The sequence below is a fragment of the Erythrolamprus reginae genome, chromosome 1 (genome assembly GCF_031021105.1).
Source record: "Erythrolamprus reginae isolate rEryReg1 chromosome 1, rEryReg1.hap1, whole genome shotgun sequence".
Classification (NCBI taxonomy): domain Eukaryota; kingdom Metazoa; phylum Chordata; class Lepidosauria; order Squamata; family Dipsadidae; genus Erythrolamprus; species Erythrolamprus reginae.
In genome coordinates this window covers 89,950,275-90,009,917 of record NC_091950.1, presented here as the reverse complement: position 1 = coordinate 90,009,917, position 59,643 = coordinate 89,950,275, and the positions used below count along the sequence as shown (strand labels likewise).

The window sequence follows — 59,643 nt, the reverse complement described above, 5'->3', positions numbered from 1 at the left end:
GGTGTCTAGCAAGGTTCTTGGAGTAGAGCATTGAAGAATTATAGCTGCCACTACAGAGATAGCTATTTATTTATTTCTTTTCTTGGCCATCCATCTTAGTTTTTAGATAAGTGGTACCTGGAGAAGGTTATCAAGAGATCCTGGCCTAATGGGGCGGTGTGATAGAAAAGCAAGCCCTCTTTAAAGCAATTACCATCTCTTTGCATTGTCTTCAGCAGGGAACAAGCAACCAGTTCTCTGATATGAAGTGAGCCATGTCAGCTCAAATTCTAAATTCTGTGCTTTAAATTACTGTCGCTGATTTGTTAGCCATCATCAAAGGATACCCATGTTCAAGGCCTCACATCAAATGGGATTTTATCATGGCATAGGTAATTATGGGAAAGCTGCTATTTAATAACTATGCCATCTGTTCATAGCTTCCCAAAACAAGATAGGAATGTGCAATTTTATTTTTAGAAAACACTGGTACCTCCCCCGCCAAAAAAAGATAAAACGGGTAGTAAGGGAAAGCGACAATCAATCAAAAACAATGGCTTCATTCCTTCTTTCTCTATCGTGGTCATTAATCACTCTGAGTTGCCAAGGAGTATTACATGCCATCCATCTCATACGGAAGAAAAGTTGGTTCTGTCAAAAAAGCAGCTTATCCATGAGCAAGGCAAGAATTTTGCGCTGTATCCATATTCTGTGGGGGGTTTTGTCCCCCAAGTATATTCTGTTCCATTCACTGAGCTTACTCATGAATAAATAGATTCATTAATGGAGGCCTGCCCCTTTATCCACCCTCCCATTTTCTAATCATTCCCACGATTCTTCAACTTTGCTGTCACCATCTGCAGATCAAAACCTTGCTCATCATATTAGCTTGATATTTCAGTCTCTGATGCCCTTTTAGGGCTTATTAAACAACTGCTTACCCTGAGAACAAAGAATGCTAGCCAATCAGGGCTTTCTGCTTGAAGCTTTCCACCATTTTGCCCTTCCAAGAGAATTTCCTTCACTCTGTAAATTACCCTTCCATCTTCCTTCAGAAAGAGAGAATACATTTTCTCGTATGTTCTCTCTCTCTCTCTTTCTCTCTCTCTCTCTCTCTCTCTCTCATATACACACACACACACACATACCCATATACACACATACGTACACACCCATGTACACACACAGCCTCTCTCTCCCCCCCCTCTCTCTATCTCTCTCTGCTGGTTCATGCAAACAGGTGCAACCCTATAATTAAATTACCACCATCACCTCACTATCAAAATGAATCCTGGGCACTACACTGCACTGCAATGGAGCTACGTGCAACAGAGAAGCAAGCACAAGGGAAGGAAAAGGTCACTTTCCCTCCTCCTTCACTTGTTTCTCCATTGCAGTGCACTGCAGCTCAGTGCCCAGGATCCATTTTGATGGGGACAGAGTGATAATTTAACAACGGGTTTGCCCAGGATCAGGTTGGCCATCATGGGAAGTTCATCCCACATGTGCAGCGGAGCTGGAGGGTGAAGATGGGCCATGCCTTCCACGGTTGACTTCTCCAGATTCCTTAGAGGTCAGTAAGGGGCGAGCATAAGTGCACTAGTGTGCCTTCTGTCCCCTGTCCAATTGTCTCTCCTTTATTTTATATATCTTTTCTCCCATCCATATATCCTTCCTCTACTCTTCATTGATGTATTGTATTCTCATATCTCTTCTTCTATCCCTTCCCTGATATTTACTAATACACGTTTTTATTCTCCTTAACTTTCAATTTGTATTGGACAAAATAAATAAAATAGATAGATAGATAGATAGATAGATAGATAGATAGATAGATGATAGACAGACAGACAGACAGACAGACAGACAGACAGACAGACAGACAGATAAATAAATATATAGCCAACCTGCCCCTGGGCGAATCGGTTGTTAAATTATTTGAATACTACCACTGTATATACTCTGTCATGCATTATTTATATCCCACCACTGCATATGCTCAGTCATGCACTTGTCATGCATTATTGGAATCTCACCACTGCATATGCTCAGTCATGCATTGGTCTACATGTATTTGTGTGTGCAATTTTCTGGTGATTTGTGAAATATTCCTCCTAAAGGACTGGCACAAAGCCAGATGCAAGAGAAGATTAATATTGGAAACAGCTACCTCAGCTTTTGGCAGCATTTGGACGACTTCACCCAGGCTCAGAAACTAAGCAGAATCAGGAGTTGGATGAATGGCTGTAATCTAGGAAGTCTAAAAATCTAATCTAGGAAGTCTGAAAAAGCCTCTGAAGAAGGGGGTGCAGACCACTTCTACACTGTTGGCAGGAAAACAACGGTCTGGTTTTCTACATATTCATAAAGTCAGCAAAAGTCTTGTCAACCTTATAAAACATTTCTCAGAATGGGTGGGTAGGGGGCATGGGGGCAGTTGCAAGGGAAGAATGGTTTTTCAAACTGGTAGCACTCCAGTCTAGATACATTCAATGGGATCCCACTCAGAGCATTCCTTGTCCTTGTTATAATTACTTACAGCAGTGTTTCCCAACCTTGGGAACTTGAAGAGATTTGGACTTCAACTCCCAGAATTCCCCAGACAGCGAATGCTGGCTGGGGAATTCTGGGAGTTGAAGTCCAAATCTCTTCAAGTTCCCAAGGTTGGGAAACACTGACTTACAGTATTGTAAATTGTATTGTAAATGTGGACTAGTTGTCCGGTGCCCCAAATACAATCACATGATATGGGTATGTGGCCATTATAACTTTGAATCTAGGCCATAGCAATAGCACTTACATACCTGCTTCACAGTGCTTTACAGCCCTCTCTTAGTGGTTTACAGAGTCAGCATATTACCCCCAACAATTTGGATCCTCATTTTACCCACCTCAGAAGGATGCAAGGCTGAGTCAACCGTGAGCCTGGTGAGAATCGAACTGCTGGCAGTCAGCAGAATTAGCCTGCAGTACTGCATTCTAACCACTGCACCACCACGGCTCTTCCTCTCATAAGTAGCCCCATTGAATCCCACTGAAAGGACCCAACAACAAAGACCACTACAATGAAACAGTCAAAGCTAACCTCTTCAAACACATTCTTTGGTTCAATCTTTGTAAACAGCAACGGCTCATGCCCAAAATTCCCTAGTCATACCACAAATACTCACAATGATTTAACACAAATAGACTTCACTGAAGACAACGTTGAAAAAGCACTATGTGGCCAAAACCCTTCTCTATCAATCAGGCCTGATGGACTATGTGCATATACCATAGCTGAACCACTAAGCATAACCTTTGAAAAATCCTTCAGGATCAGTTTCCTACCAAACCTATGGTCACTAGCTACAGTCATCCCCATCTTCAAAAACAAAAACAAAAAAAACCCTACAGACCAATCTCTCTATGCTGCATCACATGCAAAATTATGGAATCAATCATAAATCAATCCATTACTCTCTACTTAGAAACTAACAACCTACTCTCTAATAAACAATTTGGTTTCAGGAAAAAATAATCCTGTAACCTGCAACTCCCACAGTGCAAAAACATATGGACTACACATCTTGATCAGGGCAAATCAATAGACGAAATTTATATAGACTTCTGTAAAGCCTTCGATTCAGTGGTTCACAATAAACTACTTCTAAAACTGAAATCTTATGGCATCTCTGGATCCGTACGTGATTGGATAACTGCATTCCTATCAAACAGTCAAAATAGGTAGCACCCTATCTAATCCTGTTCCTGTTAACAGGGGTGTGTATCCCAAGGCAGCATACTAGGACCAACATGCATAAGTACACCAGTGTGCCTACTGTCCCTGTCCTAATGTTTCCCTCTTATTAGTACATTTCATGTATATAAAGAGTATTGTATCTATGTATACTACCAATATGTACTTGAAAAAATAAAATAAATAAATTAAATTAATAAATTGTAAGAGTTGCGATGTTGAGAACTTGTATAGTAACATCGATAAACCAGATTCTGTTATGAACAAGATGTCCATCTGTCTGAATTTTAAAGACCCATAAAATCTATTATTATTATTATTATTATTATTATTATTATTATTATTATTATTATTATTATTATTATTAATTTATATTTATATTTATATTTATATTTATATTTATATTTATATTTATATTTATATTTATATTTATATTTATATTTATATTTATATTTATATTTATATTTATATTTATATTTATATTTATATTTATATTTATATTTATATTTATATTTATATTTATATTTATATTTATATTTATATTTATATTTATATTTATATTTATATTTATATTTATATTTATATTTATATTTATATTTAATTCATTAAACATGAAAATCAGTCAACTGAACATTTAAAAATGTGTCACAAATACCATTGATTGATGCTAATGGTTGATACGGGTTTCTGTCAGCATCCTAGGTATCAATCAAGTACGAGGGTCACCCAGAAATAATGCACCACATTTTTTTTCTCAGCCTACAGTAATGGTACAAATACGAAACTTTAGATATACATTATTTGAATTGTCAGTAGTCCATGTGTAAATGTTGCGTTTCTTCAGACAGGTAGCGTAGCTGCAGCAGTGTTTCAAAATGGCGTATATAAGTGATGTATGTTACAAGCAGCGTGTCGTCATTGAATTTCTCACTGCAGATAAAGAAACTGTTCGGAACATTCACAAATGTTTGTGCACAGTTTAGGAAGAATCTGCAGGCGACAGAAGTGCGAGTCTGCGGAGACGGGCGGCATACAAATCTAATAAATAAATAGTCAATGGGCACAGAGGGTGAGGCCATTAGAGGTGATTTGCACAGTGCAGAAATGGCTTTGTGACCAGAACAAGGAGTGGTACCGACAGGGCATACATGCCCTTGTGTCTCTCTGGAGGAAGGCCATAGAATGGGACAGAGATTACATGGAAAAATAGGGAGTGTAGAAGAAACTCATTCTTTCTTGTGTGTAAATTTCATTGTGTTCAATAAATAATTGTTGAAGAAAAAAATATGGTGGATTACTTGCTGGGCGACCCTCGTATCTTCTTAAAATAAAAAATAAAATGTTCTGAGTAGTGCAGGTTTTTTGCAGTTCCACTGGTGTTATTGCAGGAAGCTGCAATTTCTTGATATATTTTGTGAAATTCTTGGACATGGGACTGAGTACCCTGATGAAAATGGGTATCACTGTTACATGTTTCATCAACAGCCTTGTAGTATTGATGGCCAGGTCACAATGTTTCATAAATTTTTCAAGTTCTTTTTCTTCGACTCTGACATCTCTTGGTACAGCGATATCAATGAACCATACTCATTGACCCTCAATAACTATGATATGTGGAGAATTGTGTTCCAAATGACGATCTGTCTGTATTTGAAAGTACCACAAGATCTTTGCTGTCTCATTTTTGGTAGCTTTTTCCACTTTCTGCTCCCATGACTTTTAGGATATAGGTATGTTGTATTTTTTTACATAATAACCAGTGGACTAATTTAGCAACTCAATCATGTCTATCATAATCAGTTTGTGAGATATTGTCAACAATAATAATATAAATTATTTGTATTAGTATTCATTATTCATTATTCCTCATTATTTGCTATTGCAATTGTTATTAGGTGTTTCTCTTTAAACATCCAAAGTCAATGGCCTTTATTCTGATGGTTTGGCCAGGTCTGGTATCAGGCATTTTATGTGATGTTATAAGCCAACGCTCTGGCTCTGAAGCAGAAGATTTTATCTTGTACAATTATTTTTCAATTCAATCAGACAAGGCAAGCAACCAGCTTTTGCAGTAGCCTAATGATAAGAGCAATCTGTCAAAGCAGAATTAATATTCTTTGAAATGGAATGCTCAAAATATTGCCATGCTGTTGGAAGGACTCATATGGAAACAGCCTCAAAATCTATCAGTCACAATTATTACTAAGAAAATAATAATTTCAAATGTGGCACATATTGTACGTGAGAAGAATTTTGGACAGTTAGTGTGTCTTGCCAAAAATTGTAAATAATATTGTCCAAACAATATGACCTATAAAGCCCTTCATGGTATCGGACCAGAATATCTCCGGGACCGCCTTCTGCCGCATGAATCCCAGTGACCGATTAGGTCCCACAGGTCCCGTCAACTAAACAATGTCATTTGGCGGGTCCCAGGGGAAGAGCCTTCTCTGTGGCAGCCCCAACCCTCTGGAACCAGCTCCCCCCTGAGATTAGAACTGCCCCCACCCTCCTTGCCTTTTGTAAACTCCTTAAAACCCACCTCTGTCGTCAGGCATGGGGGAACTGAGATAACTTCCCCAGGCCTATATTGTTTATGTATGGTATGTTGTGTGCATGTTTTTTTTAAATTATGGGTTTTTAGTTTTAATTATTAGATTTGTATTCTACATTGTTTTTTCTATTACTGTTGTGAGCCGCCCCGAGTCTACAGAGAGAGGCGGCATACAAATTTAATAAATAAAATAAATAAATAAACACTGTACCTTGAAATGATGTTCACACAATCTGCAGGAGCCTTTTTCAACCTGACATTGTCTAAATGGCTGATTTTCCCCAACAAAGAATCATGTGATGTGGTAAGTCAGGACATGTATCATCCAATGCACACTTTGTCATATCACGGAGGATAACAAAAAACCCACACATCTCCTGTGCTCGTTCAGTCTGTATTCCAGGAGTTCTCAAAGGACTTGGCTGATTTATTAAAATAGACCGAGACTAGACAGCTGTTCAGAAAAAAAGAGCTATTCAAGGACTGACAGCAATCCAAACAGAGACCTATCTGCATGTCCTCCGAAGGCATCTCATGTCCTTCAGTGGGAAGCCATGTATTTGCCAGGCTTAGTCTAATGACATCACCAATTATTTATTTATTATTTATTAATTGGACTTTTATGCTGCCCTTCTCTGAGGACTAGGGGCGGCTCACAACATATAATAAAACAATACATAACATTTTGGGTCCAATTAATTAAATATATAATCTAAAACTAAAAACCCATTCAATCAGTTTCTCTCAGTCTGTTCATCGGCCAGGGGGCAAGAATCTAATGGCCTCAGGCCTGGTGACATAAATGAGTCTTAAGACTCTTGCGGAAGGCAAGGAGGGTGGGGGAAATACAGATCTCCAGGCGGAGTTGATTCCAGAGGTTCGGGGCCCCCCCAGAGAAGGCTCTTCCCCTAGGCCCCGCCAACTGGCATTGTCTAGTTGACAGGACCTGGAGAAGGCCAACTCTATGGGACCTGGGATTCATGCAGCAGGAGGCAGTCCTGTAGGTATTCTGGCCCGATGCCATGTAGGACTTTGTAGGTCATAACCAACCATTTGAATTGTGTCTGGAAACCAATTGGCAGCCAATGCAGTCCACGGAGTGTTGGAGAGATATTTGCAGTTTCCGAACGCTCTTCAGAGGTAGCCCCATGCAGAGAGCATTGCAGTAGTACATGAGCAGGATTAATAAAAAGGGATCTTTGTAATTAAGAGTTGGCAATTTCTGGAGATTGTTCAAATACGTTCACTATAGTCAGGAACCCTACTATGATTCCGACTCCTGATCCTCCTCCTCATTTTCATCATCATTGCCCAATTTCTTGCTTCATCTCTGGACTACCAGAAAGAGGATAATCCCTTTCCACCTCCCTGGCAAACAATAATAAACTATAAAAGACAATTTTCTCTCTTAACACATCACCCAAACTTGGATGTCTTGCTATGCCTAGTGGTAAGATCCAGGGTGTATCCTTAATGCTATTTTAAATTTAAAAGAAATATTTTTTCTTGATTTTTCTCAGAGCACACTGCTAGCTCTCCTGCAAAAAGCAATTTCCAATTAAGCACACTAGAAATCATTTTATAACCAGGCCAAATGCTTTGATTCTCCAACCGAAAATTGCCTGCCCTTTGTCTTTTCAACCTGCCTGATTAGGCTGAAAGAAACTGAGAAGAAAAAATATATATTAAATCCCTGGATCCTCCTAGAAATTATACTATACGGGCAGTTCAGAAATGTGAGAAATAAATAGCACAGCACAGCAACCTTTTCCCATGCTAAATTAGAGAGAGAAAGAGACTGTATCTTTCTATACCCTTAGGAGAACTCTTTCAATCATAGTTCAACTGACTGTGCAGTGATTTTAACATATCAAAATAGGGAGCGCTCTATCTAATCCCATTCCTGTTAACAGCGGTGTACCCAAGGCAGCATACTAGGACCAACACCCTTTATACTCTATATAAATGACATTTGCGATCACATTACTAGCAACTGCGTTCTCTTTGCCAATGATGTAAAACTCTTCAATACCACTGACAACACTACTACCCTCCAAAAAGACCTTGACTACGTGTCAGAATGGTCAAACATCTGGCAACTCCAAATCTCAACCAACAAATGCTCTGTCCTGCACATTGGCAAAAAGAATCAGAACACCAAATACAAGCTGAATAAACAAGACCATGCAGATAACCCTCACTCTGTAAAAGACCTTGGAATACTGATATCAAATGACCTAAGTGTCAAAACCCACTGCAACAACATCGCCAAAAAGGCTTAAAGAGTTGTTAACCTACTCTTATGTAGCTTCTTCTCCGGTAATATAACACTACTAAACAGAGCATACAAAACATTTGCCAGACCAATCCTTGAATACAGCTCATCTGTCTGGAACACACACCGCATTTTGGACATAAATACATTAGAAAGTGTCCAGAGATACTTCACTAGAAGAGCCCTGCACTCTTCATCTCGCAACAAAATATCTTACGTGACCAGATTTGACCCTAACCCTAAGCCCAGGATGGCTTAGAAAGCTTAAAAATATGTCGCCTTCAGCACAACCTAAACATATCTCATAAAATTATCTGCTACAATGTCCTTCCTGTCAATGATGATTTCAGCTTCAACCACAACAATACTCGAGTACCCAACAGATACAAACTCAAAGTGAACCGCCCCAAACTTGACTGTAGAAAATACGAGTTTAGTAACAGAGTGGTTAATGGCTGGAACTCACTACCTGACTCTATGGTTTCATCACCCAAACCCAAAATTTTACCCTTAGATTGTCCACTGTTGAGCTCCCCTGATTCCTAAGAGGCCAGTAAGGGGCGTGCATAAATGCACTAGTGTATCTATCCAAATGTTTACTCTTATCAGTAAACCAACCAAACATACACACAAACATACCATGCATCTTATGTATATAAACAATATTATATCTATGCTATTATAAATACTGTACATACTTGACAAAATAAATAAAATTAAATTAAATAGCCAAGATCTATCATAGATTATTTCAGAAAAGCCCCTGCCCAAGCATCAAATCAAGTCCCATGTCCCATAGAACAAGCAAAATAATTGAACTTGTAGAAACACATGGGCTATATTATTATTATTATATTATTTATTGGATTTGTATGCCGCCCCTCTCCGTAGACTCGGGGCAGCTAACAGCAATGATAAAAACAACATGTAACAATCCAATACTAAATCAACTAAAAACCCTTATTATAAAACCAAACATACACGCAAACATACCATGCATAAATTGTAAAGGCCTAGAAGGAAGGAATATCTCAGTTCCCCCATGCCTGATGGCAGAGGTGGGTTTTAAGGAGCTTACGAAAGGCGAGGAGGGTGGGGGCAATTCTAATCTCTGGGGGGAGCTAGTTCCAGAGGGCCGGGGCCACCACAGAGAAGGGTCTTCCCCTAGGTCCCACCAAATGACATTGTTTAGTTGACGGGACTCGGAGAAGGCCCACTCTGTGGGACCTAACCGGTCGCTGGGATTCGTGCGGCAGAAGGCGGTCCCGGAGATAATCGCCTATATCAACTGAATTGAAATGCTTCTGTGCTAAAAACAGTTTTGGACCTCTATGCTGTATTGCAGCTGAACCTTTCTGGTTCAGCTGCAATACAGTATACGCAAAGCTGATGCCAGGCCAGGCTTTTTAAAGACACTGTAGCCCCATTTTCCCCAATGGGATGAAGGAATAGTTTCACCTCGTCCATCCTTCTGATTCTAGAGCTGCAGTTTTAGGAGTACTCACCGCAGCCAGCTTTCCAGAGCAACATATTGTAGACAACTCACCACATTTGCTTTGCTTCCCGTCTCATTGTCCTCCTCTATCTGCTCTGTGCATAAACACATCTGGAACAGGCCCAGATGTTCCACTTCCTCACTCATTTCTGATTCCAAAAGACATCTGCCTCTGTGGCTGGGAAATGCTGGACAGCCCTGGCTCTATCACTGTGTCCCATGCTGAGCATCCATCAGAGCTTTCCCCAGGCTCTAGAACTGGCCCAAGTACTTCCCCAACCTCCTCATTGTCCGAGTCCATTGCCTGCTCTGCTGGTAGCTGGCAGGCCACAACACATAGATTGTGCAGGACTAGTTGTGTTCAACTTATCCTTCCTTCCTTCCTTCCTTCCTTCCTTCCTTCCTTCCTTCCTTCCTTCCTTTCCTTCTTCCCTCCTTCCTTCTTTCCTTCCTTTCTTCCTTCCTTTTTTCCTTCCTTTCCTTTCCTCCTTCCTTCCCTCCCTCCCGCCTTTCTTTCTTTCTTTCCTTCTTCCTTCCTTCCATCCTTCCTTCCCTCCCTCCCTCCCTTCTTTTCTTTCTTTCTTTCTTTCTTTCTTCCTTTCTTTCTTTCTGCAGGATGGAGATGGGATTTTTGTTGCCTTGGAATCTGCAGCAACTTGCATTGAGGCAGGGATTTTTCACTCCCTGTTCCAAGCATTTCAAAACCACAGAAAGGTAGGCAATCATGCACTTGTGCTTCTGAGGGTTCAGGGAGTTCTGGAATACCTTTCTCTCTGAAAGGAAGGCCAGGATGGTAGTGGGTTCTAAAATCTTTTACTACCATTTTGTGCTTGTGCTCACGTTTGCATGCCACGCTTCTGTGAATGTGCAGAAGTATTCCAGGCAGGGGGGTGAAGCCTCCCGCTGCCGGTGCTACCAGTTCTTAGAACTGGGCCAAATCGGGAACAACACACACTGTACGGGGGATTTCTTTCTTTCTTTCTTTCTTTCTTTCTTTCTTTCTTTCTTTCTTTCTTTCTTTCTTTCTTTCTTTCTTTCTTTCTTTCTTTCTTTCTTTCTTTCTTTCTTTCTTTCTTTGAAAGGTTTCAATGCTTATCCAACTAGCTTCTTCAGTCTCAACGTCCAGACAAGTTTACCTGGACGACTGAGAATCTTCACTGACATTCTGTGTTTTTTTTTAGCTGGCAGTTTAACGATCAGCAACGTCCATGGAACGGGGTTGCAAAAGTCAAGGCAGCAGCTGCAACAGTACAATAACCCACTAAGACAAATGTTGAAATGAGATGGGTGGCAAATACATTTAAAGAGTAGTAGATGCTTGGAACAAACTTCCAGTAGACGTGGTTGGTAACTCCACAGTAACTGAATTTAAACATGCCTGGGATAAACATATATCCATTGTAAGATAAAATACAGGAAATAGTATAAGGGCCGACTAGATGGACCATGAGGTCTTTTTCTGCCGTCAATCTTCTATGTTTCTAATAAATAAAGAATTGTGACTCTGACAGATTATTTTTTAGTGTGTCTCCTAACCAGGGGTGGATTCCTCCCAGTTCAGAGCAGATCACCCAAACTATTAGTGATTAGTTAGCGATGTGACAATGGCGTGACAGATCTGGTTCAATCGGTGCCCATCCATGGGTGCTGCAATCTTTTATGGGGGGGGGGAATTTTGATGATTTTTTTTCATGTTTGGGTGGCTTCTCCTCTTCCGCTGCTTGAAAAAGGGCCCTCCCACCTGCCCTGGAGTTAGTACTGACCTTTATTTCTTTGCCTAAAGTACAACTGATCAGTTCCTCAGCTGTCTTTTGGGCTGGATCCACGTTTGTGTGTCCCCTTGTGCAATTTCACTTCCAAACATGTGTGGAAGCGAAATTGCACAAGGGGATGCGCACATGCAGAATGTGCCAGGCGCGTGAAACATCGCGATGCAAACCAGTGGTGAAGATAAGTGGAACCCACCCCTGCTCATAACACACACAAAGGAAGGGGAGAGGCTCAGTTTGAATTTGTTCTCAATGCATTGTAAAAAAAAAACCCTAAAAGAATTAGCACAAGGCAAACTAAGACCCACTACTGCCCTTAAAAAAAATTTTTTTTGGGATCACCCACGCTGTACCACATGTAACACAATCATTAATGGTAGAAGACATCTGAACATTACTCATTCTGTTGATTTGGATGCGATCTGGAAGCCGATGGCTCTGACCTCATTGCTCATGCAGATTGAGATCTAGCTGAAGGGATGCTGTCTGAGCAGAATTCTCATTATTGTCACTGGTCCAGCTAAAAATAGCTGTCTTACCCAGAAATAAGACACCGAGTCTCCTCCCTCCTTCAAAGGGAGCAATAGCTCCTCCTTCACAAATGAATACCAGTTTAGGCGAATGCCTTCTTCTGCAGGAGATAACACTAGCTCAGTCTCCTTTAGTCTGGCATCATTCAGAGATGCATATTACATAGAAACATAGAAGATTGACGGCAGAAAAAGACCTCATGGTCCATCTGGTCTGCCCTTATACTATTTCCTGTATTTTATCTTAGGATGGATATATGTTTATCCCAGGCATGTTTAAATTCAGTTACTGTGGATTTGCCAACCATGTCTGCTGGAAGTTTGTTCCAAGGATCTACTACTCTTTCAGTAAAATAATATTTTCTCATGTTGCTTTTGATCTTTCCCCCAACTAACTTCAGATTGTGTCCCCTTGTTCCTGTGTTCACTTTCCTATTAAAAACACTTCCCTCTTGAACCTTATTTAACCCTTTAACATCTTTAAATGTTTCGATCATATCCCCCCTTTCCTTTACACAAAGAGTTACAGAACTCTTTTGGGTGGGAGATGTAATGTGACAAATTTGCAACGTTCCAGGTTGGGAAAAGCTGTTCTAGGACAGTTAACTTTAGCTAACTTTCTATAAGTGGCTGATGTTATTAATTTTGAAATGCCATTTCGAGGTATTCTAGCATTCTTTGGGGTGGTTTGATTGAAATGTGCTAATACTGTGGCTATTGCAAATAAAACACTTGCAACCCTTAAATGTCTCCTTTTATTATCTGTCTAGCAGGCTTCTTGTGCTAGAAAATTTAAAAAGTTGGCAAATACGTGTACTTCAATTAATTCCTCATTAGCACTTGACTATGACAATACAATCGGAGTTCGTTTGGCGTGGGAGTTGGCTTTGGAAACGCAAGTGATCCCCACCTATTCCTTCATTTAGTTTTCCTTTTTTCCCCAGGAGAAGACAATCCCTGCAGGCAAACAAAGAGGACGAAGCTTTTAGAATTGCACAGCTTTTTCATTTGTGTGATATTCAATGCCTTCTTTATCTCTGTCTTTAATGTTGGTGTGTCTGTATGTGTGCGTGCCTGTGCTGCAGACAATGTAGTGATTCTCAGAGGGACGAGACCATCTGCAGAGATGATGTTGAAGACCGAAAAGAATTAGAACAAGGGCTGATGCAATCCACACACTCAAGGGTTTTCACTTGTATCTGGCCACTTGTATCTGGCAGTGAGTGACAAGGCATATTGGAGATACGTACCATGCCATAAATAACTTTCAAATAGAAAACAGCCACATAAAAGGAGCAAAGAGTTTTCTTTGGGGCCAGCAGACAATGATTCTTCAGTGTAACTTCTATTGCTTGCGAAGAAGATAAACAAGAGCAACCACTCCCATTTATCTAAGGGATAAATAATCAGTTATGTGATATATTACACACAGAAGGCATCCTCGGATTTACAAGAGGTGGATGGAAATTAGCTTTGTTAGATAATAGGTTAGTTGGAGGCGCTGTGTTGTGCAACTTCATTGGTGATGTGGTCTGCTAGTGGCCTATGGAGCTGGCAGAAGAGTTGGACAGTGAAGAGGCTGAGGAGAAACATGGGCCAGGCCTGAAGTCTGGAGAAGGTTTGGTGCCAGAGGCAGAAACCCAGCCCGGGCCATCTGGGAGGTCTACACTGACTCCAAAGCCTCCAGAAGCTGACATGAGAGAGGCAGAGGAACAGGGGGAGCCTGTTTCCAATGCATAGATGTGCAGAGCTGCCAGAAGGCAAGAACAGTTATGGAAGAAAAGGACTACTAGGGAGTAAGGATTGGAGATGATTGGCTCTTCCCATGGGACATAAAAGAGGAGCAACCAGATGTGCTCATTGCAGGAAGCAATTTGGTTCAATTCTGATGGGTGTAACTCAGCAGCTCTGTTCTGTTTGGCCTTGCAAAGTTCCTTGCCAATTAAGTCTTTAGCAAGGTGTCAAGAGAGATAAAGATTGGTGCTTATCAGCCTTCTTCCAAAAGACTGGGGCATATTTCTGTCGGACTAATGAGTAGTCCCATTGTTTGGGACTTATTAGCTGGGAATGAACAGAATTCACAGCCATTGAAATAAAAAAGGTTGGGGGGACTACATTTGTGTTTCATGATTTATCAGGAAGAACAACCGGTACTTCTTATTGTGGGAGGAAGAACTGCCCTGAAATAAAGCAAATGTGACACAAGACTGTCAAGATCAACTTTTTGGTGGTGTGACTGTCAGGCACACAGCTTAGGCACATAAGTAGCCACAGGAAAAAAGAGGAAAAAAGCTTATCCCACTTAGAGTCACGTGCAAGCTGGCATGTAGATTTTGAAAGAGATATAGAAGAAACCAGAACAGGCAAACTAAGGGATGATGGTCTAGATGGGGTAGAACAGTGGTTCCCAACCTTTTTTTTTGGCCATGCCCCACCTAAGCATCTCTCAAATCCTGATGCCCCCATCCCTGTGACATATAGTTCTTACTATTCAAAAATTGAACTACACACATGGAGGAAGCCCTAAAGGCCATTAATTTGGTTTAAACAAGGTTCCATTTCCCCCCATTAAAAATCAAATTGCCCCCCTGTGGGGTGTGCGCCCCACGTTGGGAACCAAAGGGGGTTGAAGATGCTGGTGAGAGGTGACTGGACAAGATGTGGAGCAGAGGAAGGAGCAGCAGAGAAAGATACAGGAACCGGATGATTCCTGGTCAGGGGAAAGACGAAAGCAACATGTTGAGGCAGCTGAAGCCAGAGGAGGAGTATATAGAGATGGCAGAAAGGAATACACAGTCTTGGGACTATAGACAGTGGCAGAACAAGCATCAGGTGGAAAACTGGGTAAGGGTGAGTTAACAGGACAGAGAATAGCAAACTTTGATACAGTTTGGGTCAGGCAGTCAGCAAAGGTTGTTAAAATAGCTAGATAATGATGTGTGGGAGGAGGAAAGAAACTAGAAGCTGTTGTGTTTTCCATTACACAGTAAAAGAGTAGAAGTCTGAATCACTTAGTTTAAATTATTTTAGTATATTTTGTTATTTAGTTATCAAATGTGTGATATTGTTAGTGTATTTTGTTAGTGTACATTACATGCAGTGCACATCCACATGCACACGAACACATGCATACACAACTTGCCTATGTAGGTTTTTTTGTGTATGATATGACTGTATGTATGTTTTTTATATATTGGGGTTTCTTGTTTTTTAGACTTTTCAAAATGTATTATTGTTATTTTAGATTATAACTATTAGATTTGTCATTGTATATTGTTTTTATCATTGCTGTGAGCCGCCCCGAGTCTATGGAGAGGGGCGGCATACAAATCTAATTAATAATAATAATAATAATAATAATAATAATAATAATAATAATAATAATAATAAACAACTTATTATAGTTATTGTAAGTATACTTTGCATTACTTTGTATTCTCTCTCCCTCTCTCTCTCTCTCTGTTTTCTCTTTTTTTTCCAGGCATTAGTTATATGCCCAATGGAATCTCATCTGCAAAACTGATAAGCCTTCTCTTCGCTTCTTCGTCCAAGTCATTAGTTAAAATTTTAAAGATTAAAAGTTTTCTGACATCCCATTTGGGGATCTCTCTTCAATTGATATTGATGAATGCTCTCTAAATATGATTTTCAAGCTGGCTATATATTCAGTTAACTATCCTGCCATCCAGCCTATATTTAACTAATTTATTAATTAGAATGTCTTCATGTACTTTGACAAGTATTTTGCTGTAACATATTATGCCTACACATCCCCACAATCTTTCAGGCAGTTATCCAATTAAAAAATAAGGTAAGATTGATCTCACAAGATTTTTCCTGATGAACCCTTCTTTATTTCTGATAATTACCACATTGTTTTCAACATGCTTATATTTTGATATCTAGCCTTTTCCCAGATATTTACACCAGATCACTCAACCCCATCCTATTTGTCATCTGGCAGTCATCTGGTACTTAACCAATTCTCCAGGATTTCTCAAAGGTAAAAGCCAAAGAACAGATTTATTCTCAGTCCATGTTTCCAACATCCTCCAGTTTTATTCCTGCAACTCTTCATCACCATTATCTAATGAAACATATTTTCTTGTTGGAAGTAACTGAACTAAAAATGAGTAATAGATTAACTTTACATTCTCCTTATTACCTGTTAGTATTTTTCATCTTCACTGGGAGGCTGATGTATTTTTCCTTTCATCTTCAACATATCTAAATAAGTTCTTAGCATTTTTCCCAAATCCAAGATAATTCTGACCTTTGGATTTCCAGCATCAGTCAATTTTTGGCGATTGGTATGGGCCTTATGACATCGTGCTATTTCCACTTCATATGTATCTTGTGAGCTGCCCCAAGTTTTTGGAGAAGGGCGGCAAAGAAATCTAATCAATAATAATAATAATAATAATAATAATAATAATAAACAACTGTGCTGTTCTTCCCACTATGCTCCTGCCCCAAGGACTGTGGATGCGGGGGAGACATCCAAATGCTGCAGGCCTGTTTTGCCCCTGGTGGAATCTGATGATGAAGGCTCCTCTGACCAAGAAGACATGAGAGACAGGGAGGAGGAGAGTGGGGCAGACAGCTCAGAAGGAGATAAATTATCTAGCTCCTCCTTGGATTCAGAACAAGAGTTAATGATACAGCCACGCATACGGAGAGCGATGCATAGGCAACAACAACTGAGAGATTATTATCAAAGAAAATGAGGCCACCTGTGATTGGGTGGGGCTGTGGTAATTGGTGAGGCTGCTATAAATAGCAGCCTGTGGGTTTGGCCATTGTGGAGGATTATCTGATCATTGTGTTTCGGGACTGCTTTACTGACTTTGACCTTTTGTGTGCTGATTTTTCCCCGCTTTGAAACTAAACCAGAGCAAAATGTGTTTCACTTTGTGAAAGAAGAAGGAATGTGAATTACCTCACAGCTGCAAGCTAAGTATCACAGAACTGATAAGGGACTTGTACAAATTACCAGTTTGTTTGGAGACGAGTGCTCTTTGCTAAACCAAAAGAGGGCTTGGTTTAAGTGAATTTTCATTATAAAGAACATTGTTTTGAATTTTCAAACGTGTGTGTGTCTGAAATTTGTACCTGTGAATTTTTGGGAGGAGTCTACCAGAGAGCCCAACACAACACATAGTAGTGGAAAAGGTCCTTTAATTTTAAATTAAATTTGGAATCTTTCATAATTGCTAGTTATCTTGCTTGGTAAGATTCAACAAATGTAAGAAAAAAGAAGATTGAACTTACAGTATATCATTCGAAACAGCAAAAAATATTCAGGAAACAGACTAAGATTTACAAAGCTCATTACAAAAATAATGCATTACTCTAATGAAGGATTGTTTTATTATCATTGATTAAATCATAACTGCTTATTAATGTGATTCACGAACAGTTTGGTCATGTTTGCTCAACAGGGATGACTAAGATACTACCTCTTCTATTTATCACTCTTTCTTCCACTAGTAGGGCACAGTTGGGAATATTCCAATCAATTGCCTGGCAACTAATTTTGCTGTTACAAAGAGGTTTAGGGATTGATACTCCCTTTCCCCATTTTGGGGAAATTTTGCACTTCTGTTTGCTGGAGTGAAAAAATAAATGTGGTGAACAGAGTATAGTATCTGAGAAAAGTAACACAGGAGACATAACCAGAGCCAGTTTGGTCCAATACAGGAATAGGCAAAGTTGGCTCTTCTATGACTTGTGGACTTCAACTACCAGAATTGCTGAGCCAATCATGCTAGCTCAGGAATTTTGGGAGTTGAAGTCCACATGTCAGAGAAGAGCCAACTTTGCCTACCCCTGGTCTGTTAGTTAAGGCATTATAAAAAAGGAAAGAAAAAGAAAAAAAACCTTTCTTCTCTTTCCTTCTTTTTCCTTTTTTTGTGGGTATAATTTTTTATTGTTTTTCACACCTTGCAGAGATTCCAATTTACATACCTCAAATTAAAATATAATACAATACAATATCAAATGCCAATTTCTTAGTCAAATTAATCAATTTTTTCAAATTATTCATCCAATTATTTTCTAGTACACATATCATTCATCCTGTGCTACCTCCTTTCCAAATACTATCATCCGGATTTTAGATAAAGTTCTTCGCTTTCATTTATATTTAAAGTGCTGTAGCTATCTAAATTTCTCTTGGCTATTTGCTGTTTTTCTTAACTATACCATCGTGTTTCAGTCCCTTCTTAGAAAACACATTCCTACTTTCATTTTTTTTTAAAAACAAAAACCTCATTTTATCCTCAAAGTATCCATTGATCACATAGAAACATAGAAGAAGACTGACGGCAGAAAAAGACCTCATGGTCCATCTAGTCTGCCCTTATACTATTTCCTGTATTTTATCTTACAATGGATATGTTTATCCCAGGCATGTTTAAATTCAGTTACTGTGGATTTACCAACCACGTCTGCTGGAAGTTTGTTCCAAGGATCTACTACTCTTTCAGTAAAATAATATTTTCTCATGTTGCTTTTGATCTTTCCCCCAACTAACTTCAGATTGTGTCCTCTTGTTCTTGTGTTCACTTTCCTATTAAAAAAACTTCCCTCCTGAACCTTATTTAACCCTTTAACATATTTAAATGTTTCGATCATGTCCCCCCTTTTCCTTCTGTCCTCCAGACTATACAGATTGAGTTCATTAAGTCTTTCCTGATACGTTTTATGCTTAAGACCTTCCACCATTCTTGTAGCCCGTCTTTGGACCCATTCAATTTTGTCAATATCTTTTTGTAGGTGAGGTCTCCAGAACTGAACACAGTACTCCAAATGTGGTCTCACCAGCGCTTTATATAAGGGGATCACAATCTCCCTCTCCCTGCTTGTTATACCTCTAGCTATGCAGCCAAGCATCCTACTTGCTTTTCCTACCGCCCGACCACACTGCTCTCCCATTTTGAGACTGTCAGAAATCACTACCCCTAAATCCTTCTCTTCTGAAGTGCCAATGCAATACTCAGATTGAGGATTCCTTTTCCCCATGTGCATTATTTTACATTTGGAAACATTAAACTGCAGTTTCCATTGCTTTGACCATATATCTAGTAAAGCTAAATCATTTACCATATTATAGACCCCTCCAGGAATATCAACCCTATTGCACACTTTAGAGTCATCGGCAAATAGGCAAACCTTCCCTACAAAACCTTACCCTATGTCACTCACAAACATATTAAAAAGAATAGGACCCAGAACAGACCCTTGTGGCACACCACTTGTAACCTGTCTCTGCTCAGAATACTCGCCGTTAACAATAACTCTCTGATGTCTATGCTTCAGCCAGCTTGAAATCCACTGAACTATCCATGGATTAAGTCCAATCTTCATTAATTTATCTATCAGCTCTTTATGTGGAACCATATCAAAGGCTTTGCTGAAGTCCAGATAGGCACAGTTCTTTATGTTCCATAAATAGTCAGTCAGGTCCATTTATATAATCCAGGGAGTTCTCCACGCCTCTTTGAGTCACCTTTCTAGATTCAGTCAAATAGCTTAGTTTTCAGGGGTCACTTTAATTAAACGTCTTCCTTGTTCTCACATTTAAATCTCCAGTGGTCATAGAATAGATGTATATAGTCCAGTAAATATATTCACAGAGAACTCACAGGGCATCCCTCTTTGCTTCACTGCCCCTCCAAGGCAGCTCTGGCTCCTTTCGGAGACCACCAATGGGAACAATTTGGCCCTGGAGCGAAGAAACCTACCCTCCGCATCCAATCTCACTGTGACATCAGCCGGAAGTCCTCGCACAAAGAATATTCTAAAATGGATAGAGTCTCTTCTTTAATCTTTTTCAAAATGGTAACCTTCAAATGTTTTAGGTCTCTCATTTCCAGAATGGCTGGCTAGAGATTTTAAAAGTTATGGTCCCAATACATCTAAAGAGAAGCAGGTTGGGAATAGCTGACTTAAACAGTAAGATGTGAAAGAATTTGCAAGCAGTAAAATTGCGACCGTGCTTGCAATATCCTGATTCAGTTTTGTTAATTTCTTGCATATTTTGTCTGCATGAACATGTTGAAATGCAAGATGTAATGAGTGAGTGGCAGCATTAAACAAAAAGAGCAATGGAATTCAGAGGCACATTTAGCCAAAAACTGAATGGGGAAGAAGCCTGGCAGCTAAACCATTTTTTCCAGAAATGCTGGCAATCAACAGCCATCTGGGAGCTGGTAATGAGCTTTTCTCCTCCCAGCAAAAGACTTTCAGACTGTGGGACATGAAAATTCCTGCAACAATTGAGACCTGTTTGAAAATGTACACGGCCAGCCTGCCACAAGCCCAGCGATAGCTAAATATTTCCATTATGGTGGCAACACTTTAACTACCGTATTCTTCCCTGGGCTGGGTTAGCCATGCTTAGTGCCAACATAAAAGACTTCCAGGGAATTTCACATTGTAATGTGAACTGCTGGCGAAGATGAGTTGAACCCATCCCTGCAATTGGTATGATGTTGTTATGGTACCTGATTAGAATGTGGTAGTCTTTAATTTGGAGAGGAGGGAATATCTGTAATTTTTAAGACATTATATGACTTTGATTTGTGTTAGCACCCAGGCTTAAGATGTGTGACCATATAAAGCTTTGAAATAAAAATAAAATATCCTGAAAATCTGAGAACTCATCAGAAAAGCTGCAATTCCATTTTGTTGCTAAATAAAGCTGTAAGGATGTATCTCAAGTCACCAGCAAGCAAACATAACCCAAAGCATTCATTCAGTTTCAGGAAATATTCCATGAAGTTAATTTGAGTGGAATGAACTTAGGGACTATCTAGACATTTCAGAGAACTCACTTTTCCCTGTCCTGGACCTATTAATAAATACATTGACATAGCAGTATTGTATCAAATTATATTAATAAAGTAGTTTTCCTACTTGATATAGCTACATGAAGTTTAGACAGGGAAATTTAGTAGTCCAGCCACACTAAATTGTTATATAATATACCAGGAGTCCTACTTTTAAAAACAGATGGAGGAAGTGCAAAGTATAGACTGTAGTTTAATTTAAAAAAATAAAATGTATTTATGCAACATGTATGACTATGTCTCAAATGTTTCATCATTTTTTAATGTATCATTATATGAAAGCCGTTTTTAGGAAAAGCCTTTGAGGTCCACACTCAGGGGTTTTACAGGCTATAGGTAGTATATCTCCACTTTAGATGATATTCTGTGGCTTATATTCTGTGGCCTAAGAAAACAAGAGACTTTGCAATGCAAGTCTTAACATTATCCTGGGGGATTTTCTATATAATAAAAAGAAATCTCTAGAGGCTTAAGTAGAAAGAAGTTTCTTAATACTTCAGAAATGCACAGGCAGTAATTTTTGAGGATGGCACTGCTCCTATTAACTTTTTCAAGATTTTATTTTTCTTTAAAGTTGTAAGTCTCCCAAAATCATTGACAGGAATTGTGTATAAAGAACACAATCTAAATTTAAACAAATAAGGCAAGTTTGTACTCTGTAGACAGCGTGTGTAGAATAGAATTATTTATTGGCCAAGTGTGACTGGATACATAAGGAATTTGTCTTTAGTGCATATACATAAAAAATATAGTGCATATACATAAAAGATAAGTCTGTCAAGAATCATGAGGTACAACACTTAATGATTGTCATAGGGTGCAAATAAGCAATCGAGAAACAATATCAATATAAAACTTAAGGATACAAGCAACAAGTGACAATCATACTGTCATAAGTGGGAGAAGATGAATGATAGGAACAATGAGAAGACTAACAGTAATAGCAATGCAGCCTTAGTGAATAGTTTGACAGTGGTGAGGGAATAATTTATTTAGCAGAGTGAAGGCATTTGGGGGGGACGGGACTGTTCTTGTGTCTAGTTGTTTTGGTGTGCAGTGCTCCATAGCATCGTTTTGAGGGTAGGAGTTGAAACAATTTATGTCCAAGATGCGAGGGATCAGTAAATATTTTCACACACCCCTTTTTGTCTCATGCAGTATACAGGTCCTCAGTAGAAGGCAGATTGGCAGTAATTGTTTCTTCAGTTCTGATTATCCTCTGAAGTCCGTGTCTATCTTCTTGGGTTGCAGAACCAAACCAGTGTGTCAAAAATTAGGCGCAGCATGTCAAAAATTCAGAAAACGCCTAACTTAATTCTGATGTCATGATACATGGGAGGGAGGGAGACGGAGAGAGAAAGAGAGAGAGAGAAAATACACTTATATAATTGTAAGTTTCTTTTATTTGCCTTTGTACCTCAGGGAAAAAATACTCTTTCAGATATTTCTTTACACAGTCTGCTCAATTCGGGCTCCCAAATGCTCAAAATACAGCAACAAGATATTCCAAAGTTTTGAATCTCAGGATGCATTTGTAAAGAAAGTATTGTTCTAGTCAATTCCAAGTTTATTCTTTGCATTAATTAAATTTTCTCAGATTTACAGTACTCAGAATCGCATGTAAGTTTCCAAACAATGATTCATATGGATTTCAAATGAAACAGAAACATAGAAGTCTGACGGCAGAAAAAGACCTCATGGTCCATCTAGTCTGCCCTTATACTATTTTCTGTATTTTATCTTAGGATGGATATGTGTTTATCCCAGGCATGTTTAAATTCAGTTACTGTGGATTTATCTACCACGTCTGCTGGAAGTTTGTTCCAAGGATCTACTACTCTTTCAGTAAAATAATATTTTCTTATGTTGCTTTTGATCTTTCCAACTTCAGATTGTGTCCCCTTGTTCTTGTGTTCTTGTGTTCACTTTCCTATCAAAAACACTTCCCTCCCGGACCTTATTTAACCCTTTAACATATTTAAATGTTTCGATCATGTCCCCCCTTTTCCTTCTGTCCTCCAGACTATACAGATTGAGTTAATTAAGTCTTTCCTGATACGTTTTATGCTTAAGACCTTCCACCATTCTTGTAGCCTGTCTTTGGACCCGTTCAATTTTGTCAATATCTTTTTGTAGGTGAGGTCTCCAGAACTGAACACAGTATTCCAAATGTGGTCTCACCAGCACTCTATATAGCGGGATCATAATCTCCCTCTTCCTGCTTGTTATACCTCTAGCTATGCAGCCAAGCATCCTACTTGCTTTCCCTACTGCCTGACTGCACTGTTCACCCATTTTGCTCACCCATTTTGAAACAATGGAAAACATCACTAATGTACTGGAAGAGATAAATAGTGAACAAAATAACATTTATGATCGCTCTTATTCATTGGTGTTTTTGTGTGATCTTATGTTATCTTGGTAAATACTCCACTTATAGTCCAATCCAAGACATCATTATCCAAGCTGATCTGCGTTCAATAGGGTTTATATCTCCATACGTATAGCCAAGGATTATTATACCACAGCTCAATGCCTAAATATAAGTAACTTTTTTTTCCTATGAGCTGGAATAGTTTTAGAATAGTTTTACAGTTCCATTTAATCTTAGAGCGGTTTTACAGTTCCATTTATTTTGCTTGCCACTTGAACTTACATTAATGAAAGATGACATACATATCTCTCTGAAATAAATATATTTTAAATAAAGACACATACCAAATGGCACAAATGAACAGAAGGCCTCAAATGAATTATTCACAGCCTCTTTGAATCTAAATACATACAGAGTTTGAGAAAATATTGCTGGAAGATGCTTGTACCTAAAACTGCTGTTTCAAAAAAATTCCATAGCTTTATTGGATGACTTGTTGCATGTCAACACACTCAATGATTTCATAGGAAAAAGCTGCCGCTAGCAAATTGCAGAGAATGAGGACAGTGAAGAATGAAATGTTTGGCAGGCAGAACAAGCAATTTATGGGCCACAGTAACTCCTGTGGCTTTATGAACTTATATTTAGTCAAATGCCACTGCTGTATAGGACAAGAAATTAGTATGTTCTCATAAAAACAAACAGAATTCTCCCTGGTAAATGATCACTGAATGGTTGAAATGCTCTCAAGGAAAGTAACCAAGGAAAATAACTGTTAGCTTTCCTCCATACAGAACTCAGTTGTCCAGTATAATAGATTCCATGCCTAACACTTGCACTTAAAAGGATTCCGGTTAAGAATACAGGGATAGATCTCAATATTAGTGTTCTGTCTGGGTCACTCTGGAAGCCAAGACCAACCCAAAAAGAGAAGCCAGACACACTGGTAAAAGGCAAAGGCAGTTTATAAAATTCAAGAAAAACACAGGTAACAGAAAATGTCCTCACAAACAGGAAAATGCTGTATCTTCAAATATATCCACGAAGGCAAAAGTCCATGCAGCAATACAGGATTCTTGCTGCCAAGACGAGGCTGTAGATAGCAGACCTACACCTCCCACGGGTCTTCCAAACTGCTGGGCCACAAGCCAGGAACAGAGACGCGGAGAACAAAGCAGGACACCGTAACTCCAACTGATAACACTCCACATGGCTTCAAGGGCTTGCCTGCCTTTTAAACCCTGCTAAGGAGGACCACACCCAAGCCCAGCTGTTCCTAAGTCAGTGCTGATAATACTTCTTTAATTGCTCCTTTCTTTGATCTGACCGTCTCTGTCGCATATCAATGACGGCTTGTGCTTCATCACCTAATGACTCCAAGCTACTGGCTGGGGAGAGCCCCCCCCCGCCGGGGCTCTCATGCTGTTCTCCTTCGTCCCATTCCTGACTTTCCTCTCCCCCGTCCGACTGTTCAGCCCCCTCCTCTTCGCTGTCATCCTCCTCCGGGCATGGAGCCAGCAGAGACACAGCCGGTCCCTGAGCAGCCTCAGGCTGAACCACAACAATTAGGAGTACAGAATTCTCAAATCAGAGTAATTTCTATTCGGAACAGAAAATATGGGCTGTAATCCTGAGTCAATGGCCTACAACAGTACAGTACATGCCTTGGACAGATGATAGAATTGGATTTGTCTGTGAAATGCTTCTTATCTTTAGGATAGATAGATAGATAGATAGATAGATAGATAGAGAGAGAGAGAGAGAGAGAGAGAGAGAGAGAGAGAGAGAGACAGAGACAGACAGACAGACAGACAGACAGACAGATTTCATTGAGGGCCACATCATAGTTGTATTTGACCTTGGGGGGTAGGGTTGGGCATGGTGAGCTTGACATCACTCATATTGGGAGTGTCTATGGTAGCCCAAGCATTCTATCAGCAAATACAGGCTCCCAATCTCAGTTTTCAGCCGCAGCAGCTTCTGCAGCCCTCTGCCAGCAAAAATTGAGTCACATGGCCCGTCAAGCTCCATTTTTGTTGGCAGAGGCACCATAGGCCTGTGGCCCTGTGGACCAGAGCTAAGCACTCCGTAGGCCAGATCCGGCTGCCAGGCCTTGAGTTTGACACCCCTGGGATAGAGGAACAGCAGAATGAGAAGTATTGAACATCACTTAATTTATTTTTGGAGACAATCATGAACAAATTATAGTAGGAAAAGCTACGTTAATGTGAGTTCCCCAAGAAACCATATTTTGATTACATATTTGGATGAATTGCACATATAGATGGAACAGACTTTTGTCCTAATAACACAAATCTAATAAAAAGATAAGTGAAATTAAATTACTGGGACACAACCAGGGGAGAAATGCTACCGGTTCGGCCCAGTTCAGCCCAGTTCACCCAAACCAGTAGTAACAAAAACTTCTGGTCCTGAAAAGTCTGTAGTTTGCGGGATCTATTTTTCCCCCTTTTTTTGAAGATGGGAATTCTTTTCCAGTCCTCTGGAAGTTCCCCGGTTCTCCAGGATCTTTGAAAGATATAGTTTAATGGTTCTGAGAGCTTGTCTGCCAGTTCCTTCAGAACTTTGGGGTTAATCCATCTGGTCCTGGTGATTTGAATTTGTCTAGAGTAGACAGGGGTTCCCTTACCATTTTCTTTGCTATTTTAACTTCTGTTCCTGATATATATTTTTGTGAGGTTGTTTTTGATAGATTTGTTCAATCCCGGGCTTATGCAGATCGAAAACAAAGAAGAAATCCACTTGCCGATATTTCAAATCAACCTTTTAATATATAAAGCATCATTTATACAAGCCAAATTCATGCATGTGAGTTCATCTTGGCAGCTTCTCAGTAAGGAGTTAAAAGATAATAGTCCAGCGGCTAGACTGCTGCCGAAGATCAAAGCACATTCCTTAATGAGATAAAGATTCTTCAGTTTCACTGACTTACAGTTACAGCTTTCCAGTCTCTCTGCAGACAGGGCAATTCTACTCCAAGGATTTTAGCAGAGAAATAACAGTTGGCTAGCGTAACATGGCTGGAACCCCAAACCTCAACTGACTTCATTACAAAATGTTGAAATTCCACCCTGATTCCCATGAGCCACCCTTAAATACCTATGGGGAGTGGTCAACAATTCCCTAGAGTTAAAAAAACCTATAGACTACTTTCTTTTCCCATACTAGAATTCTTATCTTTTTCTTAGTCTTCTAAAGCGGGCATCTAAGAAAGCTTCATGGTCTACCTTCTCCTCATCCTCCTCTAAGTCACACCATGTCTGCCACCTCTGCTGGTCCCCCAAGTTCATCCATGTCTATCTCTCTCGCACTATCTGCATCAGCTGCCAAAACCACTGGCCCAGTGTGCCTGGCTCATCCTCCTCAGAATTTATCATTAGTTCTCCTTGTAACAGACCAATTGTTTCTTGACTTTTTTCTTGTTTGTAATATGTTGGAAGAACTTTTTTTGTTATTTTTTACTTTTTTCACAAGCCTTTGTTCATTTTGAGCCTTAGCTTTCCTCCCTTCACCTTTACAGGCTCGGGCTATTTGCTGGTATTCTGCCTTAGTTATTTCCTCTTCTTTCCACTTTTTATACTTGTCTTTTTTGTCTTTCAATTTGTCACAGAGTTCTTTATGCAACCATGCTAGTTTCTTTTGGGACCAATTATTTTTCTTCTTCTTCATTGGTATTGTAATTCTGTGTTGTTTGTATGTGAAGTGTGAAAGTGAGCTCTTTGTGGCTCTGTGAGTTTCCTGCTTGTTGCAGGGGCCATTTTGTGTGATGTCAGCCGCTTCTGCAGTTGTGTAGCTTTTCTGTTGCTTGTGTTTGACTATTTTGTGTGCAGTTGCATTGTGTATGAGTCAGTTTTGTGGCTTTTCGGTTTGTGCGTAATGTGTGAAAATTGTCTTTTGAGCTCACCTGGTCACATGACCATGACCAAGCCATGCCCACTGAGTCATATGACCCCACCCAAAGCCACACCCACCAAGCATGCCCACAGAACTGTTAGGGAATTTTTTTAGATTTCACCACTGAGGACGCAATCTACCATTATGACAATACTTTGCCTTTCAAGTCATTAAGAACATAAAAACTCATGTTCTTAGCTAAATATATTTGACTAATGCCAGGTGTAGAATCATCAATTTCCATGGCAAAGTTCAATTTTTTTATTTATAAGGCTTCTGCTTAGCCATGTCAAACACAGCCATATCCTTAATAGTTGATTCTATTAATTCACCCATCTTATTCATCTTACAGGAGGAAGAAAATAGTTCAAGGGCACAACTAGTTAATTAGTAAGGCTTTTAGGAAAAATAATACTACTACTGCTGCTTCTCTTGATCAGACCCAGTCTCTTCCCATGGACGGGGCCCTCTGATGTTCTTCCAGTCATCAAACAACGTATTTTCTATTTTCTATGGAAAAAGAAAGGAAGAAGAGAAATCATACAATAGAAATGTTATTTATTCGTCTATTTCTGCAATATGTATGCTATTAAATGGGAAGTCTTCACACAACATACTAAAAGCATCACTAACTAATTGACTTAACCCCGTTTTCTGGCTTCACACAACATACTGAACCATGAACCACAATGGCTCATACAACATATAATAATATTCCAGGTCTTTGGGAAGGATTCGATACATGGATGAAAATGGCAAAACTAGTCTAAACATCTAGCTGACTGTGTGACAAACCATAACGTAATAATTATTTTGTTAAATAATAAGTTGAAACAATGGTGGGTTCCTACTGGTGCAGTCTGGTACACGCGCTTGGTAGACCCCCCCCCCCCCGATGAATATGCACAGAAGTAAAATTGTCTATTTCTGCAATATGCATGCTATTAAATGGATTAAAAGATAGAAAGGAAACATTGTATATTACATTACACATTTTGACAGCAGTGAGAATATGTCTGGCACAATACTGGAAACATGGAGATATACCTGAGACTGAAAACATAATCATTGTAAATTCCTAGAATGTGCAGAATTAGATTAATTGACAATAGAATTAAACCAAAAAGAGGGCTCAGAATATTTTGAAATTTGGAATTTATTTTATAATTGGTTGGAAAGAAAGAAAAAAAAAGAAAAAAAGATTTATAGATGTATATATTGATGCTTAACGGAAGAATAACTATAGGGTTATATAAGTTTGGTTGCAATGAATATACTGTATATATATATATATACTAATATATCCTTAACAAAAACTGTAAGGAAAATACAGTTTATATGGTTAATATACACAAGCGAAAAGTTAACTTTAAGACAATTTACTGTAAAAGTACCAAAGAGGTTTTTATATATAATTGTAAATGGGTTTTTTTTGTCTAATGTCTGTTCATTTCTTTTTTAATGTTTATACTCAAATAAAAACTAAACATTTTTAGTATTCTAAAAATGAGCTAAAATAAAATCATACTTTGGCATAATCACTTTTTTCTCTGTAGCTAAAGAAAAAAATTGGGTTAGATGGATATGGTAGGAATAATTAATTTCTATCTGGCTCTTTTCAGCCTTCTTTGCTGTGCTCAGAAACTGTTATTATCTTATTACAATTTCTAGGGAAGGTGGAAACTACATAGAAAGCAAAAAAACAACAACAACCCTCCCCTTGTTCTAAGAAGCCATCTTCTATTCTAAAGTTGTTCACTATTTTATCTAAAACAGTGTGTTTTGTGGGATGGAAAAGGGAGGGGGATGTGTGAAAACATGATCTTCTGAACATGATCCACCAGCCTAAAACAAATTATTTCTTCAGCTTTCAGATCAACAAAATGAAATTCCCAGCTCAAATCTAGGGAGGTAATCCCTAATAAATGAAAAATAAGGGACTGCTGAGTGATTTATTATCCAAATTTATCACCAGTGAAAAGTGCAAGATTTTCTAAAATACAAATGACAATACAATATATTGCAGCGCAACTCAGAGTAGCATCTCATTTTATTAGAATCAAGAGTGGGCAGCATGCATATCTTTAGTTAACAAAAATGATGCAACTGATTAATTCAGGATTATGAACGAAGGTTGAAACAGTCTGTGGAGCTTTCAAATAGGCAATAAAACAATTTTAAAACTCAGGAAGAGTGAAATGGGAATATTTGATTGTATATTATCAGCTAGAAATTCACTTGTGTCTGGATACTGAAAATTAACGGATTAGACACAACGCTCCCAGACTTCAGCTTATATCATTATGTTCCAAATTAGAACATCATGTTATTGTTACATCATTATTATCCTTCAAATATCTGAAATGCAATCTGATTTAGACAGGGCACCTTGCTAGGCCTGCGTGTTTCAATACAAATATTACTTCCATGCTGCTTCCCTACATCCATAACTATTGCAAAAATTAGAGAATTGTTTGGGTTTGTGTGCGTGTGCTTATGAATACATATGCAGAGAGAGAGAGAGAGAGAGAGAGAGAGAGAGAGAGAGAGAGAGAGAGAGAGAGAGAGAGAAAACAAACGTTTCATTAAATGAGTTTCCCACATAGTGTTTGGATAGATTTAAAAAATAACAATTTTATTGTGTTTTTTAAAACTACAAAATGGATTACAGCATTAAAATAAGGTAGGTCAATAAAATTCAGTTCCATAGCACTTCAACAACAATGACTCTAGTCAACATTGCCCGAGGTCTAAAGTAGAGAATCATTAGTATGTCTAAAATTAAGAGAATTTAGATGGGAGCAGATTCTCACTCTATTCTTTCCTCTTTGATTGACTATCTTGGGTTTATTTTTGATATTATGATTATTTTGGGGTTTAAACACTGATAGGTTTTGGTTTTCTTTCTATTGATGTATTACTCTGTCCAGCACAACACTTTGAAATTGGACTGAAACTTTTGAAGAAGTACTGTAAAACAAATACATTTATGTAAAGCCATTACTTGTTTCTGTCCATTCCAATTCATGACCTTTAAGGGAAGTGACCCTGAATTCCAATTTCCCTTCTTCCATCCAGCTGCCTAGACAATGAAAAGCTATGAAATTGTATTGGGTAGAAAGAGGTGTCTGAGAATTTATTTTAGCTTCTATAGAAGATGAGATAAAAAAAATTATGGCAGTGAATATTCCAGCTTTCTCTGTCGCTATCAACTTGTGTCTAAAAACTATACTTCATTAGTGGAAAAGAAAGTGCACATACCATTTAATTCATTGTAATCCTGTTTAACTATTGTTTTCCTTGCTTCCCATTTTATCAATGGGGTTATTTGTTTTACATTATTTTCATTAAAAATGAATTAAGGAGCAGGGTTCTTTTGCTGATTGTGTAAGTAGCATTGGAATAATTCACCTGAAGAATGTAAAAAAGTACTATTTTTCAGTTTTAGTTCTATAATTAGCAATAGCAATAATACTTAGATTTATATACCTCTTTACAGCGCTCTCTAAGCGGTCTACAGAGTCAACATAATGCCCCCAACAATCTGGGTCCTTATTTTACTGATTTTGGAAAGATGGAGCCTTTCTGAAATCAGAATCAACCTGATGGTGAGAATTTGACTGCTGGGCAGAATTAGCCTGCAATGCTGCTTTCTAACCACTTCATCACCTTTACTGGAGCATTTTGCTGTTCCTATTGGTTGGATTACATATAAAATTTAATTTGGAATAGCATTAATGTCAATTGAAATAATATGTGACTCCATTTGATTTTGAGTTCCAAAATCTGGTACAGTATACTTTTTAAAATGCTGAGCACCAAATGAGGCTAGAAATGCACAGTGAGTCCAAGGAGCTGATAGATTAACAGTCTGTATCATTAAAGAATAATACATATTTGCAATTAGCCACAAGGATCCTATCTTAAAGCTGGCAAGAGCAACACAGCAATACATGCACATTCTAATTGGATCTGCAGTTTTTCTTAACAGTAAAACTGCATTTGCAGCACTCTATGGACATGAAAAATGGAGGTTGCATCCTACAAAGCTTTGAATCAAAGTTAAAGTTCATTTAATTTTAGACATGGCTAGGGTACATTTTATAACCAAATAGCCATATAAAAAAGAAAATATACCAATACCATACCTCATATTCTTCTTCCAATGTCACCTTACTCTTTTTGAGCTTTTTTACCAATTCTGGATCAATCTGAGTAATAAAATATAGCCATTAAATGTACTTCTAATCAGAAAGAAAACTTAACCTAGGAAGGACTGTAATTTCCTTGAACCTTCAAATACAGGCAATTCCCTGGGTAAAGAAAATAGAATATATTGCTTTTCCAATAGTATCAGCAAAAATATGGGTGGGTGGGTTGTGTGTGTGTCTGTGTGTGTCTGTGTATGGGCAGTCTGCTTATAAGGCAGTAGCTTTAACCTCTGAACCACAGGTTCTCCTCCTGTATCACTTTATACCAGGGAAAAGTTATATATATATATATATTTCCCTGTCAAATCACCCAATATGGGAGGGAGCATACTGCTCCCTTTTTGCCTCTCGGCCCTTCCAGGGGCCATCCAGGCAATTGCTTATAGTCAACAATTATATTCTATATGCGTAACATATTTTTGCTGATAATGAAAATGAAGTGAAACCTGTGGTTCAGAGGTTAAAGCTGCTGCCTTATAAGCAGACTGCCCAGGTTCACACCCCAGTAAGGGTGTGGCTAGTTGATGAGAGCTAAACAGCTTGAAATAGATCTATACTAGTCTCCCTTCATTTTAATTATCAGCAAAAATATGTTACACGTATAAAAAATAGTTTGCCAACTTTAAGCAACTGACTGGATGCCCCTAAAGGGGCCGGTAGGCAAAATATTGGGTGATTTGACAGGGGAAAAACATATATAATTCTTCCCTGGTACAAGCTGATAAAGGAGGAGAACCTGTGGTTCAGAGGTTAAAGCTACTGCCTTATAAGCAGACTGCCCAGGTTCAAATCCTGGTAAGGGTTTGGCTAGCTGATGAGAGCTAAATAGTTTGAAATAGACCTATACTAGTCTCCTTTTATTTTCACTATCAGCAAAAATGTTACACACACACACACACATCCAGGTGATATATATCCAGGTGATATCTGTTTCATATATGTGCAACAGACAAAGTATGAAATTCAGAAAGCTGCACTATAATAAGCAAAAAGCTAAACAAGCTTGTTATGAAGAGAGGAAAGAAAAACAGAGAAACATAGAAGATTGACGGCAGAAAAAGACCTCATGTTCCATCTAGGCTGCCCTTATACTATTTCCTGTAATTTATATTAGGATGGATATGTGCTTATCCCAGGTATGTTTATACATATTCAGTTACTGGGGATTTACCAACCACGTCTGCTGGAAGTTTGTTCCAAGGATCTACTACTTTTTCAGTAAAATAATACTTTCTCACTTTGCTTCTGATCTTTCCCCCAAATAACCTCAGATTGTGCCCCCTTGTTCTTGTGTTCACTTTCTTATTAAAAACACTTCTCTCCTGAACCTTATTTAAAACCTATATAAAAATGAAGGTGTGGCTGATACCAAGAAGAGATTAAAAGAAAGTAGTCCTCGACTTACAACCATTCAAAGTTATGGCACTGAAAAAATGACCATTTTTCAGTTATGACCGTTGCAGCATCCCCATGGTCATGTGATTAAAATTCAGATGGTTGGCAACTGGCTCATATATTTATGACTGTTGCAATCCCCTGGGGTCATGTCATCATCCCCTTTTGTGGCCTTCTGACAAGCAAAGTCAATGGGGAAGCCAGAATCACTTAACAGCTGTGTTACTAACTTAACAGCTGCAGTGATTTACTTAACAACGGTGTGGCAAGCAAATCGGCCAAAGCACATTTAACAAATGTCTCACTTAGCAGCAGAAATTTTGGGCTCAATTGTGCTTGTAAGTCAAGGACAACCCATATCTAGAAAAATATTCTAGAAACCTGTTGAGGCAATCTCTACCTTTTATAAGAACTATTGTCTGAAGAACTACAGAACACATACAAACTTGTGAATTCTAAAGAATTCTTTGTCAAATAGTTAATTAAATGATGTGTTCTACTGAATGGACTTTTTTAAAAAGTAAAAGTGCTCTCTGGTTCAGGGGAAATAAAAGATCATATTGAGAGAGACCATTTATTTACCACCTCTCCAATTAAAATTGTGTCAGAAAGACTTTCATTCGATTTGACTTGAATGCATATCTTGGAACATAGGTTCTTGTTTTGGAACTGTAACTCTGCCCCTGAGTAGCTGGCTGACTCATCCTGAATATAATGGAAGAATAAGGGGCAAGGGAATAAGTAAAAGTAAGACACCTATGTTTAAAATATTAAAAGACAATTCCTGAAGGTGCCTTTGTAAAGCCTGCTTAATATGCTGTACCTGTACTTTTACAAACCACTTAAATAGCCTGAAGTGAAAAATTTGAAACAAAATGCCCTTGAGGCTTGGGTGCGAAAGTGGAAATGTTTTATATTGCAATGCTTCAAAACTTTCCTTCTTCAAAAAGAATATTCTTGTCTGAAAAATTTAACTTTGAATATGCAAACGTGGACTCGCATCTAATTCCGTGGCTTGATAGACAGAAATTTTAGGTCATCATGATTTCTCCTTTGTATGTGCTAAGATTTGACTTTTGTTTTTAAGTTTGATGAAATTTTGTTTATTCTATAACTCTTACTTTTCTTTCTATATGGCCCTTTGGAACACCAATTTTTTAAAAAACAAAAAATACCCTGACTATATTGAAACAACACGTTGTGACTGTCCAGAGAGACATTACAATCAAATTCTATTACCTACCAAATAGATATTACCTACCTTGCACAGTAGTAATTAGTTTCAAAATGGTGCCCATCTGAAAGCAACTAAGAAATCTAATTTATGTAGGGTGTAAATAAATTATGGAATTTAACCCAGTGTTTTGATTTATATATGAACTGAAATGTTCTTGACGGTTTCATTAAAGGCATTAGATCTTTCATCCAATTGATTCATTTCTCCTTGATGGGTAAAAGTCATAAAATCAGGAGTCAGTTTGTTAAATATCAGCTACAATAGCTTCTGTAGTGACATCTAGTAAACAGTACAAGGGAAGTCTGTGCATTAAGAATTTATCGTGTGCTTTTCAAACTGAAGTGTTTTATAAACAAGTTTAAATTGCTTCTAAAGCCGCTGTAACAGGCGTCCCTAACTCCATGACTGTGGACCACTTTTGGGTTGTAGCCAGTGATGGACTACCAAACTTTTTACTACCACACTGTGGTCGTGGATTATGCATTTTGTTTCAACATCTTTCAGTGCAAATTGGTGCTCTGGGGTGGAGCTCCAAATTTTGCTACTGGTACTGCGTGCCTGACCGTACCCGTAGGACCTCATCACTTGTTGCAGCCCTTTGGAACAGGGCTGCAAAGCAGTGAGCAAGTGCATCTTCCCACTTGCTTGAGCTGCGGGCAAGCATGTGGGTGCACCTCCACATCCGTGAGTGGCGGCCATGTATGCCTGCAGCTTGCACAAATAAAGCTGCATGTGCGTGCTTGCTGGTCGCTCGCAGGAAATCGTCCCTTCTCCCCAGTGAAGGGCTACCAAAATTTTTACTACCACACTGTGGGCGTGGCTTCTTCATTTTCTTTCAACATCTTTCAGCGCAAATTGGGTGCTCTGGGGTAGAGCTCCATTTTTGCTATTCCACTGCGTCCCCCCCCAATCCGGGCACTAGCCCACCCCTTCCCTTTCACTGCCCACGCCAGTCTGCAAAGCTGGAAAGAGTGGGGAATTCTGGCCTACAAGACAGATAAAATCTTTGTTGTTTCTTTTATAGCAAAAGTGGTGTTTTTGAATACTGTACTATTTTGTTTTTGTACCCATTAGCTCAGTTAATCTGAAGCAGGGGTGAAATGCTATTGTTTCGATCCAGATCCAACCATACTGGTAGCTGCTGGTGGTTCGGAGAACCGATAGGGGTGGCAGCACGAAGTTCCACCCACCTCCCCAGATGCTGCCATATTCTTTTTTAAATCCTCTGTGCATGCACAAAGAGTTCTGCGCATGCGCAGAGGGTAAAAAGGCACACGCATGAAGCAAACCAGTAGGAAAGGTAAGTAGATTTCACCGCTGCTCTGAGGGTAGTACTGCAAATGCCTTAAGATGTTGGATTCTATCTGTTTAATACTTTAGATTTGAACCCATAAAAGAAAGAGTGTGTGTGCTAATGCAACACCTATCTGCATCTGTTTAAAGCAACCATGTTCTTTTCCAGAATCGTGTTGGAGTTGGAGAGATCAGTTACATGATTCTCTAGGAAAAGACCTATCACTTTAAAGAATTGCAGTCAGATGCCAAATTCATGATCCCATGCACTATGAAACATTATTTTAAATTTGCATATGAAATATTACATGGCCCTATCGGTTTCAATAATGCTTGTATTTATAATAATTGCCAATATTGTTGTATAGGACTATAATCCTCAAATCCTTTACTTTTATTTATAAAAATTAAATGGAATAAATATACCACTTGTGTACATGAATAAAAAATAGGTGCCAAAAGTCCAGGAATCTTATCAAGTCTGATTCCGAAGCCTATAATCCTACATGTTTAATAATGGTCAGAAGGTCCAAGCACTGGTGAGTTTTTCCACATTATATTAAGAAATCAGTAATGATTCATATTCAGTGATAGATTATAAGCAATTGCTAGTTTTGAAACAAAAATCCAAGGGAAATATTTTTTTTTCTTCCCTGAAATGGACAATTTCACTGACAGCAAGCTATAGTTAGCTCTGAGGTTAAAAATTAATTAAAAGATTTAGATATTATAATGCACTCTAATATTCTATTTGAATGTTACAGAGAAAATCAGAGACAGGAGTTGTCTGCATGATCAGACAGAAAAGTACAGCTTCTTATGAAGATGTAATATTAGTTATAGTTTCAACATTCACTCTGCATTCAACATATCATTTTTGAATGATATGTTTTAGCAGCATTTAGCCTATATGTCTTATAAATATTTGAAATTCATACATTAATAGAAAGATTCTTGATGCTAACTCACAGGAACATAAAATTCTGAGGAACTGCTAGAAAATTCTGAATAATGAATTTTGAACAAATTATTATCTCTATTCATTGCCAAAAGTTCTTCCTTATTTCCCAATATTGTTAGAAATGATGTGGGGTTTTTTAACTTTCCTGATAATAGTGTATATACCGCAATTCCAGGTTCATCACGCTGATCAGGAGCTGCACATTGACATATTCAGTGAAACTTTTATCTATTCGTTCATTCATTCGTTTTGATGGGTAACCAGGTAAATTTTAGACAATGAACTGAGATATTGCTGTTTGTAAAACATAGTTTATGGCTCTCTATACTATCTGAAACTTTCCAATTTGATTTAATAAATCATGCTAAAATAAACTATAGAGCTGTTATGGTGAACCTATGGCACACGTGCTACAAGTGGCATGCAGAGTGCTACAAGTGGCACGCAGTGCACACATAGGTTCTGGTCCGGCGTGCATGTGTGCACAGGCCAGCTGATTGTCAGGCCTTCTGGGCCCACCGAGTGTTGGAAAACAGCCTGTTTTCAGCCCCCAGAGGGGGTTGGGAAGGCCCATTTTTTGCTCTTCCCAAGCTTCAGAGTCTTTCTAGGAGCCTGTGGAGAGCAAAAAATGGATGTGCAATTGCACGCTAGGAACAGGGGGGGCCTGTGGAATTATGGGCATGGGCAAACATGTGCGCGCTCCCCTGTGCCCCCGCTTTTGGCACGCAAACATAAAAAGGTTCATCATCACAGCTATAGAGCAATATTCAAACCGTGTTAATTCAAACCTAGACTTCATTCTTCAGAACTGTCTTAATTATCAGCTGGGGTACATTAAGATGTTTCTTTTTACTCTGATGTTATATACTGTGGCTACTGTATTTAGATCATTAGTTAAACTCTAAGCTGTTATGATAAAAGGCAGACCATGTGAACCAACTCTGACAGTCCTAGAAGACACAGACCTATCTTGGATAATGAGAGCTTGAAATTCTGGCAGGGTGCTTATCCTCCAAACATGTCAGAGGCTACGAAGGGTAGAGAAAGGCCATCACCATGTCTCCTTCAAGGAGAGAAAGCAGTAGGGCCCCTAATCAAGCTATCCTAGACCTGGGAGTACACAAGAACAGCCTCCAGGCCTTTGCTTTTCCATAAGAAGCAATGCTGCAACTCAGTGCTGAAATCCAATTCTTTTTACTACTGGTTCTGTGGCTGTGGCTTGGTGAGCGTGATGTAGTTTGTTTGTTTCTTTCTTTGTTTGTTTGTTTAGTCAAACAATTATAGGGTGGTAATTTGTACAAATAAAACATTAGATAAGTAATGATAAAAATAACAAAAGAAGACAATAGGACAGGGACGATAGGCACAGTGGTGCGCTTATGCACGCCCCTTACAGACCTCTTAGAAAGGGGGAGATGTCAATTGTATATAGTCTAAGGTTAAAGGTTTTGGGATTAGGGGTAGAAACCACAGAATTAGGTAGTGCATTCCAGGCGTTGATTACTCTGTTGCTGAAGTCGTATTTTTTGCAGTCAAGTTTGGAGCGGTTGACATTTACTTTAAATCGATTTCGTGCTCGTGTGTTGTTGCGGTTGAAGGTGAGGTAGGACATTTTGGTATATGATTTTATGAACTATAATTAAGTTGGAACGGAGACGACGGAGTTGTAAGTTGTCTAAACCAAGAATTTCAAGTCTGGCGGAGTAAGGTATTTTGTTGTGAGAAGAGGAGTGAAGGACTCTTCTTGTGAAATATTTCTGGACTCTCTCAATTGTGTTGATGTCAGATATGCAATGTGGGTTCCATACAGGTGAGCTGTATTCTAGGATTGGTCTGACAAATGTTTTGTAAGATCTTGTTAGCAGTTTAGTGGGCGTGGCTTGGTGAGCATAGCAGGGAAAGGATACTGCAAAATCTCCATTCCCATCCCACTCCTGGGGGGAAGGATGCTGCAAAATTTCCACCACCGGCTCTTCAAACTACTCAAACTTTCCGCTACTGGTTCTCCAGAATCTGTCAGAATCACCCCTGCTGCAACTTCTATTGCTATTTTTGCTTGCCATGCATTCATACACTTGGCTTGACATTCAGATTAATTCAGGCAATTCCCTGATGCCAAAAGCTTGTGTGTCACGAGTACCTTTATTTTATCATGGGATATTCCCATCTCATATGGTCCAATAGAGAAGGCCCATTCCAGGTCCCTTTTTTGAAACAATATCACGTTGAGGGACCCAAGAGGTATGTGCTTTCTCAATAGCAGACCCTTTCTTTTGGAATGATCTTCACTCAACCTCCTCACACATGGTTGACTCCAACCCTGCAGATGTTTGGAAAGGCAATTAAGACTTAGCTATTTCTCTTGGTCAGGATAAATATAGCTGCCAATTGGGGAAAGTTAATGTATTTTAGTCCTCATCAACAATTAATTGCTTCAGGTCTGTGTTATTTTCTTTTGTATTTTTGTTTAATTATTTTGTATACTGCCCTGGATCATGATAAAGAAATAAAGCAACAAATAGTTATATCACTTCTACCTTTCCCCTGCAAGTAGAATGCTGACAATTTATTTCAAGGCAAGCCCCACTGTTCTATTAAGTGCTCTCGGGAAATTTATAACATGGAACTAAAGTGTTTCAGATTTTATTCTCATAGCTTTCTGTTTTGCACTGGCTGGCAGAGGGTTTGAATTTCCTTGAGTGTAATGGCAGAAAAACTGTACAGTATATAAGTGTAAAAAATAAAAATAAAATAGGTGTAGACTCTCATAACCTGTCTTGACAGAAAAAATAGAGATGCTAACTGATTGATTGATTGATTAATTGAATGAATAGGTTTTGTTGTCAATATACTGTTCTCTTAGGCTTTGAAAATGGGCAAGAAAAATACAATAGAAAGGATTCTGTGTGGAATGAAAATTTCAGCTATCTGTTGGAAAGCAAATACTGTCCTTCCCTTTAAAAGTTAGCTAATATTCTTGAATCTTGTATCATACAAGGAGAAGAATTCTGCTTACCGTGCCACGAATCTTTTGAATATCATATCGAATCTGTGCAAATTCACGGAGCCCAAATGACCCACCAACTATTAACACCTAAAAATTAAAATAAGGGAAAAATAATCAGGATAGGAAAGGAGAGAACAGTCCAAGTGTAAGATTATGAGAAACTGTCAGCCCAATATGTTGGTTTTACTGGCTAAATTATGGTAAAAAGACTTCAATAATAATAATAACAATATATGTGGATATTGTTTATATTAGCATCTTCAATGCAAGGACTGTACCTTTCTACTTCCCTATCTTTTTGTATCTCATTTCTTTGGAACTTTAAATTCAGCAGTGTCTATCTTGTAACAGCTGAAGCAACAGTGAACATAAGAAGAGCCATGCTGAATCAGGCCAAAGCCCATTGAGTCCAGAATTCTGTGTCACACAGTGGCCCACCAATTGTCCATGGGGATCTTGAGCAGAAGGAGAAGGCAAGACCCTCCCTTTCCCTTGACCCCCAACAAGTGGTACTCAAGGGAATCCTGCCTGCCTCAACCAACTTAGAGGCAGCACTTGGACATCCGTTTCAATAACCATCTATATGCTTGGCATCCATGAATCTGTCTAATCCTGCCTTGAAGCTATCAAGGCTGACAGCTGTCACGACCTCTCCTGGAAGTGAATTCCATAAACCAACGACCCTCTGAGTGAAGAAATATTTCCCTTGATTTGTCCTCACTTTCTTACCTATGAGCTTTATGGAGTGCCCCCTTGTCCTAGTATTGTGTGATAGAGAAAATAATTTTTCTCTATCCACCTTTTCTATCCCATGCATGACTTTATGCACTTCGATCAAGTCACCCCTTAAACGCCGTCTTTCAAGGCTGAAGAGACCAAGGCATTGTAACCTGGTATCATAAGGCAGGTGCTCCAGTGATTGCTAGATGAATTCAGACACCAAGGTTAAAAAAAATAAAAAGATCCAGTTATGTTCCTGGAACTTTTCAACAAATTAGGATCCTACATATATGGTGGCCCTCGGGGCTCAAAAAATGTGTGCTGTTTTGCAGTTCATTTGTAGACAGAGAGGCGATTCTACAGTCCCACAGTGGAAGTGCATAGTCTATCACAGTTGAAGATGAATTGCAAATGCGAAATCTCTGTGTGATGGAGTTTTAAGTGGAATGGCCATGGCACTACTCTCTCAGATGAAGAGACCTTACTCCAGTGGCATGGGAGACTTATGGCTGGAAACTTCTCTTGCCACAGTAGATGACCAAGAGGTTTATATGTGGTGGTATTATTATTATATAATTAAATACATTTTTGCTGCACCTACATTTTCATCAATCCATTTAAATCACTAAGATTTAGGAATAGGAATAATAAAACAGGAGAAATTGGCATGAAGAAAATAAAATGACCTTTTAGAATGAGATGCCATTAAAAAAGGCCTTCAAGTTTTAAAATGTAATTATGCTCTGCTATGCCGATTCCGAGGCTCCCCTAATATTATTAAATCTTTAAACAAATTAAACGTCAATTTTTTAAAAACTTCAAACCAAGAACGTATCTTCAAATCCAAACTGAATTTTGGTTATTTGCACAATCGATTTGTATCATTGTTGAAATCATTGTAAGAACTACTTAATACACATATTTTTTAACAAATGTTTTCCAAGTTTAAATTAACAAAATAAGTGTTAATATTCTACATGCCACACACAATAACAAAATTTACATAGAGAATTGTATTATATTTACTCTGCCTGTTGGAAAGTTTTGAAAAAATCCTTTCCATATTACAAAATGTAATACCAATAAGCCATACTAATGGCTTATATTTTTGACATAATTTTGTCTTAAAGAATAAAACCCAGCAAGACACACACAAAAAATATAAGCAGATGATTATAAACCAAAGCCACATTACATATGCATAGACTATAGAAGAGATGTAACAAATTTGACATCTGGGTAAAACAATAGTGACTTAACAACCCTTTTCTAGTTAAAGATGCTGAGTGATTACCAGCAGCTGGACTTTGTGCCAGAGCCAAAGGAGCTTTCCTGGACAAGGAGGAAGATATGAGATTACCCATTCACTTTTTGGATGGACGGTTCTTGAGAGAAGTCTGGCAAGTTCCAGAGGGATCTTGTCAAATGAAGTTCCAGGAGCCAGAGAAAATAACAGCATGTTCAAAGCCTCTGATGAACACCATTAACAGCACTAGATTTGATTTGCAAGGGTGGGTCCTGACTTTCCTCACTATTGGTTTGCTTCCTCCCACTCCACGTGGCTGTACCGCATGGCCACACACATACTTTGCACACAGATGCATGCACAGTGCTGAAAAACAGCTTCTGTGCAGGCATAGAAGTGAAAAACAAGATGTTTGTGCCTATGGCGCTGTTGAGAGAGCCAGTTCGGGGGCGTGGCCAACCAGTGATTGCTGGCGGTTTGGTGAAAGGGGGGAAATTCCTGCTATTGATTCTATAGAACTGGTCCAAACTGATAGGAACCCACCTCTGGTTTGCTGGACCTACTTTCTTTAGCACATTTAGCACACATTTAGCACATTTTGGTTAAATAAACAGGTTAAAGGAAGTTTACAACCATTTTTGTGGTGAAAGTTAAATTATCGCCTAGTTTCTAAAGACTAGCCATTAAGTGAATGCTGCAGTTGTTAAATATATCAGTAGTTCACTATGGAGCTAGTTTTCATGAAAACTGGAAGTAATTGAGCTGAGGTGACGTAGCAGGTAGAGTGCAGTACTGCAGGCCACTGAAGCTGACTGTAGATCTGTAGGTCAGCGGTTCAAATCTCATCACCAGCTAAAGATTGACTCAGCCTTCCATCCTTCCAAGGTGGGTAAAATGAGGACCCGGATTGTGGGGGCGATATGCTGGCTCTGTTAAAAAGTGCTATTGCTAACAGGTTGTAAGCTGCCCTGAGTCTAAGGAGAAGGGCAGCATAAAAATCAATCAATCAATCAAACAAACAAACAAATGAATAAATGCAGTTTTCAGGCAAAAATATTGATAAATATGGTTATACAACTGCATAAATGCAGTCCAGTTGCTGAGCATCTAAAGTGTGGTCATGTGACTACATGGGGGGTATGGGTAACCATTAGAACTTCAATCAAGCTCATAGAAATCCTTTAGGTAGGTCTACGGAAACTTCAAACAGTTACTAAGCAAAAGGCAGCAAGTCAGGCAAGTACTAATTTTGGATAGGATATGCAGAGGGATACTTCAGTGAGAATTGACAGTAAGTACACCAGAGAAATTAACAAAAATATATAAAGGCATATTTTTGAAACCATTGTTGAAAATGTGAAAAACATGAGGGCACATTTTATCATGCATGGTGGAATTGTGCGAAGAAATTGGGATACAAATTCATATAAACATGAAGGTTTTAAAGATAAATATTGTGAAGAAACCAATGTACTTTCTTTTATTGGGACTTACGGACAATGGATTAGAAACGACTCATGGATTTTGTATATGGGAACTGGAGAAAGACCATTGTATGCTCAACGATGGAAGGATAATCCAATTCCCACAGTGGGGGATGGATTGTGAAAAGGTCAGAATTTGCTGAAATGGCACAGCTGACCAATTTTATGTAAATGTTTCATGAACATTACTAAATGTTTCATGAAGTGACATTAATGTTTCCTTAGCATATTCTTAAAAACCTATTTCAATTTTCTTTCTGAAAAAAGAAGCCTGTTATGCTACAAAAAGTATGTGGCAAACTATTCATCAAGATACCAATTTGATACATTCAGTCACATCCCCGATTACCCAATAACTTGCTATCCAGTACAACTCCAAAAGTCAAATTCTTTGTTAATAAAATAGACAGCAATTTCTCTGTCTCTGCAACTTGCGCTACTAGACTCTCCTCTCCTACTAGTAGGACTTAACACATGCTGTGTATAGAAATGGCAATTACACTTAAACTTATATACCAGTTCATAGTGTTTTACAGCCCTCTTTAAGCTGTTTACAAAGGTAATCTAACAATCTGGGTCCTCAATTTATCGGTCTTGGAAGGATGGATGGCTGAATCAACCTTGAGCTGGTCAAGATCGAACTCCTGGAAGTGGGCAGTATCAAAGTCTAATCTCTGCACCACCACTGTTTTGCATCATTGACTCTGAAAGCCAAAACTGGATCCTTTTTACCTAAATCCCTGAATTAATGTTGTCTACTGGAGAAAAGGAAAAAGGCAATGTTTTATGAAACATTTTATTTAAGGAACAATTTTTTATTTTCAAGTCTCTTGTGTAAGAATTCTGCTTCTCAAGCCCATAAACCATGAGATGAATAGAGTTATTTTTGAAGCCTAAAACCAGCAAAAATCCAAATATCCAAATGTAGTTCATATCTCTCTCACACACACACACACAAACACACACACGTACAGTACACACAATTAGTGATGGGCGAACCCAACGGTGTTCGGGTTCAGCAAGTTCGGATGAACTTTACGCAAAATTCGCCCAAACCCGGACGGGGAATCCCAGCAAGAGATTCCTGGGGCGGAGCTTTGACGTCACGTATACCGGCAGGTTGCTAAGGATGCCAAGGTGATCACTTCCTGGATTCCATGGAATCCAGGAAGTGATCACCTTGGTGTCCTTAGCAACCTACTGGTGACATCAAAGCTCCGAACGCCAAACATGACCCCGAACTTTGCCCAAAGTTTCAAAAAATTTCGGGTTCATGTTTGGCATACCGAACACCGCAAAATTCAGTATGGACCCGAATTGTGCGAGTTCGGTTCGCCTATCACTATACACAATCTTTCTCTCTCTTTTTCTCTATCTCAAAGGCCATCCAATTCAACAACAACAGCAACAACAATCTGCCTGACCTGTCCGAATTTCAGGCAACAACACTGCCTATTCTTGGGTAGGTTCAGAAAATGTTCACTGCTTTCCCTCAAAAATGGTAATTCCAAGCAAGTCTTCTTATGTACAGGTGTATTTTTATGATTGACAAAAAACATTGCAATTTAATTGATATTTGGTTCCAATAGCCATTCTTTACCCAATAGTCTGTTAGATCAAAAAAAATATTTATTCATTACAAAACTGCAGAACTGGAAAAATCAAGTGAAATACTGTATTCCTTTTCTCTTTACTCAATAAGAATTGAAAAGGCATGGTAATATTTCAATTTTGAAAAAAATTACAATATATGTAGTCTAGTTACTATAAGGTTCCAATCTGACATCTGGAAACCATAGCCTTTAATTTTTTTCACTAGGCAAGTACAGGAGGCAATTTTGGCATAGAAATATTATTCAGCTTCTGTCTTAGAGAAATGTCTCTTGAATTTCTTATGTTTCAGACTAAGAGGCAATTTTATTTATCCTGCACTAGGGGACATACACCAACTAAAATATTTTTGCCCAAAATAATCTATTCTGAACTTTAGCAACATGTGATGACACAGTCTTCATATTTTGTCACTTTTTCTGCTGAATGAAAATGGCTAACTGGAAACAGATTTAGTAATTTGAGCAATGAAAAATGCATCCAAGAAATATATTATTATTAGCTTCTTATTTAACTGATTCTACACATGCTGCCTTGCATAACAAAGATAATGAAACAGGCTTGCAATCTGGGTCTGATATAATCCATACTGAACACTGTAATTCTTTGCTGACCCTCAATTTTGATTCTCAGTTCAATACATGGGGCTTTAGCATGGATTAATAAAACAGATTTTGTTGATAGTCATGGATTTTCGTGAAAACTTGCATGAGGATTATTTATCTGGAAATATAGGGATAGCATATCCCTATACATATATTGCAAATGTTCTCCTTGGAATTTTCTTTTTGTCTGTGAATTAGATGCATAACACTCAGTTCAAAGCCCACCTGCCACTTTTTATTGATCTGACATAGAGTGATCCTGCATATAAGAATTCATAGCATTGCAAACGTCAAACATACAGTATAGCAGGGGTCCTCAAACTTGGCAACTTTAAGACTTTTGGACTTCAGCTCCCAGAATTCTGGCTGGAGAATTCTGGGAGTTGAAGTCCACAAGTCTTATAGTTGCCAAGTTTGAAGACCTCTGCAGTAAAGGGATGGATTCTAATTTACCTTGCTGCCAGTTCGCTTCCTTCTGTGCATGCGCATCTGCAGTGCCAAAAAGTCTGAAAAAACCTCCATTTTTTTTAAAGCCGAAAACAAGATGGTGACCGCACGCACCGTGTGAGAAACTGGTTTCTGCACATGCTTAGAAGAAGAAAGATGGCGGTGCACAAGGACTAGCACCGACCAAACTGTTCCGTGATGTCCTTGTGATGTCATCAGTGGGTCACTACCGGTTTGGACGAAATGGTCAGAACCAAGCGGAATCCACCTCTGATACAACATTGTTTGGGGGTAGGGGTAATTATGGTACCAGTTCAGAAACTGATACTGGAAATAATAACATGCTATTACCATATCTAAGAAGGACAAATAACGGGTTATATATTCTAACATAACTGGCATTATGAGCACCATGAAGCCACAGTTCAAATTAAAACACGATCATAGCAATATGTTATGACATGTGTTTTTTGATACAATAGATTAGATACAATATGCATACAGTTGTTTTGTGAAAACAAAACCTTCATGAAATTAAATTAATTAACAAAGAGTGTATAGAAGGCAACTAAGAAAATAATAACAACAAATAAGACATTGATAACCAAAAGGAATAATAGTGAATACCGATTGTTTTTCACCAGAAAATAATTTGATACTAGAAGGGATTGTATTTTCCCCCCTCACATGAGGATACAAATGATATATTCTTCGTTATTTGTTTATTGTTGCTATTGTTCATTGTTTTTTCTTGTTGTTTTTTGTTTTTGTTTGTATTTTTCTCCTTTTTGCATTTTGTAAATGTTTAAATGTATATGTTTTTTCCTTTGTTTATTATGTTGTTTTTTAAATCAATTTAATAAAAAAAAATTTTTTTTAAAAAGAAGCCACAGTTCTCACATCATTGACCTGTATTAAACATAATACAATTAAACAGAAGTTACTTTTTAACTTTTTAAAGCCAATTTCATGTTATTCAAAATTCCATGTCATGTTACAAAGTTTGCAGTTTGCAGACCTCATTTTCTCTTGATAAACTACTAAGGTAAGCAGCAAGGTAGTAAATCATTTATGTTAAATAGGTAAAGGCATATGACTAGGCATGTTCTTTTTTTAAAAAAAGAAAAAAAATATTTTCCTAAAATTGATTTATTTTCCTAGTGTTTCTCGACTATAAAAGAAATGGCTCATCCAGCATAGTTTATATTGCTAAAAGCAACATAAATTACACTTAATGTTCCTCATAGGCACATAAAAAGCTGTACTTCTATGAAGAATTGAAGTTTGATCAATTCAAGCCGAGCTGCTAGCTCAATTCAATAAGAGGGGCTTCTGCAAAAGTGTCAACACCCGTGTTTAAGAAGAACCCTTATCAAGCTCAAAATAGTGTAGCCGCTTTGTAAGAACTCTCTTTTCAAGTGCACTGCTTCAATCAAAGTTTTGATCAAAGTGAAACACTTCATTGAAAATTTGTATAGAACTCTTGACTTTTGTACATGTTTGGTGTGCAGTTTACGATAATATAGTATTGATTCTAGGAGAACACTATTCTGCCCATAAACAGATCATTCTATGACATCTTTTATGTGAGGAGACAAAGGCAACTGTAACTACTCTCACCAGCAGTGGGAATATAATTTTGCTATTACCAGTTCTGTGGACGAGGCTTGGTGGGAGTAATGTGGCTTAGTGAGCATGGCAGGGGAAGGATACTGTAAAATCTCCATTCCCACTCCAGGGAAAGGTTACTGAAAAATCCCCATTTCTTCCGGATCAGCTGGGACTTGGGAGGCAGAGAATAGATGGGGGCAGGGCCAGTCAGATGTGTATTTACCGGTTCTCTGAACTACTCAAAGATTCCACTACCGGTTCTCCAGAACTGGTCAGAACCTGTTGAATCCCACCTCTGAATCTCACTCATCTTGGAGAAACATAACAGAGAACAAAAGACGTGAACATCAACAAGTAACAGCTCTGGGCAAGGAAATGTATAAAAGCCTAACAGTCTTGTTACGTCAGGCCAAAAGACAATCTCTTTTTGATTTTTACCACTTCAGATTGTCATGGTGATCAGAAATGGCAATCTCACCTCTCATTCGTACAGGGACTGCTTGGCAGTGAGATGTACAGCATATATATTTAATCAATCAATAAATTTATCCACAAAGAACCCTACTATAGATAACGCACCAGGGTGCGAATTGCTCATTTATTCCTATTTTTTGTGTTCTGATTATTAACCAGTTGTTAATTCCTGAGATTGCCTGTATTTTTATGTAATGACAACTGAGTTTTCTGATAATGACCTTTGTCAAAGACTTTCTAATCTATGTTATTCTATTGGGTCATGTTTTTCTGCTTGCTTGTTATAGACACTATCTGTTCCAACATTTTGTTGAAGTTACAGCAGCAGTATGATGCCCTATTGGTTTCTATGTTCTTGTTTTTATACATATTGGGCTTGTTCCAAAGGTATAAACCAGAGCATTAACCAAAATCTCTAGTCCCAGCGCCTTCATCTTATCCACACGTTAATGCTATTTAGCACTACCTGTTTAACTGCCCTTGCTTATGGAGCAGTTTTAAGAAAGATGTCTTGATTGCTCCGGCTTCATCAACAATCCAACAAATTTGGCTTCCGGTACTGCCTGACTAGTTTCTCTACATCACTATTTAACACATGAATAAACAACACTTACCCTTTCCTTGCATGGATGTTTAACTCATAAGTTTGCTTCACTGACATTTTATAAAGGAGTGTCAACAGTTTGGCACTATGGTTGCGATGCTTCAACAGCTGGGAATTCCTTGTGGCTGGAGAGTACATGCAGTCTCAACCTCTTTCGGTACAACATTTTCAGCATGGAAATATACGTACAAGATAAAACACACAAGGAGGTTCATGGCGGGGCAGGGGAGGTTCCTTAAGCAAGATGAAGATGTGTAGTTCAAAATTGGTGAGGGAATACAGAAGACATTTTGCCAATCTAATTGTAGCAAGGGAAGCTGTATTCCATAGTACAAGCATGGATAAATGGTTCTCTGAACCACATTGTAGTCATTTTGAATTACAGGCTTGGCCAGTTCAGAATTGACACTGTTGGAACTGTGATAAGTAACTCTATTGTGGGGAGTCAAAAACAGCATCCCGCAAAGTTTCTCTCAAAAAGGACACACTGGTTCAGTGGTTCTCAGCCTTTCTAATGATGCGACCCCTTAATACACCCTGTTGTGGTGACCCCCAACCATAAGTTTAGCGCCAATTCTCCCAACAAAGCTTTAAGCTGATTGGCAGGAAGGTCAGAGCGACACCCCACTGTAAATGCCTGATTGGTCGGATTGTAAAAATAAGTTCCAAGGCACCAGAATAGAAGCTTTAGTTCCTAACACCATGGGAAATTTGTCTTTTCCTAGGATCTTAGGCGACCCCTGTGAAACGGTAGTTCAACCCCCCAAAGGGGTCCCAACCCCCAGGCTGAGAACCACTGAGATATAGATAGGTAGGTAGGGAGGGAGGGAGAGAGGGAGGGAGAGAGAGAGAGAGAGAGAGAGAGAGAGAGAGAGAGAGAGAGAGAGAGAGAGAGAGAGAGAGAGAGAGTCCACCTATTTTTTCCAGCCCTGTGAAGTAGAATGGACTGTGAGAAGGTGATTATTCCAAGGTTATTGAATGAGTTTTCATGGGTGAAGATAAACATGAACTTGGATCTCACCAGTCCTAGTCCAACACGTAATCAGCATACTACACTGGCTCAATTTTTTAAAAAATCTGTGTCCATGTTATACTTCTTTTTCATAATGAAATAAAATATGGCAAGTGATAAAGAACCAGTGAAGGCATTAACTAAGCTAAGCCAGCAAATCTAAAGAAGGAAGCAGCTTGGAGGAGATGAATCTACATGTCAATGCCAAGAAAGGAGATTTATCACAGTCTGAAAATTATCATGCAATATTCTTAATTTCAGGTGAAAGCAATATACTGATTAGGATTATTGAACACAGATCACAGCACAATGCCAGATGTTAAAGATTGCTTTAGAAATAGAAACTGCAGGCCACTAAAGCTGACTGCTAGATCTGCATGTCAGCGGTTCAAATCTCATCACCGGCTCAAGGTTGACTCAGCCTTCCATCTTTCCAAGGTGGGTAAAATGAGGACCCGGATTATGGGGGCAATATGCTGGCTCTGTTTTAAAAAAGTGCTGTTGCTAACATGTTGTAAGCCAGTGTTTTTCAACCAGTGTGCCGTGGCACACTAGTGTGCCGTGAGACATGGTCAGGTGTGCCGCGAAGCTCAGCAAGAGAGAGAAAGAGAGAAAGAAAGCAAGAGAGAGAAAGAGAGGGAGGGAAGTTCAAAAAGATTCTTGGATCAAAAAAACTAAGAAGCACTAATTCAAGCAATGGGTGACTTGGATCAGTGTTTTTCAACCAGTGTGCCGTGGCACACTAGTGTGCCGTGAGACATGGTCAGGTGTGCCGCGAAGCTCAGCAAGAGAGAGAAAGAGAGAAAGAAAGCAAGAGAGAGAAAGAGAGGGAGGGAAGGAGGGAGAGAGAAAGAGCAAAAAAGAGAGTAAGGAAGAGAGAAAGAGGGATGGAGAGAGAAGAAGGAAGGAAGAGAGAGAAAGAGGGGGAGAAATAGAGCGAAAGGGAGGAAGAGAGAGAGAATTTTTTTGTCCAAACTTTTTTAGCCCCCCCCCCCCCGCTCAATGTGCCCCATGATTTTGTATATGTAAAAAATGTGCCGCAGCTCAAAAAAGGTTGAAAATCACTGTTGTAAGCCACCCTGAGTCTAAGGAGAAGGGCGGCATTAAAAAAACAGAATTTAAAAAAAATAGAAGAGGAAAACAACACAATAATATTGATGTGTATTAAATAATTGGGGGAGCCAAAGGATACCAAAAAGAAGTCAGTGTGTGCTTCACTGATTATAGAAGGCCTTGGTTGCATTGATTATACCAAGTTGTGGAATGTGCTGGACATATGGAAATTCCTAAACATGACTAAAGAGACTGGTTCAGGGTTGGTAATGGAGTAAGACTGTACACTTCCCTTATTTATTCCATTTGTATATGGAATACCTATTGAGGGAAGATGGATTGGAAAAAGATGGACCATACCATTGAAATATGTAAAAGACCAGTCTGGGGACAAATCCTCCTAGAGAAAATCTACCCAAGGAATGCCAACTTAATTGCACAGGACAAGAAAACATAGATAGAAACTAGTCAAGAAGAGAAACAACCAAGAACTAAGGAACATGTCTCTGTAATAGTTAGGGCACTGATGGTGAACGTTTTTTCCATCAGGTGCCGAAAGAGTGTGTGTGTGTGCTATCGCACAAGTGCCCACACCTGTAATTCAATGCCCGGGGAGGGCAAAAACAGCTTCCCCCATCCCCTGGAGGCCCTTTGGAAGCCATAAAATAGCCTGTTTCCCAACTTCTGCTGGGCCAGTAGGCTCGTATTTCACCCTCCCCGGGCTCTAAATGCTTCCCTGGAGCCAGGGGAGGGTACAAATGCCTTCCCCACCCCCCTAGAGGCCCTCTGGAAGCCAAAAATGCTCTCCCAGAGCCAAAAATCAGCTGGCTGGCACACACATGCACATTGGAGCTGAGCTAGGGCAACAGCTTTTGTGCCAGCAGATATGGCTCTGCGGGCCACCTGTGGCACCTGTGCCATAGGTTTGCCATCACTGGTGTAGGATTTCCTACCTGAGCAGGTGGTTGGACTAGAAGACCTTCAAGGTCCCTTCCAACTCTGTTATTTTGTTAAAACATTTTAGAATGAGAGATATCAGCCAAGAACAAAAGAGTAATACAATACGGTATTACTCCAAATATCCGCTCCAAACCCGATTGCAGAAAATACAACTTCAGAAACAGAATGGTCAACGCCTGGAATGCTCTTCCTGACTCCATTGTTACAGCCTCAAACTCTCACAGCTTCAACCTCAAATTGTCTACCGTGGACCTTACCCTGTTCCTAAGAGTTCTGTAAAGGGGGTGTGCGCACCAGCGTGCCTACTGTCCTTGTCTTACTGTCCCCACTTATCTGTACTTACTTACTTCATTTATGTATACCTATACCTATACTTGGTATCCTGTACTTATTTGACAAACGAACAAATAAAATATTTCAAAAGGAAAACAAATAGATAAAATTGGAAATCTTATAAATTCTTTAACCATGATTACGAACAAAGCAGACAAGCCGCTGTCAATCATATTTATTGGTTAACATGTAATAAAAACAGTATGGATTAGAAACAATCAGACAGTGAAATGTGAAATGTATAAACTGTGGAATGTAACCTATAACAAAGTCTGAAACTGATATAAATTGGTATATGGAGGCTGTAATGAACAAGAGCCAACAGGACAGTTGACCCACATATTAGGTGTTAAATGCTTAAGTTCAGATATATTATGTTTTTTTCCTATATGTAAATAAAGATTTTTTTTAAAAAATTGAGGCATTAGCTCAGAAGTGAATGCTGCAATTCTTCGCATTAGGCACTCACTTGGTTACTGAAATGAACTACAGCAAAGCTAGTTAATTACAACCCTCATGAACATAATAGTAGGAGGTGATGAGAATCACAAAGCAAAACAATGGTTAATGGTGAGAATATTTGACTAAGAGCAGTGAAGTCGTGACAGAATGTGCTGAATGCACCAATTTCACTGCACAATGGAAAGTTTGTGTTAAGTAGCTATTTAATTGGTCTCCATTTGTCTTCCTGCTGGATAAGCGTTCCTTAAGGTAATCATATTTCATTTTGGGATAAGATCCTATAATCAAAATATAAACTGAATCAGCAACTTGGTCATTAAATGAAATGGTTGCTAAGTGAAACTGCATCTGGACTCATGATCCAATTTGTGGGAAAGAAACTGACTGAATCATTTATGACCCTTTATAGGTTTACAATCAAAGAAAAATTACAGTAATGTCAGGTCAAATAGGGAATTAGTCTGGAATCCATCTATGTGTGACCTCCAATGAATACTGTTGAGCCTTATCTAGTCTTACCCGCCTGCAATAATCATCTAATTGAAATTTTCAAGTATGGATCTGCTTATACGGACCTGACATTACTGTAGTTTTTCTTTGGTTGTAAACCTTAAAGGTCATAAATGCAAAAACTTACTTTTTAATCACTGCCGTAAATGTGAATGGCCGCTTTATGTGACAGTTGCTAAATGAGGACTACCATTAATTGCAGGGCAATGCTGCTCTAGAAGGGACAGAAAACAGCAAGGTTTTCAAGCTTTATATACCCATTGCCACCAGTGTGTCTGCACAACATCTTTTTCTTCTAATCAATAGTTGAAACAATAAAATTGTAATTTGACAGAAAATTCAGGCCTAGGATAGGAATAGACATTGGGAACAATTTACCATTCAGGTCAGATATTTTTTTTCTATCTATTTCTTAAACCGAATCTTTTTAACACCATTAAATACAAGCTTATTTACAAAGTCTGTAGCATTTAAAGAAAATCAGATGAAGATGTTCTACAGATGGCGTTTGCCACCTAACAGACTTTCCAAAATGTACCTGAATTCCCAACTGAATTGTTGGAAATGTAAAAATGAGATAGGCACATATCAGCAGTGGTGGACCTGCCCTAAAGCTAAGCCTTACTGGAACTTGAAAAATGGCTAAAAGAAATTATACAAGAAGAAGTTGGAAAGACTCCATAATTTATTTTTACTAGGTATACCTTCTCAAAAATATAAAAAATAAATTCAATATTTATTAATATATATTTTAACGGCAACCAGATTAGTTTATGCACAAAGATGGAAGGATGCCGATATTCCAAAAGTTGAAGAAATAATTAATAAGATTATTGATTGCACTGAAATGGATATGATGACGAGGTGGCTAAAGTGACAAGAAAAATCAGAATATTACAAAATTTGATATAAGTTTTATGATTGGTTCAATTAAAAGAACATGTATGTAACAGAATATATTATATTAGATGGTATAAAATTATCTAAATTCTGTAAATAGTAGTAACATATCTTCTTTTTCTTTAACTTTTTCTCCTTTTCCTAAGATGATCTGTAAGATTCTCATTTCCTTTTTGGGGGGGGGGACTTCTGAGAAGAATGGAGCAGTTCTGGCTCCTATTTTTATGTTGCGTGTTTTTGTTTGTGTCTTTGTTTTGTTTTAAAATAAAAAGTTTTATTTCAAAAAATAAAAAACAAGCTTATTTGTCCAATTATATAATTTGATCTTGATTAACAATTTATTATAGCAGTGTCCGAAAACTTGCCATCTCTGTGTAATAAAAGTCACATAGGATGAGTCACCAAGTGCTGCAACCCTGATCAGAAATTGTCTGTAATATTTCTCTTACTGTGTTACTGGAGCACCGCCTACTGTATCTGAGAGCCAAGTGCATTATAAGCTGTAAAAAGGAAAGTTATACATTTTCTCTTTGAAATCAAGTGTGGGACTTATTATAAAAAAAGAAAATGGCGGGGAAATATAAAATCACAATTAAACTAAATATTGAGGCAAAGATTTTCACTGTGGCATTCTTTAAAAGTGAAAATTGGACTAAAGAAGGAATGAAAGGGGGTTTTTTTCCATTCCGTTTCTGTACTTATCTCATACTTTCTCCTCCTATTTTCCTCATAACAACCCTGTGAAGCATGTTGGGTTGAGAGAGAATGACAGCCCAAGAAAACAAACGGACAAAATAAATGAACCTTTGGGGGGGGGGGAATCAAGCCAGAGTTCTCACTTGAGACACAAAGTTATCATATTTTGGTCTATCATAGTTAGGCCAAATTTATCATATTTTGAGCACATTATGTGAAGACTTGGCTGCCTCAGGGAAAAGTAGAAGGGGCGTGCATAAGTGCGCCAGCATGTCTTCTATCCCATCCTAATGTTTATTTCTTACTAGTACGAGTCTACAGAGAGGGGCGGCATACAAATCTAATAAGTAAGTAAGTAAGTAAGTAAGTAAGTAAGTAAGTAAGTAAGTAAGTAAGTAAGTAAGTAAGTAAATGAATAAATGAATGAATGAATGAATGAATGAATGAATGAATGAATGAATGAATGAATAAATAAATAAAAATCATATATATCAGTGTTTCCCAAAGTGTGGTACGAGAAGAGTTTGGTGGGGGTATGCATTCAGAAAAAGTTCTGAAATATTTCTTGCCTTTTCCAACTTCACATTGATGTGAAGTTGCTTTTTCAGCATTTGTAGACATTACATCGAAAAAAGGAACAGACTATTGGACGTGGAACCACAGCTCAGATTAAAATTAACAACCAGGGAACCAAATTATGATGATCTGTCATCTCAGCACAAACAATTTCATCCTTCTCATTGATCCAAATGAATGTTATTTATAATATAACTTTTTATATTTTATTATGGATAATTTTATTTTTCGTTTATTATTATTTTGTGTATGTACCAAAAAAATAAAAATATTTTGATTGTTATTAAAATACATCCTTTTGTTGACGAGGGGTACTAAACGTTATGGAAATTATAGAAGGGGTACACTGATTTATATAAATATTGTTATATCTTTGTACACTACCAATACGTACTTGAAAAAGAAAGAGGGGGAGAGAGAGAGAGAGAGAAAGAAAGAAAGAAAGAAAGAAAGAAAGAAAGAAAGAAAGAAAGAAAGAAAGACCAACAAGGACTCAATTGTAGTAGCAATACATGTACTGTCAAAAGATCTGAAAGATCAGGTTAGGGAAAGGTCATCCTGGAGAAAAGCTAAAATATACGGTCACTACAAAGAATCAATACTAATTTAATGGTACATAAAGGGTTAATTTATACAAGTCATTCTGCAACATTGGTGTCTCCAACCAAGTGTTGTCCAATATGTATTATCCTCATCCAGATAGCCAAGTGAATCATGGGACATGTAGTCCGATCGCTCTGGAGAGCTGTGGACTGAGAAACGCTGAATGATTACTGGTATAAGCCATCCATTCGTAAAGGAGAGGACACTACAGTATATAAATAATGACACCCTGCTCAGAAGGAGGAATATTTCCAATGTTTCCCCTTCAAAATGGCAAGCGCACGCCCCCTTTCTCAGACTGACAGGAGTGGCATCCAACGACCAGCGTGTCTCGAGGAAAAAAGGTGAGCCTTCAATAGGATCTTAGCCAATAGGATTTCTCACTTGTTCGTCCCAAAGAATGCGTGGGAGCGCAGCCCTCGACAGCGAGACTCCCGAAAATACTGCTTCCTCTATGGTATGCTTACCTGCGAAGTGCAACCACTTGCTATCTTCCCCCCTCCTTCCAAGTACCACCGCCCTCCCCCAAATTAGCTGCCCTTTGTCCTATCACTGACTGCTCACCATCATCGGGAGTCCATATTGCAGCGTTTTGCTTTTCCGCAGCCTTCGCATCCAGGCCATGGCTCACTTTTTAGCCTCGGAGGGAAATCATCTCTTTAACCGGCGCCGCGGTCCATCAGAAATTTCATTCCGCTGGATTCGGAGACCGGAAGCAACAAGGTTCCGCTTCTCGAAAGGAGCGCCCAGGCGAAAAGATTGAACGCAGGATCAGCCTGCAGTGGAGGAGGAAATTTGCCCAAGAGAAATCTCGCGAAGGCTTTCCTGGCGAGTTTAATAATAGAAACAGTTCTGCCACTGTTTGATGTAAAGGAAAGCAATACTATGCCATAAAGTTTCGCCAGCAACGACACTCCATCCTTAGATAATTGAAGCATCCAGATAATTGAAGCCTTCTCTGTGGCGGCCCCGACTCTCTAGAACCAACTCGCCCCAGATATCAGAGTTGCCCCCCACCCTCCTTGCCTTTCGCAAGCTCCTTAAAACCCACCTCTGTTGTCAGGCATGGGGGAATTGAAATTTTCCCTTCCCTCCTAGGCTTATAGAATTTATACATGGTATGCTTGTATGTATGATTGGTTCTTTAAATTGGGGTTTTTAGGATTATTTTTAATATTAGATTTGTTTACATTGTCTTTTTTATTGTTGTTAGCCGCCCAGAGTCTTCGGAGAGGGGCGGCATAGAAATCTAATAAATAAATAAATAAATCCTGCGCGTTTCATATTGTGCCACTGCAAGTTCGAAAGGGCTAAAGATACATGTGATAGTAGCTTAACCTCTTCAACTAGGTATCCCCTGAAGATCAGTAGAGACATTTCTCGTTTCTCTTAACTGAATGGAAGTGTTTCCTCTTCTAGTACTTTTTCTGGATTATAAAACGTTGCTAGTGTTGGACGTTGCAGATAATCCTAGCATTTGATCTCAGCGATCAAACAGATCACTCAGATCGCCCTCTCTCCTCTTGCCCCTCTAATTGACCTTATTCATTTCTCCTGCCATTAAGCAAATTGCACCAAAATGCCTCTTTCTAGAAAGAAGCTCTGGCTGGTGAGCAACATTGTCAATAAATATCTCCCTCAGAAACATGCACTGCCCTAGATGCTTACATTAAGGCTGACCTGGTAGTAGTAAGAAAATATTTAGAAGGCAGTAAAATGCATGCTGAAACTGGGGCTACGAAATGAACGCAGATCTGAGAAACGGAAGAGGGTTATGGAGCTTCATAAATTAAATGAAAATAAATACATTACTCAAGGTCAGTTAAGTGTTTAAAATATTTCAGGGTGACCCAGAACAATGTACTTAATTTCTCCACTAGAGGGCACCTTGTTCGTGTCAAATGTTAATACATTTTTTTTCTTCTAGTAGAGAATTATATTCTGAAAACATGAAGGTGTCCTAGAATCAGTGTCCTAGAATCACAGGGTTCGAAAGGATTTTAGAGGTCTTCTATTCCAAATCCATGCCTAGGGCAGAAGATCTTATTCCGTCCTGGACAAATGCTTGTCTAATCTTTTCTTGAAAACTTCCAGCGATGGAATACCCCCAGTTCCAAGAAGCAAGCTCTTCCACTGATTAATTGTTCTCAGGTTCAAGAAATTTTTCCTTTAGTTTCACGATGGATCTCTCTTTAACAAGTTCCCCCCTCATTGTTTCTTGTCTTACCCTCAGGTGGGCTGCTACCCGGATGGGAGGACTGGGACACAGTGGGATAGTGAAAATGGAGCTCCACCCCAAAGCACCCAATTTGCACTGAAAGATGTTGAAAGAAAATACATAAGCCACACCCACAGTATGGTGGTAAAAATTTTGGTAGCCCTTCACTGCCCTCCGGTGATTTGGAGAATAGGTTGCTATTCTTCTCTGATATAGTTTCTCAAAAGACTGTTGTCATGTCATCATTAATTGTTCTCTTTGCAAGACTAGACATACCCAATTCCTGCAACGGTTTATCATATGGTTTAGCTTCCTGTCCCCTAAACATCTTTGCTGCTTTTCTCTGCACAACTTCGACTTCAGTGCCCAAAAGAGAAGGCATGAATTTAAAGTATTTTGAACCAACATTCACCAATCAATCTTAGAATGGCCTAAATCACAACCTTTAATTTTGAAATAAACTTGAGTCACAGCACTAAACTGTTTAAAAACTGAAATGCTGCAAGATTGTTCAAAGTTGTTTTACAGTTATTTTAATATTTCAATTATGTTTTTAAGTAAGCTTTTAATGTATTGTTTTAAAATTATTCTTATTAGCCAACTTGAGTGACATCTGCTGGAGAAAAACAGGATATCTAAATCTCATAAGTATAGAAAAATGAACTTGATGCCGAGCTGCAGTTCCATAGCAAAAGAGTAATGATATTGCTGTCTATTAAACCTGCAGTAGAGATGAACAGTGTATTTTGGATTCCTCAGTACTGGAAACAAAAAGATAGGCTTTGTTTATTTGATTGATTTTTTATCCCACTTTTCATTCAAAAACTCAAGTGTTTATAAAGTTCCCACATATTTTTCTCAGTCAATAACAAATTGGTGCGCTGAGAGTAGTGATTAGCTTTCAGTCTTCCAGTCAACTTCCATGCCATAGAATCTAGATTTCACTGATACCAGAAGTGTCTTGGATGAGAAGTGAAATGTTTCAAGGGGGAAAAAAGCAAGAAAGTCCAGTTGCCTTTTGAAAAGTACAGTACCTTTGAGACAGACTTGGATGATTCAGAATCTCCATCTACATTGGAGCAATTGTTCTTTTAAAAAAAAATCTACAGCATAGGTTTTGGAAGTTGGAAACACGTGGAACCTATAAAAGCCACAAAGTCTTGCAAGCTTTAAAACAGATACCTCCACCAAAATAGGATGAAAAATCTGGCCCAGTCCTTATTACAGGACACAACTCCACTTACATTATAGCCTTGCTTTCCCCAAATATATTAAGTGTGGCCCTACATTCCAAGATAGATTGAGAAGTTTTCTGTTTAGAAATGGGTAGAGATTACTTCAGGAATGAAATGCTCCTGGTTTATTTATTTTATTTATTATTAGAGTTGAACTTGCAGGTCATCAAGTCTAACCCCTTGCTCAACAGTAAACCCTACACCACGCCAACCAGATGGCAGTCCAATTTTTTTTAATGTGTCAAGTGATGGGGCGTTCACAACCTCTGCTGGCAGGCCGTTCCACTGGTTGATTGCTCTCACCGTCAGAAAGTTCTTCCTTATTTCCAGGTTGAATCTCTCCTGGGTCAGTTTCCACCCGTTGCTCCTGGTCTGGCCCACTGATGCCCTGGAAAATAGTGTGACCCCCTCCTCTCTGTGGCAACCCCTCAAATGTCTGTATACTGCTATCACGTCCCCTCTGGCCCTCCTTTTTGCTAAACTATCCATGCTCAGTTCCAGCAACCTCTCTTCTTATGTCTTGGTTTCCAGTCCCTTTATCATTTTAGTTGCTCTTTTCTGTACTTTTTCTAGAGTTTCAATGTCCCTTTTGTAGTGGGGTGACCAAAATTGAATGCAGTACTCTAGGTGTGGTCTGACTAGGGCAGACCTCATGCCTGTTGGTCGTCGAAGAGCTGGTCATTAAGGGAGCACGAGG

General features: G+C 38.7%; 1 protein-coding gene across 1 annotated transcript; it reads right to left on the bottom strand.

The window, feature by feature from the left end:
- Positions 1–27,729: 27,729 nt before the first annotated feature.
- On the bottom strand, positions 27,730–56,175 carry COX16 (cytochrome c oxidase assembly factor COX16). Its single transcript, XM_070758571.1, has 4 exons — positions 56,058–56,175; positions 39,596–39,673; positions 31,631–31,693; positions 27,730–27,992 (listed from the first exon to the last, which is right to left on the bottom strand). The coding sequence occupies exons 1-4, from the start codon at positions 56,115–56,117 to the stop codon at positions 27,900–27,902; spliced, it is 294 nt and encodes a 97-aa protein (XP_070614672.1). The 5' UTR covers positions 56,118–56,175; the 3' UTR covers positions 27,730–27,899.
- Positions 56,176–59,643: the final 3,468 nt, after the last annotated feature.

What these genes read in the sequence shown, in the direction of transcription:
- COX16 (XM_070758571.1), bottom strand. Translation starts at nt 56,117, where the DNA reads ATGGCCTGGATGCGAAGGCTGCGGAAAAGCAAAACGCTGCAATATGGA. An exon ending in TTCAAAAGATTCGTGGCACG is followed by an intron (nt 31,694 to 39,595) that starts GTAAGCAGAATT and finishes TTTATTACTCAG; the next exon opens with ATTGATCCAGAATTGGTAAA. An exon ending in CATTGGAAGAAGAATATGAG is followed by an intron (nt 27,993 to 31,630) that starts GTATGGTATTGG and finishes CTTTTTCCATAG; the next exon opens with AAAATAGAAAATACGTTGTT.